Source organism: Dama dama, chromosome 23 (genome assembly GCF_033118175.1).
Source record: "Dama dama isolate Ldn47 chromosome 23, ASM3311817v1, whole genome shotgun sequence".
Classification (NCBI taxonomy): Eukaryota; Metazoa; Chordata; class Mammalia; order Artiodactyla; family Cervidae; genus Dama; species Dama dama.
In genome coordinates, this window is record NC_083703.1 from 80,901,649 (window position 1) to 80,973,578 (window position 71,930).

At 45.9% G+C, this 71,930-nt stretch overlaps 1 protein-coding gene and 1 long non-coding RNA gene across 3 annotated transcripts; one reads left to right on the top strand and one right to left on the bottom strand.

Annotated features, from left to right (window-relative positions):
• The first annotated feature begins 1,829 nt into the window (after positions 1–1,829).
• Positions 1,830–22,146, top strand: LOC133044331 (uncharacterized). The gene is made up of 4 exons (XM_061125724.1): positions 1,830–1,842; positions 3,503–3,570; positions 21,405–21,762; positions 21,868–22,146. Exons 1-4 carry the CDS (start codon positions 1,830–1,832, stop codon positions 22,143–22,145), a joined length of 717 nt encoding a protein of 238 aa, XP_060981707.1. The 3' UTR covers position 22,146.
• Positions 22,147–40,987: 18,841 nt separating this feature from the next.
• On the bottom strand, positions 40,988–55,303 carry LOC133044510 (uncharacterized). 2 transcript variants are annotated; one of them, XR_009689959.1, is made up of 3 exons: positions 55,266–55,303; positions 43,042–43,209; positions 40,988–41,318 (listed from the first exon to the last, which is right to left on the bottom strand). It is a non-coding gene; the product is annotated as an uncharacterized LOC133044510 (long non-coding RNA). The 2 variants fall into 2 exon arrangements; XR_009689958.1 differs by lacking the exon at positions 55,266–55,303 and adding an exon at positions 55,064–55,173.
• Positions 55,304–71,930: the final 16,627 nt, after the last annotated feature.

Consider the following 71,930-nt stretch of genomic DNA (forward strand, 5'->3'; position numbering starts at 1 on the left):
TCTTCCAGACACTAAATGCATGCCTTGGGCAGACTGTTCTGAGAGGAAGCAGCAGCAGAAGAGGGAAACCTTACGTGGAATAATTTACACCGGGATCCACTTTGTCCTCTGAACCTAGTGAGTGGTATAGTTATGTCTGTTTGATAAATGCAGACTAAGAGTCAGACTATCTCCAGGAGATGGTGAAGGACAGGGAAGCCTGGCGTGCTGCAGTCCGTGGGGTCACAGAGAGTCAGACACGACGGAACAACAGCAGCAGATCACAGCTAGAAAACCGTAGAGATGAAAGGGAACTGCAGCTCAACGGTTGCTAATTACAGCCTGATGGACAAATCCAGCTCAAGATCTGTTCTTGTAAATAAAGTTTTATTGGAACACAGCCATGGTCACTTGGTTATGTATTGTCTGTGACTATTTTTGAACTACAATGGCAGAGACACTATGGCTTGCAAAGTCTACAATATTGATTATTAACACTTATTTATTCACAGAAAAAATTTGCAGATCCTTGCTCTAGATCACCTAAGCCCATGCTCTTAAACCCATATATTTGCTTCTGCTCCAAAAATGCCTCCTTTTTTAAATGTGCTGCTTAACAGAAAAAATGATTATGAAATATCAGAAATAGTAATAATTGGAGAAAAAAGAAAGAAAAGAAAAACAATTATTGGAAAACTGAATCTGTTAGGATCCGAGGAAGGTGTAAAACAAGTGAAGACAAACTTTTCTCCTTTTTCCCTTTTCTTAATCTCAAAATTTGAAAGCACTTTTATCCTAAATTTAGAACAAACTAAAAGCCTTCATTGCTTTATCAACTTTACCAAAACTGCATACAAATACTTTTCTAAAAAGCCAAACTTCTAGAATAACTTCCAAAAAAAAAAAAAAGGAAAAAAACAAAATAGTGTTTTCCACGAGACTTAAAAATTGTTTTTGTATGTTATTTTCAAAACTGCAAGAAAAATAAGTTGTTGAAGTGAGAAGCTACCAGATTTGAATCTGATGTTTATCCCATGATAGTTATACACAAACTCATCATTTGGAGCTTTGTTTATAAATGTGAAAATTCTGTAACCAAAGAAGAATGAAAACCAAGGACAGTTGGAGTTTCTTACCCAACAGTTATTTTTTTCTATTATTGCCTGCTAACGGAAGCTGGAGATCTTGGAAACTGATCTGTGTTACCGTGTGACTGAGTGTTTCGATGTGGTAACAGTGGCTTTGTTTTTCTTAGGTTTCCAGGATTGATGAGTATAACTGTACACCCAGGTTTTAAAGACATGTTAATGAACAACATTAATAATAGTATCTTCTGTGCCGGCCGTGGGCTGTTAGTCCTTTCTCTAGGGCGAGTGGGATTCAGCAGTTGTGGCCCAAGGGCTTAGCTGCCCCGGGGCGCGTGGGCTCTTCCAGGACCAGAGAAGGACTGGCGTCTGCTGTATGGCAAGGCGGATTCCTAGCCAGTGGGCCGCCAGGGAAGCCCGGGCTGTCAGCTCTGAGTACACAGCGTTATCCTCCTGATAACTCTACAAAGAAGCCCGCGCTGTTTTCCTTTACTGGAGAAGAACAACGAGGAGCGTGCTGCGCCTCCGCGAGCAGGTGACTGAGGCACCCCCAGAGCCTGACCTCGCCCTCCATCATCTTTTTGAGTGTCTGCCTTCTCGCTCAGCCAGTTTTTACCTACTTGAGTACCTACCGTCCATCAGGCACACACGTGGTTCTGGGGACTCAGCAGTGAGCAAAGCAGGGAGCTCAGCCAACAAGGTAAAGAAGAGGATGTTTCCAGCCGCGGAGGAGGGCCGGGGAGGGGAGTCAGCAGGACAGACAGGATGGAGGGGCCAGGTCAGGGGCGGCCCTCGGGGTGGGCGCTGAGGGGGAGGCGATCCGCGAGAGAGGCAGAGTGGAGACCCGGACTCGGGAGGAGCGGGCAGAGGCAGGCCCCTCTGCGCTGAGGAGTCCTGTCGGTCTCCCGCTCTCCCCGTGCGGCGTCACAGGGCCGGCCCGGGCTGGACGGGCGCGGGCGCGGCTCTTCGGGCGCAGGGTTATCAGACGGCTGGTGCTCAGATCCAAGAGGATCCTCTGACGTCCCACTGCTGAACCTCCTGCCCCTTGTCGGACAACTTATTTCCACCTGGAAACAATCGTAATAGCCAAGTACTGAACACATGCCACGTATCCAGCGCATCATCCTAACTGCTGGATTGTATTATCTCATTTACGCTGCAAAGCAACCCAGTGGATTTCTGTAGTCTCAAACCAAGAGGGTGTAACAGGGAGAGTGTTCAGGGGATTACCTTCTAGAATCTACATGTTTATACTTACATGGACTTCTTCCTAAACTTGTTTGGGAACGCTCCTGCATGCCTAAATTCACAGTAACCCTTTTTCTACGTTACAAAGAATTCTGGTGCGGGGAGTTTGCCAGCAGCTTTACGGAGCATTGAGGGGTAGGTGGTGCAATAATCTTCAAGGTGAAAAACAAACGGACTAATTCAAATGTTTTTGGGAAACCCACTTTTGATGATTAATCAAGGCACTCAAATGTGGGCATTCTATATTACTCTATCTTAAATTCATTGCTTTCTTTAAAAATTTTTTTTTTCTATTTTTATTTACTTATTTATTTTTTTGAGGGGCTGTGCCATGCAGCATATGGGATCTTAGTTCTTAGACCAGGGATTGAACCCACATTCCCTGCATTGAAAGCATGGAGTCTTAACCACTGGACAGCCAGGGAAGTCCCTTATATGTATTTCTTTCTAGGTAGTATTCCAAACAATGACAGAAGTTTAATAATATTATTTATCCTTGTAAATGTAACTGAGAAGTTTGCTCGAAACTTCAAGCATTTCAGAATACACTGGATATGTCTCAGGGTAAAATATTTATATATATTTTTCAGATTTAGTGCATGCTGTTTAATACATTAGTTAAAACTTACTTTGTCAAGTCATATAATGAATTACGGATTCCAATTACAGTCATTCATTGTGTTATTTTAAAATATGTATTACTGTAGTATAGTTGACTTACAATGTTTCAGGTGCATAGCAAGGTTATTCAGTTATACAAATAGACATATATTATTTTTGGAATTATTTTCCACCATAGGTTATTCTAAGATATTGACTATAGTTCCCTATACTATACAGTAAACCTTTGTTTCTTATTGCACATCTATTTTTTAATTAGAAATCTAACATTCCATTCATACTAAGTCAAACAAGTTTAATCAAAATGTCATGATTTTTTTAGTTAGGCAAAAATTCATGTTTCCTAAAATATACATAGTACACATATTTATATGTAAGTATACAAAAGCTTTTTCACTACACTTGATAAAGGCTTGAGAAAGAACATAAAAAAAAGAGATGGGGAGATTGGAGAGCGTAAACTAAGTGATAAGGAAGCGCTGAATAGGAAGGAGACAAAGTGAAACTAAGCAGACAAAAGTGAGAGACCATCGTACACTCCAGCCTCCTTAAACATGGCTGCGCGTTAGAAACACACGCGGAGTTCTGGAGGAAGCAGGCGATACCTGAGCATTTGTATTTTTCAAAAAATTTCAAGGTAACTCTGATAGGCATCTGGATTTTAAAAAGTGATTGCAGGCTTTTCTATTAGATCCTAGTTTTGGTGATACAGGCTTCCCTGGTGACTCTGATGGGAAAGAATCCTGCAACGCAGGAGACTGGGGTTCGATCCCTGGGTGGGGAAGATCCCCTGGAGGAGGGCATGGCAACCCACTCTAGTATTCTTGCCTGGAGAATCCCCGTGGACAGAGAAGCCTGGCGGGCTGCAGTCCATGGGGTCGCAAGGGGTCAATAGACCGAGTGACTAAGCACAGCCCAGCACAGAGAGCTCTATTATTTTTCTGTTGACCAATCATGACACAATGGTATTAACTGAGAAACAGTTACATAATCACAAGAGTAAAACATGCTTATCAGTTTTCACAATCAATACCCAGACAAAAAAATAACAGATACAATTGCAAGCCATAATGGGAACATGATTAACACAAAATAATTGTATAAAATTGTATAAAAATTATAAAAATAACTGTAAAAAATTGTATAAAATATACAATGGGGGGGCGGGATCGAGCAGAGTGAGGTGGTGTGTGGGAGTGCATGCATGCACATGTTTTCATCCACCAGCCAGTCTGTATCTTTGGGTTGGTGCATCTAAACCATTCACTTTTTAGGTAATTATTGATATATATGATCCTATTACCATTCTCTTGACTGTTTTGGGTTTACTTTCTGTAGGGCTTCCCTAATAGCTCAGCTGGTAAAGAATCTGCCTGCAGTGCAGGAGACCTGGGTTCAATCCCTGGGTTGGGAAGATCCTCTGGAGACGGGAAAGGCCATCCACTCCAGTATTCTGGCCTGGAGAATTCCATGAACTACACAGTTCATGGGGTTGAAAAGAATCGGACACGACTGAGCAACTTTCACTTCACTTTACTTTCTGTCAGTCTTTTCCTTCTTTTGTGTTTCCTGCCTTTGCTGCTGCTAAGTCACTTCAGTCGTGTCCGACTCTGTGTGACCCCATAGCCCGCAGCCCACTAGGCTCCCCCGTCCCTGGGATTCTCCAGGCAAGAACACTGGAGTGGGTTGCCATTTCCTTCTCCAATGCGTGAAAGTGAAAAGTGAAAGTGAAGTTGCTCAGTTGTGTCCGACTCTTCAGGACCCCATGGACTGTAGCCTACCAGGCTCCTCCATCCATGGGATTTTCCAGGCAAGAGTATGGAGTGGGGTGACATTTAGCATTTGTTATAAAGCTGGTTTGTGGTGCTAAATTCTCTTAACTTTTGCTTGTCTGGAAAGCTTTTGATTTCTGCATCAAATCTGAAGGAGAGTCTTGCTGAGTAGAGTATTCTTGGTTGTAGGTTCTTCCCTTTCTTCACTTTAAATATATCATGCCATTCCCTTCTGGCTTGTAGAGTTTCTGTTGAGAAATCAGCTGAGAGCCTGATAGGAGTTCCCTTGTATGTTATTTTTCATTTATACCTGTTGCTTTTAATATTTTATCTCTGTCTTATTTTTTGTCATTTGGATTACTTTGTGTCTCAGTATGCTCCTCCTTCGGTTTATCCTGCCTGGGACTCTGTGCTTCCGGGACGTGGTTGACTGATTGCTCTCCCACGTTCAGGAAGTTTTCAGCTGTCAGCTCTTCTCATCTTTTCTCAGATCCTTCCTCTCTCTTCTCCTTCTGGGACCCCTGTAACGGGAGTGTTGGCCCCAGAGGCCTCCGAGGCCGTCTTCATTTCTTTGCATTGTTTTCTATATTCAGTTCTGTGGAGTGATTTCCACCCTTCTGTCCTCCAGCTCAATTGTCCCTTCTTCTGCCTCAGTTGTCCTGCTATGGATTCCTTCTAGTGTTTTATTTATCTGTTTGTTTGTTCTTTAGTTCTTCTGGTTCTTCGGCAAACATTTCCTGCATCTTCTCAATCTTTGCCTCCATTCTTTCCCCGAGATCCTGGATCATCTTCACTATCATTATTCTGAATTCTTTTTCTGAAAGGTTGCCTATCTCCACTTCATTTAGTTGTTTTTCTGGGGTTTTTATCTTGTCCCTTCATCTGGGATGTAACTTTCTGCTTTTTCATTGTGATTAACTTTCCATAATACAGTTTTTGTTTTAGCCACTGTGAGACTGTGTTTCTTCTTGCTTCTTCTGTCTGCCCTCTGATGGATGAGGCTAACAGGCTTGTGTAAGCTTCTTGATGGGAGGGACTGGTGATGGGAAAAACTGGGTCTTGCTCTGATGGGCAGGGCCTTGCTTTGTAAAACTTTAACACAATTATTTGCTGCTGGGTGGGGTTGATAGCTGTTTGGCCTGAGGTGACCCAGCCCTGGCTCTACAGGAGGGATAACAGCGAACCGCAAGAGGACTTACGCCAGGGGGACCATCCAGTGCTCCCGACCCTGCTGACCCGTGCCCCCACAGGAGACCCTCCCACACCAGCAGGTGGTTCTGGTTCAGTCTCCTGTGGGGTCACTGGTCCTCTCCTCTGGGTCTTGGTGCACGCAGTTTGGAGTGTGTGCCTCCAAGTCTGGAGTCTCTGCTTCCCCCAGTCCTCTGGAAGTCCTGTAATCAAATCCTGCTGGCCTTCAAGGTCAGATTCCCTGGGGATTCCCAGCCCCTCTGTCAGATCCCCAGGCTGGGAAGCCTGACGTGGAGTTCAGAACCTTCACAACAGTGCAAGAACTTCTTTGGTATTACTGTTCTCTAGTTTGTGGGTCACCCACCCGGTGGGCATGGGATTTGATTTTATCGTGATTGTGCCCCTCTTGCCGTCTTGCTGTGGCTTCTTCTTTGTCTTTGGACGTGGGCTGTCTTTTTTTGGTGGGTTCCAGCATCCTCCCGTGGATGGCCGTGCAGCAGCTGGTTGTGATCTTGGTGCTCTCGGAGACGGAAATGAATGCACGTCCTTCTACTCCCCCATCTTGAACCAAAACACTGTATTTTTTTTTTCATACAAAATGTTTACTATTTTCTATTTCTTGTTAGGAAAAATGGGCTTATTTGAATTATGGTAAAGAATTTAAAATATCAACTCAAAAATATTCAAGGGACAACATATTATTTTTTTCCAAATTATGCTGAGCATAGCCTGGCTGTTTAATGCATGCATGCATGCTAAGTCACTTCAGTTGTGTCCGACTCTGCAACTCTATGGATTGCAGCCCACCAAGCTCCTCTGTCCATGGGATTCTCAAGGCAAGAATACTGGTGTGGGTTGCCATGCCCTCCTATAGGGAAGCTTCCCAACCCAGGGACAGAACCCGCATATTTTACATCTCCTGCATTGCCAGGCATGCTCTTTACCACTAATACCACCTGGGAAGCCCAGCTGTAGTCTAATAGTAATCACTAATTATTTTCTTTGCTAATAAAACACAGTTTACGTGTACACACATACATACACTTTTAATTTTATTTATCTTGACTGCTACCTGCTACAGGGAAAGCTAGGACCTCAACAGTCCCAGGGGATGAAGTATTGATTGGTATCAGTGGTTCTCAACCTCAGCCACAGGTCAGATCATCTTCAGAGCTTTAACAAACTGTCAGTGCCTAGACCCCACTCCCAGCTAGTGTGGCTAAATTAGTCTAAGCAGTTAAGGTAATTTTATTTCTCTTGGGAATAACTGATTAAGGAATGGCCATGTGACAAAATTCTGACCAATGAGATGTGAAGTAAGTGGGATGGTATGTGTCTCTCAGATGATTACGCTTGCTCATGAAAAGCTAAGCACGGGAAGAAATATTCTCTCTTCCAAGTTTTAGGCATTTTGTAGGTGAATAAATGCCAGCAGGTGCTGTGGCAGCCATTTTGTGACTATGAGAGGCAATCCTGAGATTCAAAGCAAATATACCAAGGCAGGCAGAACAAGATCCAGAGAACCTGGGACCAGAATAATTGAATTAACCAACCCTGGAGCTGCCCTAATAGGAGGACATTTATCCATAGTTTTGATGGTTTCTCTGTTTCCTGGAGGTCTAAGCATCTTCAGTTTTATATAACAAGGAGAGTGGAACAGAGAGGTTACTCACTCTCTCTGCAGCCACACAGCTGGTAAGCGAGAAAACCAGGGTCTGAGTCTATCTGGATCTAGTTCCATGCTCTGAATGACTAAGGTATAGAACAGAGATCGGCAGAGTATGGCTTGTTGGCCAAACCCCCCTCACCTGTTCTTATAAATAAGGTTTCACTGGAACACAACCAGACCCAGGGATTTTATGCATTGTCTGTGGGTGCTTTTTACATTACTCCATCAGCGCAGTTGTGAGAGATACCCAGTGGCACATAAAGCCTAAAACATTCAGTGTCTGGATCTTACGGGAAAAAGTTAGAAGACTCTGGCCGGTGTAGACCAATCACGGTAATCTTGTCTTTCTCAGGGATTGTGTGTGCCTGTGTTCAGTCGTGTCCCACTGTTTGTGACCTTATGCACTGTAGCCCACCAGGCTCCTCTGTCCATGGGATTATCCCGGCAAGAACACTGCAGTGGGTTGCCATTTCTTACTCCAGGGGGTCTAGTCAACCCATGGATCAAATCCATGATAGTAATATATAAACTCTTAATGTCTGGGGCTTTGTTTATATATGTAAAAAAAATCCATAAAAATGAAAGTTGCTCAGTTGTGTCTGACTCTTTGTGACCTCATGGACTACAATCCATGGAATTCTCCAGGCCAGAATGCTAGAGTGGGTAGCCTTTCCCTTCTCCAGGGGATCTTCCAACCCAGGGATCAAACTACCTGACAGTTATTTCCTCTTCTCCCCTACTAACAGAAGCTGAATTTAGTTTGGCCATCAATATACCCAGATGAAGGATATTTGATCTAAGCCAGTCATGACATTCTTTTTCCCCCTTATGGGAAGTTTTACTCCCTAAATATTCTGATTCCAGGATGGGCCTGGGTGAGGCATGACAGCCTGCACTTCTTACGAGCTCCCAGGTGAGGCCAATGCTTTTGTTCTGTAGAATGCTTTGACCATACTCAGGGCTTCCCAGGGGGCACTAGTGATAAAGAACTTGCTTACCAATGCAGGCAGAACCAGGTTTGATCCCTGGCTTGGGAAGATCCCCTGGAGGAGGGCATGGCAACCCACTCCAGTATTCTTGCCTGGAGAATCCCATGGACAGAGGAGCCTGGCGGGCTGCAGTCCAGAGGGCCACATAGAGTCAAACACAACTGAAGTGACTTAGCACATGTGCAGATACTATACGAGACATAGAAAACTTTCTTGTAAAGGGCCATATAGTAAATATTTTAGTTTTTTTGGGCCAGATAATCTCTGTCACAACTACTCAACTCTGCTATTACAACACCAACTATAAATGAATGGGTGTGGCTATGTTTCAATAAAACCTTATTTACACAGACAGGTGGAGGGCTGGACTTCGCCTGCAGGCCACAGTTGGCTGATGCCTGGCTTATACTAATCACAGGTCATGTCTTGTCTTCTCTGACTAAATTTCTGACTAGAAGCCGGACCAGCAGCAATTCTCTTAGGAAGGATGACATGGGTGATGGCTGTTGGATTCCAGGTAAACGGTTGTGATCTAAGTCAAGCTGCATGAAACGGTTCTTGGGCTGTTTTTTTGGCAGAGATTACGGTTCACTGTTGGTCCACGGTCTAACTACATGTTGTCATAAAATTAAGTCTCTGTCCCAATTCTGCTACTCCTACAGCCAAATGCTGCTCAGCAAAGCAGACAGAGAACAGTTCTCTATTCTTCCAGGCACTCTGGTTACACCCTGAATGCAAGGTTCTCCCGGGCAGGCATAACAACATTCCAAACGCAGGATTCTGTGCTCCCTGGTTGCTGATATAATCACAACTCCTCCTAAACCAGTGGTTGGACACAGAATTAATTAGGGAGCGGGGGGAGGGTATAGGTGAAGGATTGATTGTTATATCCCATAATGCACTCTGGTTAACTCACAAGACTCCAACAGGTTTAGTTTCACCAATGCAAATCCATTTCTAATACCATCATGCTAATTGACTAGTTTTACCAGTGAAAAACCTATTTTTGAATTGCAAGAGAAAGAACTGCACTATTTAGCTGGGGCCAAACTATGGTGGAGGCAATAAAGATAATGGCAACCTGCTTCAAAAGATTCCACGCACGCACTGCTACACTCGGTGCCCCCAGCCCTGCAGCAGGCCACCGCCGACCCACGCCTCAGCTGGAGACTCCTGGACACTCACAGGCAAGTCTGGGTCAGTCTCTTGTGGGGTCACTATTCCTTTCTCCTGGAGCTGAATTGTACTGTGCATATTTAACTTATATGCAGAGTACGTCATGAGAAATGCTGGGTTGGATGAAGCACAAGCTGGAATCAAGGTTGCTGGGAGAAATATCAATAACCTCAGATATGCAGATGACACCACACTTATGGCAGAAAGTGAAGAAGAACTAAACAGCCTCTTGATGAAAGTGAAAGAGAAGAGTGAAAAAGTTGGCTTAAAGCTCAACATTCAGAAAACTAAGATCATGGCATCTGGTCCTATCACTTCATGGCAAATAGATGGGGAAACAGTGGAAACAGTGGCAGACTTTATTTTGGCAGGCTCCAAGATCATAGCAGATAGTGACTGCAGCCATGAAATTAAAAGACGCTTACTCCTTAGAAGAAAAGTTATGACCAACCTAGACAGCATGTTAAAAAACAGAGACATTACTTTGCTGACAAAGGTCCATCTAGTCAAAGCTATGGTTTTTCCAGTAGTCATGTATGGATGTGAGAGTTGGGACTATAAAGAAAGCTGAGTGCCAAAGAATTGATGCTTTTGAACTGTGGTGTTGGAGAAGACTCTTGAGAGTCCCTTGGACTGCAAGGAGATCCACCCAGTCCATCCTAAAGAAGATCAGTCCTGAACATTCACTGGAAGGACTGATGTTGAAGCTAAAACTCCAATACTTTGGCCACCTGATGCAAAGAACTGACTCATTTGACAACCCCTGATGCTGGGAAAGATTGAAGGTAGGAGAAGGGGATGACAGAAGATGAGATTATTGGATGGCATCACTGACTCAATGGACATGAATGTGAGCAAACTCAGGGAGATAGTGAAGGACAGGGAAGCTTGACGTGTTGCAGTCCATGGGGTCAGACACAACTGAGCAACTGAACAACAACTTGTAAATATAACAGGAGGGAAAGGGGCAGGGCACAACTTTTTAAAGAATGACTTAGGCCAAGGACACAACATAAACTGATTAGAATCAAATGGGTCCAAGACAGCAGACAAGTAGACTTTGATTAAACCTTGATCCTCAATCAGCGAGCTAAACGACATACAGAGAGGTGCCATGACAGTTCCAAGGCACCGTCAAAAGACCCAGGAGTGGGCACTGGCCCAATTCCTGCAAATCTCTTCCCCTTCCCAAAAGTTGGCATACTCCTCCCACTCATTAGCATATGCAATCACCCAGTCTATAAAGACTAACCACGCCACATTACTTGGCCACACTCACCCTCTGCGATGGTCCACGCTCTTTCTGTGGAGTGTGTTTCTCTGAATCTGAATAAATCCACTTCTTACCTATCAGTGAGAGCACTGAATTCTTTCTGCGATGAGACATCAAGAACCTGAGCTTCATTAGGTCCTGAAACCAGGTACTGTGGGTTTTGGCTGGGTTTGAATCCCAAGCACACGGTTCAAGTCTCAATCTGAGGTACAGTTTCAAAACCACTGCTGGAGGGTGGTCCTTTCTGCCAAGGGTGTTTGCTAGCTCTCTTTAAATAATTCCTTCTCTAGTGTCAGTTAGCTGACCATACTCCTACAGCTGAATTTGGACTAACTTCATGAAGATACCCTGGAGGAGGGCATGGCAACCCATTCCAGTATTCTTGCCTGGAGAATCCTTTGGGCAGAGTAGCCCTGCAGTCCATGGGGTCTCAAAGAGTTGGACACACATGGACGGTTTATCACACTAGTTATACTGGAGTATTTTAAAGTGCAGACTTTGTAACTGAGAAGTAACCACCTCTCAGAATCTAAGAGGATTTGTTGCAGGATTAGAGATGGTCTATTTCAAATTCTGACTGAGAGTACACACTCAAACAAAACAAAACAAAACACGTCATTGTTACTGGTCAGAGAACCGGTGAGAAAATAATATCAGCTTTTGTTTTATGAGCTACTCTTAGCCCCACGGCTTCCTGTGCCTTACGCAACCTTCTGACTCTACAAGGCAGAGGCACAGATAAGGAGAGCAAAGCACAGACGAGTGAACACACTTGTCCTTGGCTCTGCTATCGGTGAAGCTGGGTTCAAATCTAATCTCTTGCTTACTATCTTACTAGTTCAGTTCAGTTCAGTTCAGTTGCTCAGTCGTGTCCAACTCTTCGCGACCCCACGGACTGCAGCACGCCAGGCCTCCCTGTCCATCACCAACTCCTGGAGTTTACTCACACTCATGTCCACTGAGTTGGTGATGTTATCCAACCATCTCATCCTCTGTCATCCCCTTCTCCTCCCGCCTTCAATCTCCCAGCATCAGGGTCTTTTCAAATGAGTCAGTTCTTCGCATCAGGTGGCCAAAATATTGAGGCTTCAGCTTTAGCATCAGTCCTTCCAGTGAACACCCAGGACTGATTTCCTTTAGGATGGACTGGTTGGATCTCCTTGCAGTCCAAGGGACTCTCAAGAGTCTTCTCCACACACACCACAGTTCAAAAGCATCAGTTCTTTGGTGCTCAGCTTTCTTTACAGTCCAACTCTCACATCCATACAAGACTACTGGAAAAACCATAGCTTTGACTAGACGCACCTTTGTCGGCAAAGTAATGTCTCTGTTTTTTAATAGGCTGTCTAGGTTGGTCATAACTTTTCTTCTAAGGAGTAAGTGTCCTTTAATTTCATGGCTGCAGTCACTATCTGCAGTGATTTTGGAACCCCAAAAAATAAAGTCTGCCACTGTTTCCACTGTTTCCCCATCTATTTGCCATGAAGTGACAGGACCAGATGCCATGATCTTAGTTTTCTGAATGTTGAGCTTTAAGCCAATTTTTTCACTCTCCTCTCTCACTTTCATCAAGAGGCTCTGTAGTTCTTCTTTGCTTTCTGCCGTAAGTGTGGTGTCATCTGCATATCTGATGTTATTTATATTTCTCCTGGCAATCTTGATTCCAGCCTGTGCTTCATCCAACCCAGCATTTCTCATGATGTACTCTGCATATAAGTTAAATAAGCAGGGTGACAATATACAGCCTTGACGTACTCTTTTCCCAATTTGGAACTAGTCTGTTGTTCCATGTCCAGTTCTAACAGTTGCTTCTTCACCTGCATACAGATTTTTCAGGAGGAATAATAGCTATGAAAAGAAGATAAGCAAAAGGCAAAGGAGAAAAGGAAAGATATTCCCATTTGAATGCAAAATTCCAAAGGATAGCAAGAAGAGATAAAGCCTTTCTCAGTGATCAATGCAAAGAAATAGAGTAAAACAATAGAATGGGAAAGACTAGAGATCTCTTCAAGAAAATTAGAGATACCAAGGGCACATTTCATGCAAAGATGGGCTCAATAAAGGACAGAAATGGTATGGACCTAACAGAAGCAGAAGATATTAAGAAGAGGTGGCAAGAATACACAGAAGAACTATACAAAATAGATCTTCACGACCCAGATAATCACAATGGTGTGATCACTCACCTAGAGCCAGACATCCTGGAATGTGAAGTCAAGTGGGCCTTAGGAAGCATCACTACGAACAAAGCTAGTGGAGGTGATGGAATTCCAGCTGAGCTATTTCAAATCCTAAAAGACAATGCTGTGAAAGTGCTGCACTCAATATGCCAGCAAATTTGGAAAACTCAACAGTGACCACAGGGCTGGAAAAGGTCCGTTTTCATCCCAATCCCAAAGAAAGGCAATGCCAAAGAATGCTCAAACTACTGCACAATTGCACTCATCTAACACGCTGGTAAAGTAATGCTCAAAATTCTTCAAGCCAGGCCTCAGCAGTACATGAACCGTGAACTTTCAAGCTGGATTTAGAAAAGGCAGAGGGACCAGAGATCAAATTGCCAACATCTGCTGGATCATTGGAAAAAGTGAGAGAGTTCCAGAAAAACATCTACTTCTGCTTTATTGAGTACACCAAAGCCTTTGACTGTGTGGATCACTAGCTTACTAGGTAAGCGCCTAATGATCTTTACAGGCTCACGGTGGCCCCCTGGGTAGAATACAGTGCTGTTGGTTGTGCTTCCTGCAGTTGTCAAGAAGTGGTCTCATGTGCAATAATGGAGACAGTAATGCTTATGATGATTAAGGAAGCCCAGCACGTGAATCAGCCCGGCATGAACACATGATGAGTGCTCAGTAAATCCTGTCTGTCGTTATCATTCACCTGACTTTCAGATAAGACTCAGGCTCACAGAATTAAAGTAATTTCCCCCAAGATGGAGGTAGAGCTTGTGAAAACAATAACAAAACAATAGAATATAAAAGAATATATTCCAGTGAGTGCATGCTAAGTCACTTCAGTTGTGTCCGACTCTTTATGACCCCATTGAGGGTAGACTGACAGGCTCCTCTGTCCATGGACTTCTCCAAGCAAGAATACTGGAGTGGATTGCCATTTCCTCCTCCAGGGCATCCTCCTGACCCAGGGCTTAAAATTGCGTCTCTTCATTCTTTACCACTAGCATCACTTGGGAAGGTAATAGAGGTTGGGCAAGTCTTTTTGTCTTAGGCTTTCCCTGGTGGCTCAGATGATAAAGAGTCTGCTTGCAATGCAGGAGACCCAGGTTTGATCCCGGGGTCAGGAAGACCCCCTGGAGAAGGAAGTGGCATCTCACTCCAGTATTCTTGCCTCGAGAATCCCATGAACCAAGGAGCCTGGTGGGCTACAGTCCCCAGGGTCACAAAGTCAGACATGACAGAATAGCTAACACTTTTTGGAAAATTAAGGACAGCTAACAGAGGTTGAGCTTTGCATTTAAATGAGGAAGGTGGAAAAACACAGTTTTGGCCGGTGTAGACTGATTTAGATCCCAAAGCTAGAGTTCTTGTTTTCATGTGTCCTGGAGAGAAAGCTCTGAGTTTATGCATCCTCATCAACTACAGTTGGTGTTTATCCCCTTTTCTTAATCACTTACCATCTGAACCCTTTTTTTTTTTTTTAACTGATTAAATAGTGAACCCACTTACTCTGAGTGGTTTCTGGTGGGAACCAGAGCCCACTTTACTATAGAAACTGAAAATGTTGAAAACTGAGTCCCAGCTTCCCTGCAGGTCACTTAGCGCAATGTCACACCTCCTTTTCTGGAGTTTTTATAGGAGGGAGACTATTTCCTGTTATTTCCTGCAAAGCAAAAAAAGATTTGTGGTTAAGAGTGTGGGAATGGAATTCTGAAGGCTTGACTCTAAAACTTTACTGTAGAAATTACAAAGCGGGTGACATGGGGCCAGAGAGCCTCAGTTTCCTCACCTGTGAAATGGGCATAAGATGACTCACCTCTTAAAGGATTAATCACGATTTAAACAGTCTTTGGCAGCTCTTGGCAATGTAAAGTCTCATTCTGTGGGAGACAGGCAGGGACCAGGGCGACACCTCTCAGCGAGTAGGAAGGTGCACGTGCATCGTTGGGACAGCTTGCTGCAGGCATGCTCTTGACCCTGCAGGTCTGGAGACGGCCTGGGACTCTGTAGTTCTGATCAGCCCCAAGGGGATGCTGATGCTGCTGGCCCCCGACCACACTGGAGAAACCCTCCCCTCAAGACTATCCTCTGAGAGCTCTTCAGTTCTCCTTTTCCATTTTCAATGGCCATAGATTTAAATTCCAGATCCTTTCTTTCCCTTCTCTGTTTCTCACTTTGCATTTTGAGTGATGACTTTTCCTGGCCTGGGTTCCTCTCACGCTGACTGTTTTCCCCAACTTTTCTCTTTTCTTGCTGCGTCAGGCTCTCAGCTGTGGCACGCACGATCTTCGCGATGGCACGTGGGGTCTCCCTTGGGGCACAGGGACCCCAGCTGTGGTGCCTGGGCTCAGGAGCTAGTGAACGGGGTTTCGGTTGCTCCAGGCCATGTGGGATCTGAGGTCCCCACCAGGGGTGCAACGCCGACACTCTACATCACAAGGCGGATTCTTAACCGCTGAACCAGCAGGGAAGTCCCACTCCCCCACCTCACTCTTCATTTAATAAAGACGACCTGAGCTACGGCCCTTGTCCGGCTGGTTATGCTCAACTAGGCAGCCTGCTTGTATCTATCATCTCCAGATTAGACGTTGTTTTCTTAGCTGACTAGTTGATAAGTCCCCTGCACTCAAATCTTGGCACCTTGATGAGCTAGCGTCATGTCCATCTTGATTGGTGGTTTGTAAACTATAGTTCATCGGCCAAATCTGGCCCTTTGTCTTATTTTGTGAATAAAGTTTTCTTGGAACCCATGTCCATTCTATCATGTATTTTGTGCATGGTAGCGTTTGCTCTACAACAGCAAAGCTGAGCAGTTGTTGACAGAGAATGGATAACCCACAAAGTGAAGATACTCACCCTTTTCAGAAAACGTGTGCCAACTCTGGTTGGGTTATGGGTTGACTGCTCTAGGGCACCCAGAAAATACTTTTTAAATATATTAATTAATATATTAAGGATGAGATGGTTGAATGGCATCACCAACTCAAGTCTGAGCAAACTCTGGGGGCCAGTGAAGGACAGGGAAGCCTGGGGTGCTGCAGCCTATGCAGTCACAAAGAGTTGGACACTACTGAGCGGCTGAACACCATTAATTATCTCATTTAATCCTCCTTACCACTCAGTGAGCTAGATCCTATTAAGAGGCCACAGAACTGAAACTCCAAAGTCACACTTTAAAAAAAAAAGAATTTGCCGCTGAAAACTGATTAGATTTGACCTGACTCATTTGGCCGCAAAATAGGACCTGAACTAATGCAAGGCTTTTGATGGCCTATATTTATCTAATTCAACCTTTCTATGTTTCCCAGCAAACATAACAGTGAGGTGGATTAGGAGTGCCACCCCAGGCCCTGCTGAGAAGCTCTGTAACATAACGACACAGCGTCACTTTTCACTTCTGAAGTCCCCAATTCCCGAATTCCAGAAGCATATTCAGCCATAAGGGTTTGCACAAGAGATACAGATGTATGTTCTTCCTCATTTCAAAGCTGAGGAATAGAGAGACTAAACTAAATAACAATGTTTATTCAGTGGATATTGTTGTTGTTTAGTCACTAAGTCACGTCCAACCATCTCTTTGCAACACTGTGGACTGCAGCCTGCCAGGCCCCTCTGTCTATGGGCTTTTCCAGGCAAGAACAGTGCAGTGGGTTGCCATTTCCTCCTCCAAGGGATCTTCCTGACCCAGGGGTCTCCTGCATTGGCAGGTGGATTCTTCACCACTGAGCCATCAGGGAAGCCCAAGGAATAGACAGATGAGGCTAAATAACAATGCAGATTTGAATGCAGGACTCTGACCCCTGAGTTGCCTCTGGACCCACTCGGCTCTCTCGGGAGAGGGGCTGGAGCTGGTCAGCTGGCTGAACTAAGGGTCGGTGAAGCTGCCTGGGGCTTGTTCCCACCCCTGCGCTGGTTGGCCTGCTGCTGGGGCCTCCTGCCTTTACTCTGTCAGAACATCCTTCCAGGCCAAGTGTCGAAGTTACAAATGTGCACGTAAAACACGCGATGCACGCGCGCACACACACACACGTACCCCTCAGAAGGGAGCCTCACACAATTCTGCTTCCCGGAGCTTTGTGTCCTCCTCCTGTTGGCAGTAAGCTCATCTGTATGGATCAGGTGACAAAACCCACTAGTCTGCGGGCAGGGGAAAGAAAGCAGATGCCTTCCCCGCCGGGTAGGATTGAGCTGAGCAGTTTGTCATCGTGGTTAAACTCTTGCCTCTCTCGAGAGGCAAGAAAAAAGAAAAGAAAAATCATGACTGTTCTCTCTCTGGCTTTGGGAGCTGCTCTGGTCTGGGCGCTCAAAGCCGCCGCTCTCAGGAAAAGTGTAATTTGTCTGTCGCGGACGGAGACGAGAACAGGGCGAGGGGGCGTGGTAACGCTGCTTCCGGAAGCTTGAAGGCATAGCCTTCCTTCAGTCAGGAGGGGAAGCGAGCCGCCCCTCGCGTGCTTCAAAGCTTCCTTAAGAAGTTGCCTCCAGAAGGCAGTGGAAAGTTAACATGGTTTCAGCATGCAAGATTATCTTTGAAAAAGCTCAGAGGAGTGAGACGGGCTGTAGCTTAGCCAGAAGGAGACACTGTTGATTAAACACAGTTGTAGACTATGAATACTATATGGTTTCCTTTTTGGGTAAGACAAGAGCACGTGTGTGTGTGTGTGTGTGTGTGTGTGTGTGTGTGTGTGTGTGTGTGTGTGTGTGTGTGTGTGACAATACAGAAGACGGATAAGAAGAATACACCCTCAGTGTTAACACAGGAAGTAAACGAGAAACAGGCGGGGGTGGAGGAAGGCGTGTGTGTCGGAGAGAGAGGGGGCAATTTTCTATTTTCAGTCAAATACACGCCAGTATTCTTCCATTGTTTGTATAATCAATCAATCAATAAACAAATAAATCCAATAAAATTGACTGGCAAGAATAGACGAGCAAACAAAAAAGTCCCTCAAGGCATCACTTCAAAATAAACAGAAATCCCTTGATTTCTAAGAACGAGGAGGCTCCAGATACCAAAGGTCTTTCTGGTTTGGGGCATTCCTAGTTCCTTCATTTTCGGAAGCTGACCTCAAATGCGACCCCGCCCCCGGAACAAGGTGGACTCTTAAGGTAGTGATGGACGCTTGCCTGCTGAACGAAAAGGAAGTGTTTCATTCCCTGCTCTCTCACATACTCTCCTTAAAGTTTTGAAGATTAAAAAAAAAAATCATCCAAATGACTGATGTTCTTTGTAAGTTATCCTTTAAAGCCACATCCTACTAGATTAAGGCATCAAACCCTACCTTGGAATGCTAAACAGCAAAATCACATCTAAAAACCAACCTTTTTAATAACCTATAAGGGAAAAGAATCTAAAAAAAGAATATGTATACATATATACATACACACGTGTGTGTGTGTAACTGAAGCACTTTGCCCTATACCTGAAACTAATACAACATTGTATATCAAGTATGCTTCACTGAAAATAAATAAATGAATAAACAATAACCTTTTTCAGAGACTAAGAGTGCGCTGTGTGTAAAGCTGCTTCAGTCCTGTCTGACTCTCTGCGACCCCCTGGACTGCAGCCCGCCAGGCTCCTCTGTCCATGGGATTCTCCAGGCAAGAATACTGGAGTGGGCTGCCATGCCCTCCTCCAGGGGATCTTCCCCACCCAGGGATCGAACCCAGGTCTCCCGCATTGCAGGCGGATTATTTATCACCAGAGCCACTACTGAAAAACAATCTGTTAGCCTTTTTACTTTCAGATTACTTTTTGGGTGAAGTTTCACTGCACTGTTGCTTTTTTCACTTTGTTTTTTAAAACTCAGGTTAAATAGAAAATAGAAGCTGAAGGCGAGTGAGGCAGGTGGAGATGGTGAAACTGAGGAAGGGGCTCCCTCTTCCTGCACTCCCCTCCCTCTACACAGACAACAGGATACTCAGCAAAATGGTGGCTACTGGCCAGGCACAAATTGAGAAGCTTTTCCAGCTTTGAATCTGAAACTGGCTTCTGTTAGGAGAACAGTATGCTTAATTACTGGGTTTCCCAGATGGCTCAGTGATAAAGAATCTGCCTGTTAATGCAGGAGATGCAAAAGATATGGGTTCGATCCCTGGGTTGAGAAGATCCGATCCCCTGGAGAAGGAAATGGCAACCACATTTAGTATTCTTGCCTGGAGAATCCCATGGACAGAGAAGCCTGGCAGGCTACAGTCCGTGGGGTCGCAGAGAGTCAGACCTGGCTGAGCACACACACTTCATTACTGGAGCTTTAGTAATGTGCTGAAAGAATAAACTCCCAGCATAGGAGGATTTAAAGATTTGTGAAGCAGCAAACTATTCTCTGAAGACTGAGACTTTTAGCTTTACAGGATACTTCTCTGGTTGGCAAAAGTTTGTCAAAATCCCTTAGGTTTTCAGACTTAGGAAAGTGTGTTAGAAAAAGTCTATTTGCACCCACATTTTAGAATGTGTTTGGTTTTTTTTAATAAGGATCATGTAAGAAATTTTGTTTTCATTGATCAAATGAAATGAAAAAAAAAAAATCTTTGAAAGCTTGGTCCAAATGTTAGGTTTTGTTCTTGTCCTTTTCAAAGCACCTCTTGTCATATTATTTCTTCTTTGATCCTCGTAGCAAAGTGAAGGCTGTCAGAGTGAGTAACTTCTATGTTACAGAGGAGAGAGAGGCATAAAAGGTTAATTCATGCATGTAAATAACCGGCCAGAGAGTGTTTAGGATTCCCAGTCTTTTTCGCTTAACCTTTTGAGCAGAGACAGGTGTAATCTCTATCAGATTTTATTTAGGTGCAGTTCAGTCAATTCCTGGCCTCATCTTGTGCTAAAGGTTCTGGAAAAATTTCCAAGAGTACAATAAAATTCAAAGAAGAGGTTTATTTAACCATGATTCACCCCACCGAATACCTACTTCAGACTTTGGGGAAAGGACTGATTTTACCTTTGTCATCAGATACACACCGCAAGCATTTGCAAGTCCTGCCAGGAGCTTGTCTATTTTTATTTTATTACCTGAGGTGACTGTACAGCTGTTGGTCTTCTAGGGCCACACTAGGTCTCCGGGAGTGGACAGCAACGTGATTCTGTGGACGCAGATAATTCGAGACAATCCCAGGCTCGCTTTTACTCCGGGGTGTGCCCCTTCATTTACAGAAAGGAAGACTGAGTCATGGAATGGAAAACAGCTACGACACAGCAGGTCAATGGCAGAGCAGGAAACAAAAGAATGGGCTGACTTATTCCCCAGCTTAACTTTTAGACTAAATTGTCTTGAAGGCAGCCTTTGATCCCAAACTTGAGTCCTTTTTCACTGCAGCAGAAACTCAAATGTCTCGATCCACTTAGACTCGATGTCTAAGTGGGTGATCATCTAGGTTTTGCTCAAGGAAAGATAAAACTAACCTGACTGTTGTTTAGCCACTAAGTCTTGTCTGACTTTTATAGCCTACCAGGCTCCTCTGTCCATGAGATTCCCCAGGCGGGAATACTGGAGTGGGTTGCCATTTCCTCCTCCAGGGCATCTTTCTGACCTAGGAATTGAACCTAGGAATCTCTTGCACTGGCAGGCAGATTCTTTACCATTGAGTCACCTGGGAAGCCCAAAATTAACCTTGTTTAAGTACAAAACATTGAAGTCAGGAATTTAGTGGTGGTGAGGAGCAAGTAATAGTTTTCAAGCATGTACAAAAGTGATGTAAAATTAGCAACAATAATAAAGCTAATCATAAATAATAGTAACAGCTCATAAATAATAGTAACAGCTATATATCAGACACTGCTTTAGGTGCTTTGCAAATATTGATTCATTTAATGCTCACATCAACTCTATAAGGTGGATGTTATTCTTATTCCCACTGCAGACCTGAGAAAACCAGGTACAGTGAAGTTAAGACCCTTGTTCAAGGCTGGTAGTGAAGAGACATTACGGTTGTCATCCTTGCCCTGGTGATGCTTGCTGTTGTTGTTTAGTCGTGTCTGACTCTTTGCGACCCCATGGACTGTAGGCCTCCAGGCTCCTCTGTCCGTGGGATTCCCAGGCAGGAATACTGGAATGGGCTGCCATTCCCTTCTCCAGGGGAATCTTCCTGACTCAGGGATCGAACCTACGTCTCCTGCATGGGCACGAGGACTCTCAGCTGCTGAGCCTCCAGGGAAGCCCCTGGGGATGACTGCAGATGCGGTTTCAGTTGCTCTCGACCTCTTCCTCCTAATTCGCGGCTGTTCTTTCACCAGGACACGGGCTCCCTGCCTCCGGGCCACCTCATTTCTGCTGCTCCCTCTGCCTGGAATGCTTTTCTCCCAAAGAGTCTGTGGACAGCCATTCACCCAACACTTTCTTCTGTCTCTACTCCAACATCGCCTCACCAGAAAGTCTTCTCCAAACGCCCCCGAACCCCAGCTCGGAGCCCTTTCGCCCTGCCGGCCCCTCCCTCGGCTCCACCCTCCTTCGTGTCTAGCACGGAACGGAAGGTTCCCGAGAGCAAGGGCTCCTGCTTGTCAACCGCCGGGTCCAGATGCTGCCTGAGACCACGAGGCGATATTGAAGGCAGTTGCTCTGAACCCAGGGGCTGGTGTCTTCACTCTTCCCCAGGTGAGAGCTTCGAAATGAGACCTGAACTATTTCATCAGAAAGAACGTGGGGGAGTGGTGATAAATGCAAAGCTAAACAAACGTAGAGAATCTGCTGTCCGCCCAGGTCAGGAAGAAAAGGAGAACGTTCTGCGTGCACGGATGTTTTTAAAGATGCTGTTTGCCAGAGCAGGATCCCGAGCCATCTGCCGCCACAGGTCCGCCCGCGTTCCTGTGAAGAACAGCGGCGGTCCTCCTCTGTGCCCCCTAAGGCCGACCAGGATAAACACTGCTGACGGCGGGCGGGTGAAAGAAGAATCCCACTCAGCTATTTTTAGTTTCCCCTTGAAGTCTTACATTTCACGTTTTAAGTTTGTTTTCAGAGTTCTCTTCCAACCCAAATAAACCCAGGCTCAGAAATGAAAGGACTTGGGTTATTACTTTCTGAGTCTCCGGGGAGCAGGCAAGGAAGCCGACTTCCCCTGGGCTCGCCGCGAGCGAGGCTGTCTGGACGAGGACCCGGGCCGGCCGGGGCTCGCTGCGCAGCCGCAGAGCTGCTCCTCGCGAGCGGGCGAGCGGCTTGCTCTGCCCTTCGGGATAGCCCACTGAGATCCACTCTCCAGGACTTTCTGTCTGCGTTCTGTAAAGGCTTTCTGGTTGAATTTCTCCATGCCTTGCTGATTTCACTCATTCATTCATTCAACATTCATTCACTCATTCATTCAACACATTATGGGGCGCCTACTGTATGCCTGGTACTGTGCTCAAGAGTCCCCTCTCTCAGGTTACTTCTTATCTACTAGTGAAAGTGAAGTCGCTCAGTCGTGTCCGACTCTTTGGACCCCATGGACTGCAGCCTCCCAGGCTCCTCCGTCCATGGGATTTTCCTGGCAAGAGTACTGGAGTGGGGTGCCGTTTCCTTCTCTTTTTCTACTAGGGGAGCTAGTAAAACACGAAGTAACAAATGAATGAACTTATAAATCAATACGGAGTTGACTAGATTGCCTGTTATATTTATAATAGCTACAATGAGTAAAAGAACTATATTAACACATGAAGAGTCTTGACAGAGTACTTATTACATGCTGGGTGGTCATGAATCTGAGCAAACTCCAGAGATAGTGGAGGACAGAGGAGCCTGGTGGGCTACAGTTGATGGGGTTGCAAAGAGTTGAATATGACAGCAAAATTTTACAAATGGGGAATCTAAGAAACCGAAAGGTTAAGTAAGTATCTTTTTGAAAGCCAGCTGCATGGTCAGTGTGATTTGGAGGTCAATCATATGGATTTAGGGTCTTATAACCATATGACTGGCCTGATTATTTTTTAAATGAATTAGGTAATTATATTTTGGCTGCTCTGGGTCCTTGCGGCAGGCGGGGGCCACTCTCCAAGGCAGCGCGTAGGCCTCTCACTGCGGTGGCCTCTCGGGCAGAGCACGGGCTTGAGGCGCAACGACTTTGGGAGCTGACACATGGGCTGGGTGGCCTTGGGGCACAGGCTCCATGGTTGTGGCCACGGGCTTGGTTGCCCCCAGGCACGTGGCGGCGTCCCGGGTCAGGGATCTAACGCACGTCCCCTGCATTGGCAGGTGGATTCTTTAACCACTGGACCACCAGGGAAGCCCCTCAGTCTCATCTTTAAGACAGCAGATTAACAACTAGATGGGACGGTGGCAGGAAGTGACAAGCACCACGAGGGGGGGCGGTGGCCTGGGGGGTGAGGAGTGTGACTGGTGGGTCGGCAGGCAAGCGCCCTGAGGAGCCAGAGGGCCGCACGCGTGCCCAGGGCGTGCGCTGGGGCAAAGCTGGTTAGCGGGGAAACACGGGGGCACGAGCAGGCCAGGCGGAGGGGGCAGATCCTGATGGGTTTTCAACTCAGCTGCTCTTCAAAACAGGAAGTTCCTTAATGGGTCATCTTGCTCGGGGTTCTGTGGGGGCCTGTGGTGACTGGCATTTGTCGGAGCTCAGGGGTATGCAGGAAACCTATTTCACAGCATCCCTCGGGGCTGAAAACCTTGGAGCATTTTCGAATCTGTCCTTCCATAATAAGTCTCTGAGCATAACTGAGTCGCTTGAATGATTGGTGGTCTGACCTGGCTTACAGTTAGGACCTGGTGACCCATGGTCAACGCCAGTGAACCTGTAATCATTTGAGTGGTAACCATACTCACACAAAAACTCAAGCAGTGTTTCCTTGGTTGTGGTGTAAAAATAAATTTTGAAGATTAGGTTATTTTCCTATGATTTACATGATGTTTAAAAGTGGGCACCGGACTGAAAAGTCAGGAAAAAAGGAGGTGGGCTTTATGCAATCCATTTCTAGTGCATCAGGATGTTTCTGTCATTTGTGTATGCCTCCACGGTGGGGACTCTTTACAGACCTATGGCTTGGGTGGGGAAATAAAAGGTCTGAGTTAAGGGAAAATAAATAGCCTAGCCAATGACCAGATACTTTGGCCAAAAATACCTGCACTGGCCCCACCTGGAATGGATTAATAGTCTGAGCAGAACAATCGAAAGCTGCCGGCAGCCCTGTTTCTTAAAGCACCTTGCCACAGACAGATCCCGTGAAGGGCAAGGCAAGGCTGCTGCAACCGCTCTTCAGAGGGCGACGCTCGGAGGCTTCACAGAACGTTCCTCAGGAGGGAGTAAGGGGTTCGGCCAACCTCAGTGAGAATTCCCAAATTCTCGATTCCTTGATGTGTGACATCACCTCCCTGGCCTCAACCTCCTTATCTGCAAAATGGGTATAACAGTGGCATCCACTTCCCAGGGCTGTCCTGAGGATCATCGATACCCTGGTTCATAGTAGGGTGAACCCAGGTAAAGCAGCGAGTCCAGAACCTTATGTGAGTGTGGCCTCGACATGCCTTTCTCCGTGCTGCTTCTTCCATCGTCCCTTTCCAGCCCGCAGCCTGTGGCCCTGGCAACGTGCACAGAACATTTCAAATTTACTGTTTTTAGGGGACGTCCCTGCTGGTCCGGTGGCTGAGGCTCCGTGCTCCCAACACAGGGACCACAGGCTCCATCCCCGGGTGGGGAACCAAGATCCCACATGCCGAAACAAAGTGGGATCCTTGATCCCAAGTGCAGCAACTAAGACCTAGGGCAGCCAAGTGAATAAATAAGAAAAATATTTAAAAAGGGGTGGGTGGGAGGGAGGCTCAGAGGGAAGGTATATGTGTATGCATACAGCTGAGTCACTTCGCCGTATGGCAGAAACTAGTACAGCATTGTAAAGCAGCTAAAATATAAATTAAAATAAAAAATAAAACCTGTTTTTTAAAAATCTTTAACTGAATTACATACCCCTATTGGGGTTCTCAGGCAGCACTAGTGGTAAAGAGCCCGCCAGCCAGTGCAGGTTCCATCCCTGGGGCGGGAAGACCCCCTGGAGGAGGGCATGGCCACCCACTCCAGTCTTCTTGCCTGCAGAATCCCACGGACAGAGGAGCCTGGAGGGTTACAGTCTATGGGGTCACACAGAGTCAGACAGGACCGAAGCCACACGTATGCCCTTACTGCTGGGGGAAGGGAGGAAGAGAGGCTGGAGGAAGGATGAAAAGGAAGGAAGGGACAGAGAGAGAGGGGGAAGGAAGCGGGGTGAGGAACTGTGTCCACAGCAAAACCGAAACAAATCAGAACACACACTCCTACACGTCACTACAGAAGTTTGATAAAATATCCTCGAAAACCACTGTTTCTATGTGTGAATCTGTATATCAAAATGTCTCTGGGCCTGACTCACACAGGTGTTCAGAGCAAAGGCTCCTAGATGGGAAACCCAAGGCTTGGATCTCAGCTCCAGTCCTCATGAAACATGTGCTAGTGGCCAAGCTGCTTCACTTGCCCAAGCCTCAGTTTGTTCATCTGTGAATGGGAGTGATCACGATGCCTCACTCGGCACAGTGCCTGAAACACTCACTCATCGTGGCCTCTTAATATTTGCAAAATATGTATGGCATATGCCATGTGCCGAACACAGAGCTAAGCACTTCCCACAAATCGGCTCATATGCTGAATGATGAACTGATGAAACAGGTATTTATTTCATTCCCAGGTTATAGGTAAGGAGCCTGCCGTTTAAAGAGTAACCAGCCAGGAGGGGGACGAGCAGGCAAAGAGCTTAGCAGTTGGCTCTCTCAATGACTCTGCTGTCTGCTACCATTCAGAATTCTGAAGTCTTCTCTAAACACAGCAGAAAGAGGCTCTGTCTTTCTCCACCTCAGGGCCTCTTGCCTTGGGATAATCCAGGAATCTTAAGGTACTTCCTAAGATTTTTTTATTAGGATCAGTTATTTTCTGCTCTCACTTGCCATTCAGGAAATCCGCGGAAATATCCCCTATTCAAAAAGGCCGCAGGAACCTTGGAGACGCCTGAGCTCTGGGATTTGCTGCAGTTTCTCGAGAACCTAATCAGGGCAGAGACGTTCCGTCACTTCTGTGTGTTCTACGGTCACATGGACCAATCCTGATACAAGAGGGAGGGACTTTCAGAAGAATGGGGGCAGGAGACACCATCTCAGAGGTTGGCCAACACACCTACCACACGCTGGTGTATAGAAAATTTTTAAAAGAAAATAGGCTTTGGCTGGAAAACTGACTTTTATGAAAGATTTAGCCTCACATTAGAGGTGATTACTTCACTTGAAAAGTTACTCTTGGGAAATATTATAAACTCCCTTCATGTAAAAGATAAAAAAGAAATATGGTATATTAGGTTGGTCTCTATTTGAGTTTAGATCTGGAAAAGCAAATTAGATAGAAACCTCTACTTTGATGAACAGATAGTGAGGCTAATGTATGTAGTTCTAAAACTGATATCTCTCTAAGAATACAGTAAGTGTTGTCTGAAATGAAAATGACTCATGGTACAACAACTTGTATATACTAATGATGTTAGCGACACTAACATGAAGTCATAGTTCACCAACATAATAAAAATGTACAGCAATTTAAAAAAAATAGTAAATTAGTAAGTATGAGTAAACCCAAATCCTTTAGAAACATATGCTTGGTCAGCCTTTGAGATTCTATTTGTACATCTAGGGTTAAAGATTAGCTAGGTACAATTCTGGGCCCAGTGGTAAAGAAACCGCCTGCCAATGCAGGAGACACAAAATACACAGGTTCGATCCCTGGGTCAGGAAGATCCCCTGGAGAAGGAAATGGCAACCTGCTCCAGTATTCTTGCCTGGAAAATTTCAGGGACAGAGGAGCCTGGCAGTCCATGAGGTCGTGAAGAGTTGGACATGACTGAGCATGTACACACACACACATACACATACACATCCTTTGATAAACCATAATGGAAAAGAATTTATGTACACATAACTGAATCACTTTACTATACAGCAGAAATTAACACAGCATGGTAAATAAACTATATTTCAATAAAATTAGATATGTACCTCTACTGACAGGAAGAAATAATTTTTTTGAATATCACATTTAATTTTTCATAAAGTATTATTAGCTGCAAGGCCCAGCAATGGACATGAGCTTGAGCAAACTCTGAGAGACAGTGAAGGACAGGGAAGCCTGGTGTGCTGCAGCCCATGGGGCCCGAGTCGGACACGACTGAGCGCCTGAAGCCATGTGACCTGAGTCCTGCTCGGCGGTGAGACGGAGCTCACCCACCACACTCTTGCTGTGATGGACAACTTTCTTTCTTTTCCTTTTTAATTTCTGGTCACACCACACAGCACGTGGGAATCTTAGTTCCCTGACCAGGGGTCAAAACGGTGCCCCCTGTGTTGGGAGGATGGAGCCTTCAACACTGAACCTCTATAACTCCTCCACCGCGGGCGACTTCCTAGCCGTCAAACACAAGCCAGCGCCCTTCCTCGGGGCCTTCCCCCTTTCCACTGGCTTTGTTCCTCTGGGCGTTCACCACAACCTCACTAACCTTTACTTTTTAAACTGTTTGTTGCCCATCTGCCCCTAAACACATAAGCTGCATCTCAAACACGTTTGTCTCTCCCCAGTACCCTAGAACAGTATCTTGCCTACAACAGGTGCTAAATAAATCTCTGAATTTGTTTTTGACTTTCTGAATTTACACATAGGTGACCAACATCTGGCTGCAATCACTTTGGATTGGTTGTTGTTCGGCCACTAAGTCGTGTCTGACTCTTTGCAGCCTCATGGGCTGTATTTCCAGTTGCTAAAGGTTGCCTCGTTTGGGGATGACAACCCCAAAACACTTGCTGTCTTATGTACCATGATCGTGAAGCTGAAATGTCAGGTGACACCAGAGAGAATCAGTCGTGGCAGCTCTTTAAATATGTTAAACACATCAAACGTTCAGCGTATCAGTACGGGGCTCAGGGGGAATTCCAGCCTTTCCTTAGCACTCGGCAAGTTGGGGTTTACAGTCAAAGTCCACTTATAGCAAATGTTTATTCTACGAGTGCTTTCCTTTTGTTTCCTGTAAGTATAGCTTCACGCCCTGCCAGGATCTGAGGTCACAGAAACACGAGGAGGTTATTAACATATCAATGGAGAGATCTCTCTGGAATCCAGAATTTGGAATAATATTTGCATCTCAAGCTCAGAAGCCGCCCAGGCAAGCCTGCTTATTGATTGCCTTTAATTTCCCCTTAAAACAGTGTCTGCTTTTGAATAAAAGATTAATAGAGGAGGGTTCAGTTTGTCGAGTGATTTATACTCAAGTTCTGCCTCCTTTTCATTCAGGAGTGCGGTGCACACACGTCTCCACCCCTGAGACGTTCCTTCTCCAAGAAAAATAGCTCCTGGCCACTGAAGCCTGCAGCTTAATTGAATTTGTCTTTGTCCACTTAATCTTCACGCTTACAAAACGTGGGGTAGATGGGATTCGTGCAGGAAAAACATACCTGAAAAATACAGATGATCACTAGAAGGATGGGCAGAGGTAAGGGGTAAAATGACTTTAAAACATGAAAATCAGGGATGCCACTTGAAAGGTCTGGGCTACACTTCCTTTTGCTTTAGTATTAACAGATTCACCAGCATCGTCCCAGTATAAACATGGTGACCTGAAAAAGTAAACTATTGCGCCAGCTTAGAGCAGTGTTATCATTTTTGTCCTGGCCGCAAGTTTCTGTTTCCTTTTGAGGAAGAAAAAAATGAGAGGAAAGTGAAGATTTCTGTTTCGTGTGAAGAATGGAGACCTCTTTTTATAAATGAAGGCTTGTTAATAACATTAATAATAGCAATCATTTATCAAGCACTTTTCCCCCCTAACCATTGTATTAAATGATTTATACTCTATCTCATTTAATCTTGGCTCCAAAACTCTAAGGAGGTCCTATTAATAATCTCATATAGACAAGACTTGGAGAAGTATAGGAGGCCCAGTTTGTAAAGTGGCATAAGCTGGGTGTATTGACTTGAAAAGCCAAGACTCTGATCCTACCAAGACAAGTGCAGCCTTACGGGCTGGCCTCACCTACATTTATTTCTTCAATGTGGCAGATGAAGGACGAACCTTCCAGGTGGGCAGCTGGTTAGGACGCAACAAGCCTCTGAGTCCCGAATCTGTTTCCTACTACCTACTCTTCCCTCATGGCTCAGTCAGTAAAGAATCTGCCTGCAATGTGGGAGACCCAGGCTCGATCCCTGGGTCGGGAAGATTCCCTGCAGGAGGCGTGGCCACCCACTCCAGTATTCTTGCCTGGAGAACTCCTTGGACAGAGGAGCCTGGTGGGTTACAGGCCATGGGGGTCGCAAAGAGTCAAATATGACCGAGCAACTCACACACACACACTGTCTCCCATGGCCAAGCAGGGTCCCTGGAGCCAGCTTTCTTGCACTCTGTCGCCTTTACCTACTACAAAACACTTTCCACGCAAGTAACTTCTGTGCTGTCAAGATGCAGGAAGCACAGTAAAGCTGGGTCAGTAAGAACTAGAACATCCAACGGGACGCATCCCACCCCAGCCAAAGAGAACCACAGCCTAGGCACGGATAGAGGGAATGACACCCCTGAGATGTTGCTCACTAGAAAAGTAACAATTTTGCCCTAAATACTCCTAATGATGTTCCAAGTTGGATCTTCGAGCTCCAGAGCTGCCCATTTTGAAGTTTTTTAAGTTTCCCTTCTTTGATTGGACACGTGGAGGATAATTCTTGACCGAGGGATCAACGTGGAGCTAGAGTTAAGGTTCTGGGGGAACGAATGAGACTGGATTTTGGAAGGCAGGAAGCAAACGTGCCTGCTTTCTAGGTTAGGCACTAACTATGACTATAGCGCTAACTAGTTAGCGATTAACTAACTAGTCATTAGTTAGTCCCTCATTCTGTGACTCTCCGCACATCCCCTTCCCTGCTTCAGTGACTGCTTCCGTGACTCAAACCGAAAAAAATCGAGAGAAACAGATGGTAGAGCACGGACCACGTGCCTGGCTCTCACAGGCACTGTGTCTGAGACGTCAAGCAAGACAAGTTTCTTACAGCTGATTACATGGAGACATACACTGAACAAATACATCCTCACAGGATAACATAATTACCATTTAATATTTGCTATGAAAAGGTCTGTATCGTCAAAGCTATGGCTTTTCCGGTAGTCATGTTCAGATGTGAGAGTTGGACCATAAAGAAGGCTGAGTGCCTAAGAATTAATGCTTTTGAACTGTGGTGCTGGAGAAGACTCTTGAGCATCTTTTGGACAGCAAGGAGATGAAACCAGTCAGTCCTAAAGGAAATCAACCCTGAATATTCATTGGAAGGACTCATGCTAAAGCTGAAGCTCTGATATTTTGGCCACTTGATTCAAAGAGCCCACCCACTCACTGGAAAAGACCCTGATGCTGGGAAAGATTGAGGGCAGGAGGAGATGGGGACAACAGAGGATGAGATGGTTGGATGGCATCACCGACTCAATGGACATGAGTTTGAGCAAGCTCTGGGAGATAGTAAAGGACAGGGAAGCCTGGCGTGCTGCAGTCCGTGGGGTCGCAAAGAGTCGGACACGACTGAGCGACTAAAAAACAACAACGAGAAGTAACGAACTTAGGATGAGATGAGGGTCTATCTGAGCTGCGTTCGCGCTTCCATCATACCTCCTACCTCCTTGTGCTTCCTTTCCTATTTGTTTCGATGCAGGGGACTGGCTAAGCATGTAGATCCCCAAGTGCCTCCCTCCAGAGGGTTTCAAATCCTGTTACCAATCAGTGGTGGTGTGACCTCAAGAGAAGTTACTGAGCCTACATGAGCCTAGGTCACTCAGCTATAGAATGGGAATAGCAGAAGTCCACACTCCCAGATTTATCATTAGAATCAGAGGAGGTACTCTTAGGTGAAACCTTGAGCTGAAGAAATGAGCACCCTGAGAGTGCTCGATTAAGGCGGGCTGCTAGTCTCTGAAGGTGGTGTCTCTTCTCTTCCGTCCCCTACGCCCAGAGACACTGGACTGCTCGCTCAGGATGTGACATGGGCATGACTTGGAGAATGCCTCGCCAGGTCAGAAGCCTGGAAACCCTGCAACAGCTGTGTGTCTCTGGGCAAGTCAGGTAGCCTCTCTGGACCCCACTTCCTTCATCTACAAAGGGAAGACCTCAAATTCTTTGGAGAATTAGAGCTGATGCACATAGAACACGTAGTAAACAGCAGCTGCTATTAATATTACCTTCTTATTTTTAGACTTTATATAAAACAGAACAAAGCCTAATGATGCCTTTTAATCCCACAGGGTTAGTGGTGTTTATATCCCACTTTCAAAGTGGGATTCTGAAAGTCTCTCTCCCTAGAGTGGATTGTCTCTATCCCTCAACATTTTTCCTGAAAGCTTTTATTTGGTGAGCAAAATTTACAGCAGGGATGGGAGATAAGGGATTCATGCGGAGTTTGTCCTTAAAACACTTCTTTAATCTCCACATTTGCCGTGGAATTCATGTCATTCTTGCTTGGGTGATTAGATTACGTTTCATAAACAATATCCCCTATGTTTAAAAATCTTTAAACAGCCACTTGTAAGTGGCTTGACATGGACTCCAGTTAATGCCGTGTTTGACGTGGCTTTTCCACCGTCAACCGTGCTGACAATCCACTGTTTATGTGAGCATCAGACTCCGAAGTGGAGACCTGTATATTTCAGAATCCTCTTTTTTAATCTGAAATATTTCCTGAGTCTTCTGACAACCTCCTATTGAAGAATGAGAGCACACCGACTATCTCTTATAACCTTCCCCAAATTGGAATTATTGTTGCATCTTTAGATTTCTTATTTTCCCCGGTGTTCATCTTTGTTTTCCTCACTCCAAAACTTTCAAACATCAAAACTGCCAACTCACCCTCCATCAGCATGCTGGGGCAGTGGAGCAAGCTGAAAATCTTAGTGCATTCTCAAGTTGAGTCTTAACTAAATTACAACTTTCAAATTGCAAGATTTAAGCTCCTTTTGTTTATAGACTGCTCTGCAGGTGACTCATTTGATTGGGGCTATTCAATTAATTCTCTTCTCCACAGAGTCCTAGCAGGTTTTTATCTCCACAAATGGATCACAGATCCTTTCCCTGGTACTCCCCCCCACCCCTTTTTATTTGGATGGTGCATCTACCTGCTTTTAGTCCTTTGTATTTATTTATTTATGAGGCTGCTCTGGGTCTTCACTGCTGCTCATGGGCTTTCTCTAGTTGCAGCGAGCAGGGGGCTACTCTCTAGTTGCGGTGCTTGTCATTGCGGTGGTTTTCCTTGTTGCAAAGCAGGGGCTCTAGACATGCAGACTTCAGTAGCTGTGGTGCAGGGGCTCAGCTGCTCCAAGGCTTCTGGCATCTTCCCTGACTAGGGATCGAACCGGTGTCCACTGCGTTGACAGGTGGATTCTTACCCACTGGACCAGCAGGAAGTGCCATCTACCTGCTTTTCTTGTTTCATTCTTGCCCTGCTTCAACAGATTGTTCACAGAGCAGCCAGAATGGCTTTTTAAAATGCACAGTTGACCAGGCCAGCTCCCTATGTAAAACCTTCCCACTGGGTTCCCATACTTGGAATAAGACAAAAAATTTTCAGCAGGTGTCTGGCCCCTGCTCCTCCCTGAATCACCTCCAGGTACCTCCACTCACTGGATTGCAGCCACACTCTGGCAACCTCCTCCTTCTTGAACAAGCCAGGCGTGGCTGGGCCTGAAAGCTTTGCTCGCTTTCTCTTGGGCCTCCAGGGCTTGTCTCCTAGACACTAGGTTGCCCAGCTCCTTCCTGTCAGTATTCAGCGGAAACGTCCTGTCCTCAAGGAGCCTTGTGGCTTGTGGTGGTGACTCAGTGGTGAAGAAGCCGCCTGCAATGCAGGAGACGTGAGTTCGATCCTGGGTTGCGAAGACCCCCTGGAGGAGGAAACGGCAACCCACTCCAGTATCCTCGCCTGGAGAATCCCATGGACAGAGGAGCCTGGCGGCCTGCAGTCCACGGGGTCGCAGAGAGTCGGACAGGACTGGGTGAGCACGCATGCACACAGGGGCCCGCCCTGACGCCCCCTCTGTCCCAGACAAGAGCCATCCCGGCCACTCTGTCCGTTCCTGGATTCACTGACTTCATGGCACGGAGTGGTATCAGGACTTGCCTTTTACTTGTTTATTCTAACTTTGTTTTCTCTTTTCCAGGACAGGGTGGGGCAGGAGCGGTCAGCCTCGGCACTTCTGACAGTGAGGCCAGACAACGTTGTGTCTGGGTCTGCGGGCTGTCTGTGCATCGCAGGGTCTTCAGCTGCATCTCTGGTCTCTACCCACCACGTGCATCTTCCTCTGCGCCCCGAGTGGTGACAACAAAAAAGATCTCCAGTGCTGACACAGAGAATGGACCTGTGGACGCAGCCGGGGGAGAGGGCGGGCTGAACCGAGAGCAGCAGTGAAATATATACATGACTGCGTGTGGAATAGTGAGCTAGAGGGAAGTGGTTGTGTAACACAGGGAGTTCAGCTCAGTGGTCTATGAGGGCCTGGGCGGCATGGGGATGGAAGTGAGCGAGAGGGAGACCCAGGAGAGAGGAAATACACTGTACTTACGGCTGACTCACACCGATGTACGTCAGAAACCAACACAATATTGTAAAGCAGTTATCCTCCAATTAAAAAAAAATTTTAAAAAAGAAGAAAAATGTCTTCAGATGTTGCCAGTGTTCTTTAAAAGGCAAAAATGCTCTTCATGGGGACGTTCTGGTTTAGATTTTAAGGTCTTGTCTCAGCCTAAAACAGCGCCTGGCACGTTATCGGTAAGTAGTTAAGAGTTCACGTGTTGAAGAAACGAACACTACTCACTCCTGGTGTGTGGTGAGCCCCACCGCACGCAGCCGCCGAGGGTCTGTGGCCGACCTGAGCTGCTCAGGGTGACGCAGCGGGCGTGGAGCTGGCTTCCACCCAGGCTGGTCTGAAGTCCAAATTCAATCTCTTTACTTTACACCACATTAATATACAGGTAATACAAGGATACCACTACCTAGGTGTTTTCCATGGTGATCGTTTCTACATGCTACCTTGAATAACCTCAATTTTCACTACATTCTATGCAGGCAGTTCCATTCCAAGGACATGATTTACCTAATTTCATCTATTTTTTTACATAATGCAGAGAAACAAAAACATTTTAACATCAAGCAGCAACATCCTCTTAGAAAATTATTGGTGTCCTACACCTTGATAGCTTTTTTTAAAAAATTCAAGCTTTTGAGTATTAATGCACTCACATGGTTTGAAAAGATAACATATAAAAGGAATGGCACGAGGAGTCCTATGCCTGCTCACACCTGACCCATTCCTACTTCCTCTGGCCCCTTTCTGTTAGTTTCCTGGGTGTCCTTTCAGAGTCTTCTTTTGTACGTGAAGCACGTACCAACATTTTCTTGTTCAATGTTTTACTTTCTCATGGCAAACTCTGGTGTAACATACATCTTCTTAGATATCTTGCTTGTTTCACTTATCTTGGTGTCTTTCCACATTAGTGCAAAGAGAGCTTCTTGCCTCTTTTTTACAACTGCAAAAGATCCTCCTTTATGACCACATGCAGGTTTGTTTGACTGGTTCTTGGTTGCTGAATATTTGGATGGCTGCTTTCTTGTCTGCTATAAACAGTGCTGACACGAATAGTCTCAATGGGCAGTATTTTCCTGAGCTTACCAGAGAGATAAACCTTCATATTATATAGAACTGCTGGGTCAAAAGGACAGGGCTTTTCATAGATACTGCGATGGTCTCTTTGAGTAGAAGAGTCCAGCTATCTAAGTATGGTTATCAGAAGGGTTAAGGAATAGATATGAAAAATTGATGAGGATCAGTTAGAACAATGGAATGGGGAAAAGGTGGAATTTCAAGGTAGGCAGAAATCTCAAGAACCTAGAGATATAGGCAGAAGAGGTCAAAGATGGGGGGGTGGGGTGGTGGGAGGCAGGATAATGAAGACCACACATTTCTAGTGAAAAATTTCCAGTGGCCAAGATGGGGTAGGGGCTTCAGAAAACACCTCCATTTCCTCCTGCTGTTCAGTAAATTTCTGCTACATTGGGAGGAAAAAATCTAGAGTGGCCACAAGACTGGAGAAATGGAGGACACCTGGCGGTATGTGAGGTCAGTTCCACTCATATTCCCATTTTACAGATGAGGAAGGTGAGCTTTGAAGAAGCTGGCCTGACTCCGTAATTGAGATTTGCACTGTGGGTCTGATGATAGCTCCCGTTTTGTTAAGCACTCTGTTAAAGGCCATTAGGTAACAACAACAAAAAAAGTCTTTTTTTTTTTCCTTATGTGGATTACTTTTTTAAAAAGTCTTTATTGAGTTTGTTACAATCTTGTCTCTGTTTCACGTTTCAGTTTTTTGGCCACAAGGCATGTGGGATCCTAACTCCCCGACCAGGAACCCAAGCTGCAGCCCCTATACTGGAAGGTGAAGTCCTAACCACTGGCCTGCCAGGGAAGTCCCAACAAATGAACAAGTCTTATTTAAGCATTAAAAACGCAAATAAACCTGATGAAAAGTCCAGGACTTTTGTTATTGTTACTTGTGTCTTCTTGTGTCATTAAAACCAACCAATTATCACTGTTTATGTCTTCTGTGTTTCTAAAGGCTAACAGGACCCATCAGACAGTTTGCCTGAAAACTATTAACACTGAGAAACATAAAGTTAAGCTAGCCAGAGGCTCACAGGACTGGTTTGCCTGCAGAATGCCCAGTGAGTGTCGCTAGGATGTGAATTTCCTGTTCCTGGGAGGGTGCGTCTCTGGAAATGGGAGCCTCCTCTGAATCAGCATTAAATGCCTGCTTTGCTCTGTCCAACTTGGCCACGTTCACATCAGGACTCTGGTCCCATTTCTCTCACCGGTTCTTCAAAGTCGCCCGTGACATCTCCTCTGGCCGCCACGATGGCCGCGGCCCCTTCATCGTGCCCCATCCCTCTTCTGCTTCCTGGGCCTTTTACCCTTGCCTGCATTCAAACTTCCAGAGTACATTTCCTTTTTTTTTTTTTTCATGCATGCAGAGACTTCTCGATGGTCCAGTGGTTAAGAATCCTCCTTGCAACGCAGGGAACCTCGGTTTGACACTTGGTTGGGGGAACCGAGATTCCGCATGCCTCAGGGCAACCGAGCCCGTGCCACCCTACAGTGATCTGTGCGCTGCAACTGAGGCCTCAGGCAGCCAAGTAAGGGGCTTCCCAGGAGGCGCCAGTGGTAAAGAACCGGCCAGTGCCCGAGAGGCAAGAGACCTGGGTTTGACCCCTGGGTCGGGAAGATCCCCTGGAGGAGGGCATGGCAACCCACTCCAGTCTTCTTGCCTGGAGAATCCCATGGACAGAGGAGCCTGGAGGGCTACAGTCCATAGGGTCGCAAAGAGTCGGACACGACTGAAGCAGCTTAGCAGGCATGCAGCCAAATACGTCACTAAATATTTGTTTTTAAAAACGCATGCAGGAGATCACGCAGGACTCAGAATCAGCACTGCACTCAAGTCTGAATCATGGAATGCTACACTGCCCTGGTCAGAGGAAAAAGGCATGGCCACCAGGAAACTGAGATCATATGATAGGACTCAGAGCAAGGGGAGGCGTATGTGTGTGTGTGTGTTTGTGTGTGTGTGTGTGCATGCGCGTGTGTGTGCATGCATGCACTTGTGTGAGTATATGTATTAGATTGTTACGAATTTATTTCGGGGATTTGCACAAAAAGGTATCAGAACAAATAGCCTCACAAGGAATTCCTGACACTCAGGGCAGTATTAAATAGGAGATGAATCAAAGTGCAAAAGTTCAAAGGGTTACTCGCTCAGTCACGTCTGACTCTTTGCGACCCCAAGAACTGTAGCCCACCAGGCTCCTCTGCCCATGGGATTTCCCCAGCAAGAATACTGGAGTGGGAGCCATTCCCTTCACCAGGGGATCTTCCCAACGCAGGCATCAAACCCAGGTCTCCGGCACTGCAGGTGTATTCTTTACCAGCTGAGCCACCAGGAAGCCCTGGAGGAGACGAAAGGCATCAAACTTGCTGGCTCTGGCTCTGGTCTCCATTCAGCCAGTAACACCAAGTTCTTCAGTGAGATATATTAACCCACAAAACTAGAAGGCATGATGGTTGAGGATGGGTTGGCAAGTGATGATCCAGGACCAAATTCTAGTTTTGTAACTTAAAGGTCATATTTGAGCTGCATTCTTAAGTAGGGTTCTGCCATGCAGATTTGGAAGGAACAACATTCTAGGATGGGTTGGCAAACCTCAGTCTGTGAGCCAAATGGGGTGCACCTGCTTGCTTTTATGAAGTTTCATTTGAGGACAGCCAAGTCTATTTATTTACATATAGTCTACTGCTGCCTTCCCTCTGCAAAGACAGAAACTAGATGGTCCCTGAAACCTAAAATATTTACTGTCTGATCTTTTACAGAAAATAATTTGCTCACCTCTTGTGTTCGGGTTAAGCACTTAGGTTGTCAACAGCCTTTATTCAGATCTCAGGAAAAAAAACTTTCTTCTGTGTAATTTGGTTACAAACCTATAAAACTGGAATACAAATACCTCAGGGTTGATGTGAGAAGTAAGTTCAATAATCCTAGTGCTGTTGACTCTGTGAGAGTTATTCAGATTCATCTAAATTAAAGGTTTCCAGAGCTTTCTCCATATTCTTGGGTCTTTTCTATCCTTATAAAAATGAAACATCAAAAACATTTGAGGAATTTGTGCAGCCACCCTTCCTGTTCCAGGAATATAAAACCATAAATTACTTGCAAGTGTATTTTTAGTATATTTAATGTTGATTAATAGAGGCATGGCAACTTAGGAAGTATCCATTGGTGTGCCTTTGAGCACTGATTTTTGGTCTATTCTGGGTATCACTGCACTTCAGGACTGAAAAATTAAGGTATACAGGTGAAATTTCTAGGAGACCAAAACTTGACATAACAGGATCAGGATTCACAACGACCCTCCATAGCACCAGATGAAGCCCTGGAAGAAATAAGAACATTTACCAGGTATTGCCGTGGATTCTGGCATCAATTATTCAAGTCTGGGAATGGGGAGACGTGGCCAGACAGCAGCTCCTGGGAAGCAGATCTGGGGCTTCTAGTTGGCCACAAGCTCAGTTTGAGCCAGATGTATGCAGCTGCCAAGGAAATGATCATAGGCTGCGTGAGCAGGGGCAGGAGAGGGTGGGTCCAGGGAAGGTACGAGGCTCCAAGGCAGGCAGAGGAAGAACACAGTTTAAAGGAGCGAGGCAGACCGCATCTGGACCAGGGAGGTGAGCCATGGAGACACAGGTAAATCTGAGCAGGGGTGCTGCAAGTCGTGCAGACTGAAGGGGTGGTGGGGCAACAGTCAGGCTGATGAGTCAGTCAGCGGCATCTGTCAGAGTGAGGGGTGACCCAAGGACCGAGGGATGTTTCCCAGGGAAGGAGATGACCACAAGGCAAGATGGAGCTCCTTTCTTTTTTTTTCCAATAATTTTTATTTGTGTGCATGCTCAGTTGGCCCCATGGACTGTAGCCCGAGAGGCTCTTCTGTCCCTGGAATTTTCCAGGCAAGACTACTGGAGTAGGTGGCATTTTCTACTCCAAGGGATCTTCCCGACCCAGGGATGGAACCCGGGTCTCCCGCATCGGCGGGTGGATTCTTTATCACTGCACCGCCTGGGCAGCCCCAGTGCCTGTTTACAGCTCACTTACGGCTGTGCCTGGTCTTCGCTGTGGTTCAGGCTTTTCTCTAGCTGTGGCTATCGGGGGCTGCTCTTCACTGTGGGGGTGGGCTTCTCCCTGCAGCGGCTTCTCTTGTTGTGGAGCACAGGTTCCAGGGCACACGGGCTCAGTAGTTGCAGAGTAGGGGCTTAGTTGCGCCGAGGCATGTGGGATCTTCCCAGACCAGGGATCGAACCTGCGTCTCCTGCACTGGCAGGCGGATCCTTTACCACTGAGCCACCCGGGGAGCCCAAGAGGGAGCTTTTTGAAAGCCCCAAAGTTCTTCCACATGGAGGAAGCTGGCTTACTATCTGTATAGTTTTTTGGCAAACTTTGGGGGGGATAAGTGTGATACCTCTTGGGGTATCAGTTCAGCTCACAACAGCTTCTCCATCACTCCTGTGTGTACCCCGAGTCCATGACCTCAAGTGAGGTGAGTCCCTGGAGGATGCATTTGTCCTTCACAACCCTGCCCTCCTGTGACAGCTGATGAGACAAGGTGTGGATGCTTGCCAGAAGCCAGATTGATCCATCCTTGCTCTGGGGAATGTGGAATTGCCTTGGGGATGGACTGCCAGGCTGCTTCTCCATGATAGCATCTGATATGTGTAAACACGGAACAGCCATTTGCTGCCATAATAAGAGAGTAATAGAGAAAGCAACCTATAGAAGAAAAGAATGAGGCAGGAATGTAGAGAGGCAGAGGTGAAAGATGAGGGTCTTGTCTGGCTGGATTCTCTCATCCTCACTTTTTTCTTTAGTATTGACTTTGGCTGTGCTGGGTCTTGTTTTGGGGCACAGGGTCTTCACTGCGGCACACAGGCTCCAGATCACCCGGGCTCAGCAGCTGCGTTAAGGGGGATCTAGTTCTCAGTGTGTGCGTGCACGCTCAGTTGCTCAGTCCTGTCTGACTCTTTGCGATCCCACGGGCTGTAGCCCAGAGCAGGGCCCGGACCCAGATCCCCTGCACTGGGAACACAGCGTCTTACCCAGTGACCACCTGGCGAGTCCACGAGCTTCCCGCTTCTCGGCGCTCTTTCTTCCGAAAGCCTGACTGCCTTCCTGGACACAGGACTCCTTTGTGCCCTTGTTATAAATCCCCTCCCTTTTTTATTTCCACTAGTCCAACTGGGCTGCTTCACTAGTAACCGAGTGTCTTAAGTACTGCAGAGTGCAGCAGCAGGTGGCTCAGTCTACGGAAGACCTAACAGCAAGTCCAATTCAGCCACTGGAAGAGTGGCCTCGGGAAGTCAGTATATTTATGTTTCTGGGATCATTTAAGTAGGAGCTGAATGACCCTAGGTAACTGGGGATCATAAGAGATGGTTGGATGGCATCACTGACTCAACGGACATGAGTCTGAGCAAACTCTGGGAGATGGTAACGGACAGGGAAGCCTGGCGTGCTGCAGTCCATGGGGTCACAAAGAGTCATACACAACTTAGCAACTAAACAACAAGGAGAATCTTGCACTTGGATTTCAGAGTTTTGAAACTGACTGTGGGTTTTGCCACTCCCTTGCTTTGGGCTCTTGAACAATGTTCTTAAGCTTCGGTGATCCTGTTTTTTTTTCTGCAGAAAGGGGGAGAGTAGGCAACCTCATAGAACTATTGTGAGGATAAGATAACCTAATATGCTAGTTTCTTACTACTCCTGTTCCAGTTCCAGTTCAATCGCTCACTCGTGTCCGACTCTTTGCAACCCCATGAACTGCAGCACACCAGGCCTCCCTGTCCATCACCAACTCCCGGAGTCCACCCAAACCTATGTCCATTGTGTCAGTGATGCCATCCAACCATCTCATCCTCTGGTGTCCCCTTCTCCTCCTGCCCCCAATCCCTCCCAGCATCAGGGTCTTTTCAAAATCAGTCAGCTCTCCGCATCAGGTGGCCAAAGTACTGGAATTTCAGCTTCAGCATCAGTCCCTCCAATGAACACCCAGGACTGATCTCCTTTGGGATGGACTGGTTGGATCTCCTTGCAGTCCAAGGGACTCTCAAGAGTCTTCTCCAACACCACAGTTCAAAAGCATCAATTCTTTGGTGCTCAGCTTTCTTTATCACCCAACTCTCACATCCGTACATGACCACGGGAAAAATCATAGCCAGAAACAGCAACAAACTTAGTGGCTTGAAAAAGAACAAATTTATTATTTTCCAGTTCTAGAGGTCAGACATCCCCTCTGGAGGTTCTAGGGGAGAACCCACTTCCTTGGCTTTTCCAGCTTCTGGAGGCTATGTGCCTTTCTTGATTCACGGTCCCTTCCTGCATCTTCAAAGAGCATCTCTTCAGCCTCCGCCTCCATCGTCACAGCTCCTCTGATGCTAAGCCTCCCGCCTCCATCATTCACTTACAGAGACCCTGTGATTATACTGGACCCTCTGGGTGATCAAAGATACTCTCTTAAACCCATTTGCAGGGCAGCAGTGGAGACGCAGACATAGAGAAGAGACCTGTGGACACAGGGGGGGAGGGAGAGTGGGACGAATGGAGAGAGCGGCAGGAAAGACACACATCATCTATGTCAGACAGTTTGGGAGAACTTGCCGTGTCCCTCAGGGAGCTCACCCTGGTGCTCTGTGACAACCCAGAGGGGTAGGACGGGGTGGGAGGCGGAGGGACGTTCAAGGGGGAGGGGACACATGGTACCTAAGGCTGAGTCATGTTGATGTATGGCAGAAAGCAACACAATATTGTAATAAAGCAATTGTCCTCCAACTGAAAAAAATTTCATCACACCAGCAGCATCTCTTTTGCCACAGGAGGCACTATACTCACAGATTCCAGGATCGGGATGCAGGCATCTTCAGGGGGGCCGCTATTCTGCCTCCATACCTAACGACAGGAAGAGCTAACTTTTATCGAAAGCTGTCTAAGAGGCACTGTGCTAAATTCTTTTATGCAGATTGCTTTATTGAAGCATCACCACAGTTCCTGGCAGAGAGACTCAGGAAGGTGAAATGACTGGCCTCAGAACACCCAGTTGGGAAGTGGCAAAGCTGAGACCCGAGACTCGTCATTTTACCTCGGGGTCCTCTCTGAACCACCCGCGAGGGCTGTAAGGCCGCAGGCCTAACTTCAGGCTGTAGAGTCTGTGGGAACCAGAAAGGACTCAGGCCATCTTCCGAGCTCAGTGGCTGTGGAGCTCCAGCCCATAGGCGCCAGTGTTCCTGCAGAATCCCTATGTCAGCATCATTCATGTGACATGGCCCAATTATGACATGCTGGAAATCAACTCAAATGTTTAAAAAAACTTTCTGCAGCCAAATAATATAGACTGATGGGTGTACCTCACCCCTACACTATCAATTTAAGATATCTTCAGTAATAAACTATATATATATTGGTATTTGAAGATCTCTGGCTCATCATAATGACTAGCAGGTGGTTAGCAGTTACTATATGCCTGGCATGATGCAACATGCTTTACTGTCTTATTTCATTCACTAGTCTGGGTTATTAATTAAGAATTTAATTCCTTAGTTGGAAAGTTATTTTTATTTTTAATGGGATTCTTACTGGCAAGTGTCAGATGTTGATGAAGGCTCTTCTAGAGCAAAGGTTTAAACTTGGGCTTTCCTGGAGGCTCAGATGGTAAAGAATCTGCCTGTAATGTGGGAGACAGGGTTTGATCCCTGGGTCAGGAAGATCCCCTGGAGAAGGGAATGGCCACCAACTCCAGTATTCTTGCCTGGAGAATCCCATGGACAGAGAAGCCTGGTGGGTCCATGGGGTCGCAAAGAGTTGGACACAACTGAGCGACTAACACTTTTCAGTTGATCTTGGTTCCAAACTTGGCTACCCCATTTCACTACCTGTGATGGTGAGCAAGTTAATGTACCTCTCTGAAGGTATTTTCTCATCTATAAAGTTTGTTCATAGCTTTCTGAAAGGATCTCTATGACAACATGATCGTAGGTGGAAGCACTTTCTGAAGCACCATACAGATATTACTTATAATTCACACATAATTTACCAGAAGAACTGACTCAGGAGGTAAACAGCACAGAGACTGTGGTTCCTGTTTCAAACAGATGGTGGAGATTAAATGTTTCCAGCTAGAACTCGTCACGTATCAAGTCTCAGGGCTGGAGGGAGCCTCCACTGTACAACTTCAACTGCCCTGGAGCAAAGACGGACATTTGCTGGCTGGGAAACAGGAGTTACAAGTATTACCTTCTTGAGTTTCTAACTCACTGGAGAGATCTGTTTTCTACAGTAGAGACTCACAGACCCAAACTGGCAGCAAAGACTGGGTCTCAGGGAATTCGGGTGCCGCTTGCAAACTGGTCACAAATAAGACGGCTTTAGGACTTTTCCGTTTTCTTGACTCAGTTTTCCCACCTGGTAAATGGGGCAAATTGGAAAAAAATTATGTAATCTCTAATATGATCTAGCCTGTTACTTAAAAAAAAAACTAAAAAGAGATATATGAATTCCTTGCCAAGCAGCTTTAGAACTTTTTGTATTTTCCAAAGCCGTTCTGTCTTGGAGAGTAGAATGGTGGTTACTAGAAGCTAGGGTGGGGACAGGTGATGGAATAGGAGAGACGTTTAAGGTACCAACTTGTAACTGGTAGAAAAAGAAGTCCTGGATCTAGCACACGGCATCGTGACTGCCGCAAACAATACCGTACTAGAAACAACACATTTGCTAACAGACTAGATCCTAATTACTTCCGCCACAAACAAAAAAGTAATTATGAGACTCGATGGACACATTAGCTCACACAACAGTGGCAATCACATTGCAATTATAAATTAATCAGCCCAATGTGCAGATCGCAAACTTACACAATGTTACATGTCAAACACATTTTAATTTAAAAAATGCTTTCTGTTTCAAAGGCATCTGGATTAAAGAAAATTTAAGAGAGAGAAATAATGAAAGACCCATTCAGTAATATCCCAACAACCTAAAGACAACCAATAATTGATTTTTATTCTTTTTTTCTATCCCTAAACTCTTGGTTGCTGGGGGATGGGGTGGGCTGGGGGTGGTGGGGGCGGAGGAAGGGATTGTTAAGAACTTTGGGAAGGTCACGTACACACGCTTTATTTAAAATGGAGAACCAACAAGAACCTACTGAATGGCACAGGGAACTCTGCCTGATGTCTGTGGCAACCTGGACGGGAGGGGCTGCGGGAGGACGGATTCATGTGTACGTGTGGCTGAGTCCCTTCGCTGCCCCCCTCACACTGTCACAGCACTGTTAATCGGCTATACCCCAGTACATAATGTTTCTGCTGTTAAATAAATAAAAAATAATTGTACTCACGAATAAAAAAATAAAGGCATCTGGACATCAGAAAAAATGTAAATAAAACGTTTATAACATTCATGTTGTTGAAGCTAAATGTTCAGACAAGACCTTCCTCTTTTGGTCATGACCTTCCAGCTGTCACCTTCAGAGGCAGCCACAGTCACAGGGCTCTGCCATGTTCTGCAGAGACAGTCTGTGCTAGTGGCTCTCCGCTGGGGATGATCTGACCCTCGGGGACGGTGGGCAGTGCCTGGAGACAGCTTCGGCTGTGACTGCTGAACGAGCTGCACAATGGGCACCTAGCGGGCAGAAGCCAGGGGTCTCAGCGACGCCCCGGCCCACCCCACAGCAAAGAACCATCTGGCTCCGAATGTCAACAGTGCCAAGGCTGAGAACCCTTGTTGTGTGCACATATTAGCACATACAAGTGTGCATGCACACGCAAACACACGTACACACCTGCTCTCTTATATATGAGCAGTAGACACACCACCCACTTCACTTCGCCTTTTCCTTTCCACTGAGCCGTGGAGCTTGCTCTGTATCTGCACAGACAGACTCCTTCAAGCTGCAGAGTATGCTGCTGCATAAATGATCGTTTATTTGCTCAGCCTCCTGTTGAGAGACATTTAGATAGTTCCCAGCTTCCACAAACAATACTGTGGTGATTATTTTACTGTACTTATTTATTTCTGGCTGCCCTGCACTTGGGGGCTTTGCCTGAGCGTTCTCTGCTTGAGGCGAGTGGGACGACCCCTCGCTGCTGTGTGCGCCTCGCATGGAGGCGGCTCGTCTCGCTGCGCAGCCCGGCTCCAGGGCGTGCGGGCTCCGTGGTCTCAGCAGTGGCGGCTGTGGGCTCTTCAACACGGGCTTGGGGGGTGTGCGGCATGGGCTTAGCTGCCCCCCTACTTGTAGGATCTTCCGGGACCCGGGATCCAACCCACGTCCCCTGCGTTGGCAGGTGGATTCTCATCTGCTGCGCCACCAGGGAAGTCCAACAGTGCTATGATTCGTGTTCACAAATGCCCACGTGCTAGCGTTGTCTGCCTGACAGCTCCTGTAAGCGGGGTAACCAGATCAAACAGCATGCGGCTTTAAACTGTCGATATATGTTGTTCTGTTTGTGTGTGCTCAGTAGCGTGGTCATGTCCAACTCATTGTGGCCTCATGGACTGTAGCCTGTCAGGCTCCTCTGTCCATGGAATTTTTTAGGCAGGAATACTGGAGTGGGTTGCCATTTCCTTCTTCAGAGGATCTTCCCGACTCAGGGATCAAACAGACCCAAGTCTCTTGCATCTCCTGGCAGGTAGATTGTTTACCACTGTCCCAGGTTACCACTTGGGAAACCTACAATGTCGATAGGTGTTACCAAAGGTCCTGAAAAGACAACTGATTTTACATTCTTCCTGAGGATGGAGAGAGCGACTCTTGTTGGCACCTCACCAACAGAATACTGCCTTTCTGTCTTTCAGTGGATTCAGTTTCAATTAATTGCACACCTCAAACCAACTGCAATTTCCAACCGTTCATTTTTCAACAAATATTTAATTCTGTGTGTTAGGTCCTGGGGTGGGGTGGGAGGGGAAGAATAGATTTTTAAAAAAAATTTTTTACTTTATATTGGGGTATAACCAATTAGCAATGTTGCGATGGTTTCCGGTGGACAGCGAAGGTACTCAGCCACACGGATACATGTGTCCACTCTCCCCCACACTCCCCTCCCACTTAGGCTGCCGAAAAAACCCTGAGTAGAGTTCCCTGTGCGAACGCAGCAGGTTCTTGTTGGTTACCCACTTTAAATAGAGCAGTGTGTACATGTCCATCCCAAACTCCCTATCTCTTTCCCCCACTGGAAGAATAAATCTTGGTGTCTACCCTCAGAGGTACTCCCAGTAGACAGAAGGACACACAGTTTGTACTAGCGAGTGATAAATTCTATAAATTTGGCCCAGCATAGCAGGGTGCCTAGGGGCTTCCCCGGTGGCTCAGCAGTAAAGAACTGACCTGCAATGCACAAGATGCGGGTTTGATCCCTGCGTCAAAAAGATCCCCTGCAGGAGGGCATGGCAATCCACCTCAGTATTTTTGCCAGGAAAGTGCCGTGGACAGAGGGGCCTGGTGGACTACGACTAACGCAGGTGCAAAGAAGCAGACGTGATGGAAGCAACTGAACTTGCAGCTGAGCACGCACGCACGGAGGGCGCCTCGTTCCGCTTCTTGCCTCCATGTGGGCCCACTGTGTGTCTAATCTCTTAATTTTTCAAGACATTTTCAGAAAGTTGAGCTTTATACAACAGCTCCTTATTTTGAAATGCGGGCAAAAAATTCAAATGATTAAAAAACACTGTGAGAGTCACAGAAACCAGGTTTGAAGGGAGGCACTAGCTTGGGGACCGTAAACTGTAAAGCTCTGATGCTCAGCTTTTATTGCTTCTCGAGGAGACTAACGGATGCAAAACCTCCCTCCACAGGGTCCAGGGCTGTGCGGCATATCTTTGCATGCATCCTTATTTCTTCAGGATAAATTCTCACAAGTGGAACTAAAATAAGGATCCAAGGCATGTGATATATATTGCCAAGGCTTTCCCAGGTTCCCTTGCCAATGCTGGGAATTAATAATAAAAGCACCCTTCTGCTAGTTTTATAGTTAAAATATTGTCATTGTTATTTTATTATTTATGATATTCTTGGCTAAAAATTTTGGTGATTATATAGATCTGGAACACTCACATAGCACTGGTAGGAATGCAGAATGGTACAGCTGCTTGGCAAAATAGTTGCCAGTTTCTCAAAATGTTAAACATATACCTAATCTATGACTCAGCCATTCCATAATTAGGTGTTTTCCCAAGAGAAGAGGAAATAGATATGAAGACTTGTGCACAAATGTTTATAAAGGCTCTAATAGCAATAGCCCCAAATTGAAAATAACCCACATACATGTCCATCAACAGATGCATGGGTAAACAAATTACTGTTTGGCCATTCAATGGCATATTATTTGGAATCAAAAGGAATGAACTGTTGACACATGTGATAATATGAATGAATCTTAAGATCATTAGGCTCAAAGATGCCAGACAAAAAAGATTTACACGCTGTATGAGTCCGCTTACTCTAAAATCTCTAGAAAATACACATTAATCTGTAACGACAAAAAGCAGTTTTGGTGCCTGGTGATGGTGTTGGGGACAGAAAAGAAAGATCACAGAGGAAATTGGAGAATAAAGGACACACCCACTGGTAGTGGTGGTTTTACAGGGATACATGGAGGACCGAGCATATTAATACCAAACTGAATTCAGTAAAAATGTGCAGTTTATCAAGTGTTAACTACATGTCAATAAAACCGCTTTTTAAAACCTCCCCAAATACTACATTCTGCTTGTTGTCTTGTTACTGTTATTGCTGTCGTCTGCTAAGCAAGGACACTGACTTGATGAGGCTGCCTGTGAACTGCACAGCTTCGGGAATTCACTCCAAATAGGCCAGGATGTGAGTGCGCCCCCTGGAGGTGTGTAGTGAAGGCAACAGCCTCGCTAATAGGTTGGATAAACACCCCAGGGTTCACTGATAGCTTTTTCTATTTCTTCTTGTGGGAGCTGTCTTTTGGAAACCATTCACAAGCCCTCTCTGCATATTAAGTCAGGTTCTCAAACGAGTGCCTGTCGTCCGGGTGGCAAAGCTGTTGTCCAGCTTTGCATTTTGGAGCTGATTTTGCGGCTGAAGAACCGGTGACATTTACTTCTGATCTGATAACTTATTTCTTGGCAAAGCACTGCCTTGTGAACGCCTTTCCTGGCACCTAGGACCAGGGCTTCAGCACTTGTTACTTTAGAAAACAGGTTTGTCCAGCAACTTGTATTCGTAATCTTCTGTGTGATTTGTCTGATCGAGTCCATTATCCCTGAGGTTGGTGGCACTGGCTTACAGGTCAAATGCATTTCTTTGATGGGCACTCTGAGGTGCTTGCCAAAAACGCCACTCAACAAAGTAACCGTCAAGAGTGCTTCTCTTCTTCTCTTCTTGGTATTTTTAGTGATCACCATCACTTATCTAGGTACTGCTAGCTCTATTTTTTCATATAAGGATGCTAACTTTAAGAGAAGTGAAAAATCTCATCCAGGGTCACTTGGGGAGCAGGTGAAGAAGCTACTGAGCTCATACTGGTCAGACTCCAAACCTCAAACTGTCTCCCAGTTACAATTCTGGGCTTCAGTCTGTTCTTAGGGGGCCTGTCTGTCTTTATTTTAAAAGAGAAAGACAGAAACATGCTTCATCTTTTAACCCTGATAATAAACCTACGATCCTGTGCACAATAGACCTTGAGGTCTGGTGGGTTTTCAGAGAAAAAGTAACAGTTCTGTGTGGGGTTAGATGGAGGAAGGGGTTTCTAAAATGTTTTCATTTCAGTTCTACAAACAAACATATAATGGATCCAAAGGCAGTAAGGCAACAGGCTCGCGTGGTCACACACTCCTCCAGCGGTCAGATTGTGTGTGATAACACCGGGAGTGACGTTTCTCAGCTTTGGCAGCACTGCAGCTTGGGGCAGGTAGTGAGCTCACAGCGGTGGGTGCAGTCCACGCACTGGCGGATGTTCACAGCATCCCTGGCCTCTCCTCACTAGATGCTCTGTGCGTGTAGGTGTGCTAAGTTGCCACAGTCGTGTCTGACTCTCTGCGACCCCATGTCCGTGGGATTCTCCAGGCAAGAATACTGGAGTGGGTTGCCATTTCCTCCTCCAGGGGGTCTTCCCGACCCAGGGATCAAACCCGCATCTCTTATGTCTCCTGCATTAGTAGGCGGGTTCTTTACCACTAGCACCAGCTGGGAAGCTGAGATGCTCTGTGGTGATGGGCAAAATTGTTTCCAGACATTGCCAAATGTCCTCAGGGGCAGGAGGTGTGGATAGAATTGCCCCTGTGAATAAATCACTAGTCTGTGATTAAAAAAGGCTTAACAAGGACTTTCAGAGCCCCAAAGAAATATCCTTAGACTATAGGGTACACGGGGCATTTCTCTCTCTCTCTCTCACCCTGACTCGCAGAAATTCCTAGTGGAAGCTAAATGTTTGATTAGCACACTTAGAAGCCTGAAAAACATTTAAACATATGGTTGATTCAAAGAAAACATTTATCATCCTTTTCTCATCACAGATGACACTCATTGCATTCATACTATTTGTCAGTCTCAGGGCTAAGTTCCTTTACGCATTTTATCTCATTTAATACTCAGAGCTTTAAAAAATAGGAATAAACATTATCCCCGGGTTACTGATGAAGAAACAGATATTGAGGGAGATGAAATAACTTCTTCAAACACACTCAGAAGAACTGATGCATCTGGGACCTTCACCCAAATTTGTTTCATGCTAGGTTCACTCACCATACTGATTTCCAAAATTATATTCACTCACAGTGGAGAATTTAAAAGCCCCAAAACAAAAAAAAAAAAAAAAAAAAAGAGAGAGGAAAAAAAATCACTGCTAATCTCACCATCTAGCAATCACCAGTGTTGACATTTTTTTACAAATCCATCTAGTCTTTTTTCTCTGTGTTTAAAAACATATGTACTGCAGGAAAGTTAGGACATGTTTAATATTCTATTTTTTTCTCTTGACATCCGGGACTGCTTTTCCGTCACAATGTTAAATATTCTTCACTAGCGTCATTTAAAAGGGCTGTGGTGTGCCAGTAGGGAACATTTAAGCAAATCTCTCATTCCAGTTTGCATTTTTTCTCCCTCCTTTTTCCCTTCCTTCCTCTTCCACGTTATCTACTCAGGATGAATTCCTGGCTGTTGAATCCTCAAGTAGTGGCTGTCATAGTTTTAAAGCTCCTGATGCATGCTGTATAATTATATTCTCCCAAAGGCTGTACTGACTTACAGTTTACCTGCACAGTGTGGATGGATATATTTGTTTCTTCCAAGAAACTCAAGACTTTAAACTTAAAACACACACACACTTGCAGATGTTACAAAGCAAACCATATTTGGTTTTTATTTGCATTTTCTGACTCCCAGTTAAGTTTGAAATTTCTTTATGAAATGTATGAGAAATGTATGTTCTTAAAAAAAAGTTCTGGGGCAGCAGTGGTGAAATATAGATTCTCTGAAATGTGAGTAATATTCAGATCCCTTTCAAAGAAAAGATAGCCTCGTAAATGCTCTGTTAACATTTACACTGAATCACACAACACAAACGCAGAGCAATGTAAGAGGAGGCCTCCGTTTCTTACCCTCACAGCTCTTCAGGAACCCTAAGGTCAAAGCAAACTCACAGATTAACACAAAACAAAGCTGTGAAAACTGCCAAACCCAAATTAGCCACAATAATTTAATATGGTGGTTGAAACAACTGCACAGAAGTGAAATCTGGAAATCTGTGCAGGCAGCGTGGACCCCAGTCACACGCGCTTTCTGATGATGCGATGACTCAGCCCGCCCACCACTTTTCATCTCTGGGACCAAAGGGAGAGAAACAAAGCCCTCCCGGGGCGCAGATGCACCCTCTACATGTTCAGCCTGCCTCTCGTTCCTTCCCAGTCATTCCACAAATAAAGTGACGTAACTCGGGCCAGTGACTGTCAACCCAAGCACAGGAGCCAGAGGATGCTCAGTTAGAATACAGAGAGATTTATTTCCAGATGACTTGTAAAAAAGGAACAGAACGTGTAAATTATTTCCTTTTAAACTTTTAAAAATTAGAATAAGATCATTTACAATGCTGTGTTAGTTTCTGCTATACAATGACATCCTCCTCTTAAGACAACTCAAAAAGCTGACTTTGCTGGATTCTGAAAGCACAGAGCAAGGATAAGACAAACTCAAAGCAAGTCAGAGCCACAACTTTCTCATCTGTAAAATGGAACAATAATAACTACCTCATGGGATTGGAGTGGGTTGAGTAAGAATAATGCAGATAGGCTGCTCAAAACACGCCAACATGTTCTCAGTTCCTCAATTGGTTTCTGTGGGATTTTAAAATGACTCTAACTATGTTGTCTTTACAGGAGAAATGCTGCATTCCAAATTGGGACCACGAGTGATTTTCTAAAAAGTCCCCAAAATACATGCTCCAGGGTTCCCACACTTGCTCCCCTTAGCCTAGGGGTAGCTGGAGGGCTCTACAAGAGGATTTGCGTTCATTTCTATTGGTATGATACAATTTGATTAGTCTCCCTGATCAAACAGTGGGCTGTATTTGAAGGGATTCTTCTAAGAGAGAATTACTGGCTTCTATGCTGCATAAACAGCTTCCCTGGTGGCTCAGATGGTAAAGAATCTGTCTGCAAAGCAAGAGATGTGGGTTCGATCCCTGGGCCAAGAAGATCCCCTGGAGAAGGGAACGGCTCACCCACCCCAGTATTCTTGCCTGGAGAATCCCATGGACAGAGGAGCCTGGTGGGCTACAGTCCATGGGCTCGCAAAGAGTCAGACACTACTGAGCGACTAAAGAACAACGCCAACATGCTGACTCAAGAGCAGAAAGCTGACTCCCAGCTTTCTGCTTGGGGCCTGACTCCTGCGGAAGGCTCCCCAGAGATCTCTGCTCTCCTTCCTGCCACGCCCTCCAGGAAGACAGCGTTTCAGCCCTTCCTGCCAGCAAACTCCTGGGAAAATAAAGCCGGCCTCACTGGAGACAAACCCCTGTCATGCCAGCTGGCAGGAATGGAATTACATGCATGTTCTGTTGATGTTTCCTGCATGTCTCCTGAAGATGTAAATGTACTACCCTCCTTTCTGTAGTAGCAGGAGCGAGTGAGGACACATTTAATGCTTACATTAAGGCCCTGTGGGTCCTCAGCCCCCTAGCCCATACCTCTCTAAAGATGAGACTCATGGAGCCGCACGCTCACAGTGAAAGCCTGCCAGCTCCTCCAAACCTTTCTGAGAAAGCCTTTGGAAGCCTGCCTTGATGACGACGAACTGGGGTCCAAATTTACATATGATAAATTGCAAAAACTTCCAGGAGTTTCACCATTTTGACAAATGTCTACATTTGTAGCTACGGCCCTAACTGACACAGAACCCACCCTTACTCCCCCTCCCCATAAATTCCCTCGGGTCTCCTCCCAGTAATAACTGCCCACCCCCACAGCAGTTCTCACAGCTCAGAACAGGCTTGCCAGTTCTAGAGCTTCATGTAAATAGAACCAGGCAAAACGCACACAGATGTTTCTGTCTGGCTTCTTTCATAATTCTAATGTGTTCTGTTTATTATGGTTTATTTGCTTGTCTCTGGCTGCACTGGGTCTTCTCTGCCACACACGGGGCTCCTCTGCTTGGGGTGCAGGGGCCCCTCTTTGTTCCGAGCACGTGCTCCAGGTGTGCAGGTTTCACTAGCTGTGGCGGGGGGCTTCGCGGCTCTGAGGCAGGTGGGATCTCCCCCTGACCAGTAACTGCACAAGGCCCCCCACAGAGGCAGGAGACTCCCGACCACGGAACCACTAGGGAAGCCCCTGCAATGCTCCTGAGCCTCATTCATGTTGTCGTGGGCATTGTAGTTCGTTCCTGTCGATTTATTTCTGCTTGCTTTGTTGCCCATGCCACTGGACCTGCAGACTCTCAGTTCCCTGCCAGGGGTCCTGACTTCCCCCTTGTTGCTGTTGTTTAGTTGCTGAGTTGTGTCTGGCTCTTTGTGATCCCATGGACTGTAGCCTGCCAGGCTCCTCTATTCATGGGATTTCCAGGCAAGAATACTGGAGTGGGCTGCCATTTCCTTCTCTAAGGGACCTTCCCAACCCAGGGATCAAACCAGTAATCTCTAGGTCTCCTGCATTGGCAGGCAGATTCTTTACAGCTGAGCCACTGGGGAAGCTTGATCACTGAGTAATACACCATGTCAAAATTTTGTAACTTCAAAGAGTCACTCCCCCCACCTCCCCACAATTCTGAGGTTGACGGGGCTCAGAAAGACAGTTTTCCTGCTCCACCATGTCAGCTGGAGCTTCAGCCACTGGACACAGAGTTGGCAAAAGATGTGCAATAATGCCATGTACCATTTCCACCATACAAGTTAAGTAATCTCAAGAGCAAAAGTGAAATGTAGGAAAACCATTAGAAAGTTATGAGTTTTGAGTATTTGTCTAAAGTTATATATGTGTTATAAAATATACATCAAATTGACCACTTGAGCCATTAAGTGTCCAATTCAGGGGCATTAACTATATTTACAATGTTGCATAACCATCACCACTATTTCCAGGATGTTTTCATCATCCCAGTCAGCAGCTCTGTCTGCATCAATCAATAACTCCTATTCCCTTCTCCCTCCCCAAGTCCCTGGGAATCTCTATCCTTTCTGTCTCTATGAATGTCCCTATTCCAGGGACCTCATAAAAGTAGAAACTCACAGTATTTGTCCTTTTATGTCTAGCTTCTTTCACTTAGCTTATCCTTTGTATTTAACATCCTTTATTTAATTGTACATTTGTAGAATTTTAAATTTTTCATAAACTATATTTAATAGGGGAAAATAATATGAAATATATGTGTGTATATATTAGTATATACATGTATGTATAACTGAGTCACTCTGTTGTACAGCAAAAATTAACACAACATTGTAAATCAACCCTGCTTCAATAGAATTAGTTTTTTTTAAAAGCTGTGTTTAACATCCGGCTTGTGAGCTTCCTGCAGATTTAACCGTCAGCTCCCACACGCCCATGGAGTGGCCTCTAGCACTGTCCTGAGCCCACCTGTGGTCCAGCCATTCATGGGTCCAGAATCCCAGCTTGGAACTCTCATCCCCACAGCCCTGCTCTTTGTCTGGGTCCCAGTGGACTTGCCAACCTCATTCTATCTCATCATCAGCAACCCATCACAAACCATGGCAGAAGCCAGGCATCCTAACCACCCATCTAGAAACATGGCTGACGAACACCTGGGAACACAGATGGTGTTTCTGTAGCAAGGCCAACCCTTACTGACTCACGTTACACCAAATCCATGCTACACTGGACCCTCCCCTTAAAAAGCAGAGGTATCACTTTGCCGACCAAGTTTCGTATAGTCAAAGCTATGGTTTTCCCAGTAGTCACGTACAGATGTGAGACTTGGACCATAAAGAAGTTTGAGCATCGAAGGATTGATGCTTTTGAACTGTGGTGTTTGAGAAGACTCTTGAGAGTCCCTTGGACAGCAAGAAGATCAAACGAGTCAATCTTAAAGGAAATCAACCCTGAATATTCATTGGAAGGACTGACACTAAAATTGAAGCTCCAATACTTTGGGCACCTGATGCAAAGAGCCAGTACACTGGAAAAAACCCTGATGCTGGGAAAGATTGAAGGCAAAAGGAGGAGGGGGTAGCAGAAGATGAGATGGTTAGATAGCATTGATGACTCAATGGACATGAATTTGGGCAAACTCTGGGAGATAGCAGAGCACAGGGCAGCCTGGCATGCTGCAGTCCATGGGGTTGCAAAGAGCTGGACATGACTTAGAGACTGAATGACGACAAAGTCATTCTGCATTTTGTTAAGAGAAGAAAATTGAGAAAACAACTTGCTCTTGAAATAGCAGTGTCATGCAAATTTTCTTCATAGCTTAGAAATGAAAGTCTCTCACCAGGATTACATGTTCACATCCCTCAATCACTCGAACCTAACTAGTCTGGGCAGAAGCCTTTTAATATACACGGAATGTGCATGCCCCCTAATTTTATAAATTTTTGGACAGAAGGTGAGGATATGACTTACACATTACAGTTTAACCCTTCCCCCCATTTTCTTTGCAAGGGTTTAGCCACTTCCCTCCTAGGAACATAAGCTCACAGTGAAATGACTCAGTTAGTGCATCTGACAATGAGATTAGAAGGGCTGAATATCCAGTAAGGCAGCAAAGGCCGGAGGTCAGCTCCCATGGGGACTGGAGCTGGGGCTGGGCGCCCGCACACAGATCTTCAGGTCTGCCGGGGGTTCTCACCTCTGGGCCTCCAGGCAGGCTGCTCAGTCCCTCTGCGCCTCCCTCAGTCATCAACCCGAGGCCGGCTGGGGTGGACGGCTACCATGCCAGCCTCTCACCCATTTTCTGTGTTCCCTCCGCCCCCACACACTCCTCAACACAGCCACGCCCTCCTGCCACGGGCCCCTCCCTCCAGGTGCCCTGCCAGACGTCCCCCACTCACTGTGCTCACGCTCACTCGAGTCCATCCTGGCCGGGGTGCCGCCTCTCCAGATGGGGATTTCCTGACCGCTTCATCTGAAAGCACACCCCACTCTGCCAAAATCACTGCATCCCCTCATCCGGCTGTTTTCTCAACAGTAATTTTCTCCGTGATGGCCCAGGATGTACTTGTTTTGTTCTTAACAGCATTATTGAGATATCATTCACAAACCATATAATTCATCCATTTAAAGTGTGCAATTTCATGGTTTTTAGCATATTCATAGCCTTGTGTAACCATCACCACAGTCAATTTTAGAACATTTTCATCATCTCAAAAAGGAACTCGGTACCCTCTGGATATCACTCTTTATTATCCCCTTTCTCAGCCCTTAGCAAACCACTCATCTACTTTTTGTCTTAGATTTGCCTATTTTGGACATTTCCTATAGATAGAATCATGTAATATGTAGTCTTTTGTGAGTGGCTTCTCTCACTCAGCATAGGGTTTGCAAGGCCCACTTAGGGTGCAGCATACTTTGGGGCGTCATTCCTTTGTACAGCCTAATAATTCTCCACTGTATAGACACGTTACATTCAGTAGTTGGTGAACGGTAGGGTTGTGTCTTCCTTTTGGCTATCATAAATAACTCTGCCAATAAACTTTCAAGTTTTTGCGTAGACATGTTTTTTCATTTTCTCTTGGGTGCAGATCTATAAGTGAATTTCTGGGTCATATGGTAACTCTATATGTAAACGTTTGAGGAGCTGCCAGCTGGTTTTCCAGAGTGGCTGGCGTTTTATATTTCCACCGGCTGCGTATCAGTGTCCAGCTTCCCCACAACCTCGCCAGCCAAGGTGTATTTGTTCACCAGTCCACTGTCTCCACTTCTGGAATGTAAGTGGCCTGAGGGAGGGGACTTTGTTGAAGCCGTTCACCTCTGTACACTCTTCGCCACTGCAGAATACAGTGGATGAAAATATTGGATAAATGAATGATTCTAGCTTTCCTCTTTTTGTAGAAAGTAGCATTGCCTTTGGCATCTTTAAAACTTGAAAATATTGTTGATTGTGGAGTCAGTTTGAAACGCTGCATGTGTACACTTAATTTTTAGGCTGAATTTAATTCACCTGTCCCCCTTCCCTCCTCCCAAAGCCACACATTTTCACAATGACCACTCTCCCCACTAATTCTCACAACTGCAAACAAATCTATGGACTCCCATCAAGGCCACAGAGACTGAACATGTGTGTGTGTGGAGCTGAGCCCCGCGATAAGCAAGGCCGCTTCCCAGCTCTGCACCACCCACCCTCCCTGCTGGGAAGTCGTCCTAGGAAGGGGAGATGTGACTGCCCGCAAGCACGTGGGCACGGACAGGCCCCCCGTGTGCATCCCTTTAGTCTGGCTCAGAGGATCTCCAACCTTGAACGTGTACAAAACGGGCCCAGAGCTGTATATGCCAGGCCATACCCACACCACGGGAGACTTAGACTCAAGGGATTCTCAGGCATAACTTGGCTAATGTCATTTTAGGTTAATCCTGGCTTTCAAAGTTATCTTCCACCTCACATCCCGCCTCAGAAAGGATGCCTCTTCATCGTGGCCCCAGAAACGGACTCCAGCAAGGGAAGAGAGCCCGCGGGCTTCGCTGGGGGGACGGCTGACGACACGTGATGTGGCGCTTGCCAGCCTCATGCTGAGTGTGCTCAGCCGCTGCGGTCGGGTCCGACTCTCTGCGATGTCATGGATGCAGCCGATTGATAAGCAAACTGGCAGGCATCTCCTGAAGCACATACAGGTACCAGCAGACCTTCCCAGCGTTTCCCAAAGGACCACAGAGGAGCAGCCACAAGGATGGGTATCATCTCCTGGACTCAGAAGACCCTGTTGCTATGTCAGATGAGTTCATTTCTTTCTAAAAGTACAGCCTGCCCTTGCTAACCACTGCCCAAGGTATACGGGAGATGTAGTCAGTGATTAAAACTGAGTATCTGCTTCAGGGAATGTATATCAATGGAGAATCAAGTAACAGATAACTGAATATGATGGTTTATAAATCAATATTAGGGACTTCCCTGGTGGTTCAGTGGTTAAGAATCTGCCTTTCAGGGGAGAGGACCGGAGAGGTGAGATATATGGAGAGAGTAACACGGAAACTTACATCACCGTATGTAAAATAGCCACCGGAATTCGCTGTAGTCTCAGGGAACTCAAACAACAGGGGCTCTGAATCAGCCTAGAGGGGTGGGATGGGGAGGGAGGCGGGACGGGGGGTCAAGAGGGAGGGGACGCATGTACACCTATGGCTGAGTCATGTTGATATTTGACAGAAAACCACAAAATTCTGTAAAGCAATTATCCTTCAATTTAAAAATAAATTTATTAAAAAAAAAGAAAAAGACCCCGCCTTTCTATGCAGGGAATGTAGGTCTGACCAAGACCCTGGCTAACGAACTGAGATCTCGCATGTCGTGGGGCAACTCAGCCTGCACACCGCAACTACAGAGGAGCCTGCGTGCTGCAGTGAAGGGCCACACACTCTGGAGACAGACAGAGCCCAGGGCAGCCAAGACAGTACTAATAAACGCAGGGTCAGGGTGACAAACGCAGTGAGGGACAAATGTGGAGCACAGACAGGAATAGAGAGTGACAGGGAAGCCGCTTTAGACGGTGACCAGGGAAGCTCTCTCTGTAGAGATGTCGCTGATAACAGAGGCTATGGTGAGGAGATCTCAGGACTAGCATCCCGGGCAGAGGGGGCGGCAAGTGCAAAGGCCCAGAGGAGGTGTCAGCGTGGTGTGCAAGGACCAGTGTGAAGGCCAGTGCTTGCACGGAGGGATCAGAGGGAGACAGGAAGGGCTATGTTGGAAGTTACCCAAGGACTAGACTGTGTAGGACATCGTAAGCCACGATAAGGACTTTGGGTTTTATTACTAAGTTTTATTTGGATGGAAGTCATTGGAGGGGTGGTTATATATTACTTCCCCTAATCCTTATGAAAAATATTATCTTACCTAATCCCTATAATAATACTGTGGGGGTAAACATTGTTATTCCCACTGGGACATCAAAACAGTGAGGCTCAGAGAAGGAAAAAAATAACATAACCAAGGTCACGCAAATGGTAAACAGCAGCGTCAGGGTTTGAGTCCAGTTATTAATAGCATGACCAACCAGCCTGACTGCCCCAGGACTGGCCCAGTTTCCACACTGGAGACCCCGCATCTGGAACACCTCTCCACTCCAGGCAAAGCAGGCCGGCTGGTGACTTCACTGCCAGGCTTCTCTGCCTCCAGCCCCTGCGTGCATGCTTGCTCAGTTGCTTCACTTGTGTCCAGCTCTTTGCAAACCTTCAGACTGAGCCCTCCAGGACCCTCTGTCCATGGGATTCTTCAAGCAAGAACTCTGGAGAGGGTTACCATTTCCTCCTCCAGGAGATCTTCCCCACCCAGGGATCGAACCCATGTCTCCTGTGTGTCTGCATTGCAGGTGGATTCTTTACCCACTGAGCCACCTTGGGAAACGCCCAAAGTCCATATACTAGAATGATGCCGGAACCCCGGAAGAAAAGGACCAGAAATCCAGAGTCTGCAAACATCCTGAGTTCTGCCAAGGAAGGGAAGATGTGTCATATTAACTGTTCCTTCAAAAAAATTTCATCAGGGGCTTGGGTGCTCAGAGGGAAGGGTGGTCCTTACCCACAGTAACTATCTAATACAGCATACAAACTGGGATGCTATGAAGAACAGAAAGGATGCTATTAAGAATCACATGGAGGACCTTATTTGTGGTCCAGTGGTTAAGAATCCGCCTGCCAATGCAGGGGACGTGGGTTTGATCCCCAGTCCAGGAAGATCCCACATGCCGCAGGGTAACTAAGCCCATAGGCCACAGCTACTGGGCCCGTGTGCAGCAACTACTGAGGCCTGCTCTGCAGTAAAGAGAAGCCACTGCAGTAAGAAGCCTGTGCACCACAATGAAGAGCGGTACCCTCTTGCTGCAACCTGAGAAAACCCTCTTGCAGCAACGAAGACCCAGCGCAGTCATATATAAAAAATTAACTAAAACATAAAAAATAAAACAGAACCCCATGGAAACTACAAGCACTAACCAGGGCAGTCCTGGGTAAGCTGGCTGGAGGACCACCCAACCTGGGTCTGGCTGCAGCATCTGGAGGGCGGATGTCACTGGCAAGGCTTCAGTACCTTTGTGTATTCCTCTTTGGCCTCTTAGCTCCTCTGATCAAGGTGATTTCTAATAAAAAGCCAGAAGTCCTCTTAGAAGAATCAGATGATACACATGGGCCCTCTGCTGTCTGCCCCATGAGAGGTTCCTTCCCTTAAGTTATGGGGCTTCCCTCGTGGCTCAGGTGGTAAAGAATCCGCCTGCAATCAGGAGACCAGGGTTTGATCCCTGGGTTGGGAAGACCCCCTGCAATAGGAGACAGCAACCCACTCCAGTATTCTTACCTGGAGAACCCCATGGACAGAGGAGCCTGGTGGGCTATACAGTCCACGAGGTTGCAAAGAGCTGGATATGACAGAGAGATGAACACTTTCACTTGAGTCACCAGTGAATGACTCAGTTTGATTCTGTTAAAAGCACTGGAGCTTCCCAGTCAAAAAGAACTGGTGTAATTAAAATAGAAATAGTAGCTGCCATTTTCTGGGCATTGATTATATGTCAGGCATGGTTCTATATCACTTTAGCATCGAAACAGACCTTGGAGGTGACTGTCATTAGCCCCATTTTGCAAACGATGAACCGAAGCTCAGAGTAGTTAAGGAATGTGTCCAAGGTCACAAAGCCCCCAAGAGGCAGGCATAGGAAGCTGAATTCAGGAACATCTGACAGAACATCTTGGCTTTTCATTTGCAGAGTCTCTCTCTCTCTTTTTTTTTTTTGCTTGTTCAATAAGTTTATTATTGTCTTATTTGAAAAATCTTGATAGAAAACTGTGGTTTGGTTTAACTCTCGGCAGCTCGTTCCTGAGCTCTGAGGAAACTTGCGTTCTTCTGAGCTACCGGATCTTTCTTCTGGGCAAGTGACATTTTGGGACGGATCCACTTCTTCTTTTTAACTTCCTTCTTAGGCTTCTTCTCATACACTGGATTCTTTCATATTGCAGCATAAGCTTTCTTATACATCTCCTCCATCATGTCTGGAGTTACAGTGTTCTTTATGTACTGAGAGAATTGCTTCTTATAAGCATCTTCATCTGTTTCAATCAGGTAACGCATGTAATCTGCAACGTTCTGCCCCATGGTGTGCTTCCGGTGAACCTCAGTACTGAATTCTTTGCTTTCTGAATCATAACCAGGGAACCGTTTGGTACTGAAATAAAGTTTTCCATATTTTAGTACATACTGGTTGAAATCTGTTTACTAGCAGGAATTCATTTCAGTAGCTGCCATCAGAGTCTCTTTCTTATGTGGAGACTTCTGATTTGAATTCCTTTGAATCCCTGGGCTAATGGATCTATCCACAGGAATCTTTAACCTGGTGCCCATGGACCGCCCCAAGTGATCCTTAGGTAAAATTCAAGATGAATAGATAAATACACAACACTAACCTGAATGTTATTATTTTTCTCATTTTAAAAATGAGAAAAAATTAGGAGTAATTGAAACTTTGTCACCAGTGGAAATCAGATATTTTCATATCACATCAGTCACAGATTATTTGAAATATCATTTACTGTTATTGCTACTTCAAAATTACAGTTATTAGACTTCCCACTGGTCTTGTCCTTTAGTGTGTTAATAAAAAACACATATTATCAGATTATTTGTTAGATTTTTAAAAAAGTAACTGCATTTTAATATAATTGGTTTTCTTTGCCTGCTAATGTGTTTTTATAGATTTAAAAACAATTCTGAGGAAGGAAGAATCAAGAGGGAGGAGACTACGTATACCTGTCACTGATTTCATGTTGACATATGGCAGAAACCAACACCTTATTGTAAAGCAATTATCTTCCAATTAAAAATAAATGAATTTAAATTTAAAAAAATTCTGAGAGGACATCATGGGCTTACTCAGACTCCCAACAGGTTCCAGGGGATAAAAAAGACAGAGCTCCTGCAAAGAGCTGGAAAGTGAGCTAGCCGTTTATTTAATAAATGACTTACTCTTTGGTCACAAAGTTTTACATAACTTTACAATATCACCAAAACTTGTACATGTAAGACGTGGAGAAAGCCTTAATGGAAATATTCATTCATGGAGGCCTTAAACAAATGTCCTCTGGGCACCTACTATGTATAAAGCTCTGGAAGTGTCCTTGTCCTGGAGGCAGGACAGACCAGAATGCTGGTTTCACGGAACTGACCTCTCCAAGGGTCAGACAACAGAACGGTGATCTCACATGTAATCAGGCAACACAAGGCAGACAGGGCCTGCGGTGGGTGCTCTGAGAGTTCCCTGACCAAAGACTACTGAGGTATGAAGCCTGTGTGTTCAGTAGTGTCTGACTCTTTGCGACCCCATGGACTATAGCCCACCAGGTTGGTTCCTCTGTCCATGGGTTTCCCAAGCAAGAATACTGGAGTGCGTTGCCACTTCCTTCGCCAGAGGATCTTCCTGATGCAGGGATTGAACTTGAGCCTCCTGTATCTCCGGCACTGCAGGTGGTGTCTTTACCCGCTAAGCCCTGAAGGATGGGTAGGTATTAAATGAGCAAACAGGGGGTGGGAAGTGAATGGAATTGATTTACACAGGCTCACAAGAGTTGACTGGGAGATTTGAAGAAATTCTGTGATCAGTCGTTAAACACAGCCATTATTAAAAAAAAAAAGCTATGAAACTGACAATTAAATGAATTACATTTAAAACAAAGAAAAGAAATGCCTCGAGCACTGCCCTGGATGTCACAACCCACGGGGCCTAGTGTATTCTTAATTCACTGGATGGCAAGGGTGATCACACCCCTCATTTCAAATGTCCCCTTCCCACTGAGAGTCCCCCAGAACCCCCAACAACTCCCTCTTCTCTGGTTGCTTTACTTCCCTCCATAATTAACACCCCTTATTTCAAATGTCCCCTTCCCACTGAGAGTCCCCCAGAACCCCCAACAACTCCCTCTTCTCTGGTTGCTTTACTTCCCTCCATAATTTTTATCACTCCCTGCCACATTATATAACTGGTTTATTCATCTCCTATCTTTACACTCCAAGGCTGAATTCCATGAGAGTGAAGAATTTTCTTCCTATTTCCCTTTCATTCCAGGTCTCTAGTTCTGGAACTGTCCTGGCGTATAGGAAGCCTAAATAAATATTAATATTTGTTGGACGAATGAATGCTGGGCTTTGAACACTTGTTACGAGCTGATAATTTTAGAGTCTATTTCCTTAGCCCTCACCCCTTCCCAGCTGCAGCCAGGGCAACAAGGTACACCCACTCCACCCTCTGTTCTGACTCGCAAGCTACAGCACCATCTGTATCCACTTGATGGTTGGGAGCCTACTCCATGGAAGGAGGAAAATTTACTTAATATTTAGAGAAAAGATATAAAGGCATGTTTTATTGGTATGAAATTGAAGGGAGAAATAAAAATCTTTCTCATTTGTTATCAACCATTTCCTCAAAAGTATTTACAATTAGAGTCAGTATGATTAAAACTTTGAGGATATCTTGGTACCCAAGGTTACCACTGAGAATATGAAATTATTCTGATCCAGTAGCAGGGCTAAGAGGTTGAACTGACTGATTATTGACACAAAACTATACCTGGAAATGTGTATCATTTGACTTTATCATTATTTTTCCCTTTCTTATAAAAATAGAATGCTTAGGCAGGAAGGTGGCTTATAATTATAGGTGCTAATTAATAGTCAAATACTTGAGAAACTTGATACACATGTGTATAAGGAGTTCATTTTTTAATACCAGAGAAAATCTGTAATCTATGACTTGAACTTGAACCCCAGCTCTTCTTATGCAAGAAACTACAGATAAGATCCAAAAGGCTTTACAGAATTTTAAGGAAAAAAAGAGACAAATCAGAAGTGTAACAGAGTGGCTCCTAATGAACCCATCAATTGCTCTTTGACATCAGGAGTATAGCTCCTCAGCTAGAAGCACAGTAATCACGTGTGCGGTCCTGGAGCAGCCTGCCAGGGTTCAAATCCTGACTGTGCCACTGGCTTTGCAGCCTCGGGGCTAGTGAATTAATCTCCTTCAGCCTCAGTTTGCTCATCTGTCAAATGGGCATAATAATATCACAGTTTGACCACTCCAAGAAGCCACCGAAATGCAGCATCATGAACCAGGAAGAAAAAAAAGATTGTAACTAATTATAAAACGGCCTACTGACTTGAAGACTTATAGGTACTTTAGAAATGTTTTGAGTTGCCACATAAAGTACAGTATGTCCAGTTAAATTTAAAATTCAGATAAAAAATGAATAGTGCTTAGGATCAGTTTATCTTATTTGGAGCATACTACTTGGGATATGTCTATACAAAAAAAAAAGAAAAAATATTGTTTATTCAGATTTTAAATGTAACTGGGATCCTGCAATTTATTTGCTAACTCGGGTAATTCTAGTTATAAAGGCCAAAAATGTATGTCCTAGACTGGGTGAAACGTGGTAGCATATGTTGCACTGGGAGACACGGGCTGCATGGATAAACAGGAGAAGCCTCAACCCGGCGCCTGGCACACAGTGGTCCTCGGAAAGTGACAGGCGGTGCAAAGAGCCCGAACCACCAGCCTGCAGCCCCGGCAGGACCCTCTGTTCCTCCCCAGGCCTTGGCTCAGACCTTCTCGCCCTGAAAGAATCCAATATATTTGTTCAGTGAAGAGAGGCTCCTTTTTCTTTCTGAATGAATGGAAAAATACCCCTTTAAAAAATTCAGTGAATGGGGAGCTTCCACTTTGTTTTTCACCCCCTTTCTGTACTGATTCCCCTGTTCTCAATGCTTTGAAATGCCCCCGGGTTGGGGGGAGTCTGTTCCGAGTGGCCTCTGAAGTCTGGAAGGAGAATCCTTTCAGATAAGCCCTGACCGAGCTCCTCGCTGCCACGGAGCCTGCACCCCTCCAGGAGCGCGTGGAGTCTCCACCTTCAAAATCTCAGGTGTCTGCCGCCAATTACACTTCCGCCCAGCTCCTGAAGCTGCTTAATTAGCCTAATTGCAGGGTTGTGGCAGCGGGCTGCCTGGGGAGGGGTGTTAACCCTGTATTTCCCGTGCACATTGCAGGTTCCCAGGACTCCTGGTGGTCCCTTTAGCCAAGTTTTCTTGCAGTGGCCAGAACCCACTACAGTTTGTTCGGAGTCCCACCTGTCTCAAAACAATACTAATGTAAAAATAATAGTAACATGTACGCACGGCCAAAAATTTTAAATAAGAAGTGCTATCAGTTGAATGCTATGTACAGTTCATTACATGTTTTACATAGATATATTCACCCATATGTCTAGTCCATTTATTTTGCACAAATGAAATTATACAATATATATGCATAGGTGACCTGCCTTGGTGGCTGAAAGGTACATCTTGTCTTTAATGTCTACACTTTAGAGTCAACTGTTCTTTCTTATAAAGCTACATCATAGTCCATAGGAGGGCCATGTCATAATTCACTTAATGAGCTTGCTATTATTATTATTATTTTTTTTTTTAATGAGCTTCCTATTATGAAACACTTAGGTTGCTTCCAGATTTGTGCCAGGCATCCCCCCCCTGTCCCCGCCCCAATAGCATGCAAAGAAACAAATGAAACATGGAAACACCCCTGATCGGTGGTGGTACAGCTCCAGACTGTGGTCTGGGCCAATCAGAAGGCAGCAGGCAGTGAGGGGGAGCAGGGTCCTGGGGTTCCCCAGGGGAACCAGTGTTAACCCTTTAGTTGCTGGATGCTGGGACTCCCCAGATGGCCCCAGGGAGAGGCCAAGGCAACCTGGGGGGGGTGGACGGATGGGCTAGGGGAAGCAGCTTTTGACCATCAGTATAGAAACCCTCCTGTATCTTAACGTCAATGTCTCTCCTGGTCACCCTTGTTGACTGTCATCCCCGTTTGAGTGTATCCACAGATTTCTAACTCTAGAATTCCTGGGCCAAACAGTACCAACACTTCCTCTCGATTATCAAACTTTATCCCAATTATCAAACTTTTCTTAGGAGTATTTTCTTGTGCGGAGTTTAAAAAATAATATTAATAGATGATATTTATGAGAGCCAAGCACCTGACTGGCTACATCTGATAGCCTGCAATCTTCCCAAGAACACTACGCGGCTGGTATTTTTACCACACTACAGGTGGGGAAACTGAGACTGATTTGAATCACATAGCAAGTCAGAGGTGATGCTGGGTTTCAAACCTGTTTCCATAGGACCCTGCAGGGGCCACCCCGTTGACTTTCTCCACCCTAAGGAGACATGAAGAGGAGAGGGACACCCACAGTTCTGGTCTCGAGGGGTCATGAGCTCACGCAGACACAACACACACCCAGGTGCAGATGGAGATAAGATGCTGTGATGAGACCTAAGGGGACAAAGAGATGAAAGAATGCAACAGATGTCAGGGTGCTGTCAACAGGAATCCATGGTGTCATAGGGGAGCTCCCCATGATCGGCTGCATGGACTTGCCCTCTTGGGGCCTTGGGTTCTTTATCAGGAAATGTGAACAATAACCCACACTAGCGGGGCTGCAAAGGGAACCGAGTTAACCCACATGAAGGACTGTGGCCTGGCAGTTATTCTTTGGTCTATGCGTAAGTACAAAGGCCCCTTCAAACTTTCAAGAACGTAATTTTGTGATATCAGAAGGGGGAAGCCTGTCCTTTAAAGACTGACCATTCTGCCCAACAATGCCCTAGTCCTCCCAATCACCACTAAAAATAAAAAAAACTCCCCAATGCTCTAAAGAATTTTTATTCACCATAAAAAAATCAAGATATTTAATTTTTTATTTTTATTTTTTATTTTTTTTGCCACAGTGCAAGGCTTGCAGTATCTTAGTTTCCCGACCAGGGACTGAACCCAGATCACCTGCATTGGAAGCTCATAGTCCTAACTACTGGACTGCCAGGTAATTCCCTACACTGACAGACTTTTTATATACTTTATCTATTTATTTTACTTCTTATATACTTGGTGCTGACGCCAAATATTCCATCACAGGTATCAGTTTGATCTGGTTCTGCCTCCCTCCAGTCTGATCTTCCTACTATGGTCTATGAGGCTTGGACACAATGGGGACCATTTCATGCCTCGGATGGAAGCCAGGAGTGGTTCTCTCTCCCCTCACTGTCTGAAGAGTGTCTGAAGTTGGTGTCTAAGATAGCCTAGGGAAGGAACACATTCCCAGTCCATCCTTTACCTGTTCCCCATTCCCTCTTGCACGGAAGTACAGAGTCTGCACATTCTGGATGGTCTCTGTTTTCACTCTCTTCTGTCTCTATTCCCTTTCTGCCAGACTCAGGGTCTCTGCTTTTCGCTGAAGAGTTGAGCCCACTTTCCTTGTTGAGCACAGTGATACCAAGGAAATCCAGTGTCACCTTCTCTGGGAAGCCTCCCCTGTCTCCCTCCTGGTGGTCTGTCCCTGCTCCCCCAACCCTTGTAGTAACCATGATCTCTGAACACACTGCCTTGTTTTGCCTGGTTATCTGTCCCCACCATGGTCTATGAACCTCTGAAGGCAGCCAGCCATGTTCTGTGAACCAACTACATATCTAACATCTACCATTCGTGTGGCACTGACATCCTTTGCACTTAGCGAAGCGATGAACAAGTCTGGGAGGCCTTCACTTAAAGGAGCACCCAGGGCAGCATGTGTGTGTCTTAATCCTCCACGACCAGAGGTGGGCTGGGGGGTAAAGGAGGGACTGGGAATGTGCTCCCTCCCTAGCTGATCTAAGACGCCGACTTCAGACACTCTCTGGGAGTCATGCAGTGTCCAGCATTACTGCAACTCACTCCTAGTGTCATGAGCGCTGGCTCCACCCCTGGAGTCCATGCTAAAGAAGACCTCAGGAAACAGGAATAATGTTAGTGATGAATACCGCACTGGCCTCCCCATAAGGTTCCCAGACCCTCCAAGTGTTTCACCCAGTTGCTAGTGAACAGAAACCAGTTTCAGCCACATTGCTCTGCACACATCTTTCTTCTGAAGTTCTCACCCTCTACTTTAACAGGTGTGCTCACAGGTGTCTTATTTTTCAAGTATCTGATGCACTGTGAGACACTGACCTTGGCACTGATGGGCTTGGTAGGCAGAGACCATGGAGAAAGTTTTGTGGAAGTAGAGTTGGTTCCTGTGTGTGTGAGAGAGAGAGAGAGCGGGTGAGAGCGAGCAAACGCACCTGAGGAGGTAGAGCGGATGCAGGTTCATCTACAGAAGAGAGGACAAACCTCCGAGATGATTCTGGTTTGGGAGGCTCCTCAGCATCTCTCATGAGTGACCGTGGGTGTCAGGGTGGCGTCATCTTTCAAGCTGGGAGTGAGCAAATGTGTTTGGAGGGACTGGAAAGAGTGGAAAGAAGAGGCTGTATCAGAGCTGAGCTCTGGAAAAGAACCATAATCCCGATCTCACCACTGAGAGCGAGCCTGTGACAGCACGGTGGTGTATGTTCTTTGGAATTGTGTGTGTGTGATGCCATGTCGTACACACCCCTGCCCCACAGTTAAGTCAAGAACATTCTAAGCATCCTTTCAAGTCATTAAGCATGCTTTTATACCTTAGTTCTTAGGGCTATCCAGTATTATATTTTCTATTTTACGTATGCTGTGTGTGCTCAGTTGCTCAGTCATGTCCGTCTCTGTGTGACCCCATGGGCTGTGGCCTGTGACCAGGCTCCTCTGTCCATGGGATTCTCCAGGCAAGAATACTGGAGTGGGTTTCCATGCCCTCCTCCAAGGGATCTTCCCGACCCAGGGACAGAACCTGCATCTCTTTACCTCTCCTGCATGGGCAGGGAGGTTCTTTATCACTGAGCCACCTGTTATGACAGGACTATAATGTATTTTTCCTTCATTGTGAGATATTTAGGTTTGAACCAGTAAACCGCATTAACAATTCCTGATAAATAAAAATACAATCCAGGTAAGAAAATAAAATCTAACCTTTTTTCTTTCTATCCTTCGTGCTCAGTCTAGTTTCACTGGCTCGCAGGGGCCGCCTGGAGAGGCCTCGCACCTGGAACGTCAGGCCCTTCAGCAGGGTGGCTGTGTGGGGAGCACTTCGCTGGACTCCCCGCCTCAATCAAGATGGCGGCGGGGGCTGTGTGCAGAGGCTGCACGCGAGACCTCGCGAGAACTCCGCCCCCTCCCGGCTGCCAGTCAAAGGGCCGCGCACAGCCTGTTGGGAGAGCGCGCGCTCTGGAGCAGGAGCTCGCCGGGTCGTTTCTTTGGCGAAGATACGACGCTTTCTTTTGCTTCTTAAGGCAATTGGGTCTCCTTCCATTGGCTCCAAGGACGCCGGGCGGGAGGGCACTTGCTGGCGCCCCACTTGGAAGGTAGGTAACAGGCCATTTTCTGTTGGTCACTATTTACTACAGTGCAGTTTGGCATTTAAAAATATCTAATTACCAAATTAGATGGTAATATGGTAATTACCATGTGGTGTGTGGGAAAAGGCTTAGTTAGTGGACACTCATGCTTTTTATTTCTTGCTCTTTTCATTGTCATCGTTGGTTCATTTGGGAGTGTTGCTGTCTCGGCCCCGATCCCATGGGAAGTGGTTGGAGAGCAGAGACTGTTCCTCATTCTGATCTTGAGGTGCCCCGACATCAAGACGACACGGACCACATGGTGGGCACCCAGTCGGGGAGGTGAGGTGTGACGTGGCGCTGATGGGTACAGCACCTTGAGCATTCATCACAGTTTGTTGCTGTTGTTTCTAATTAAGACGTAGGTTATTGAGATGCTTTTTTTGTTTGTTTCTAATTAAGAGGTAGGTTATTGTTAGTTTGTTTGTTTGGGGTTTCTTTGGGAGCCACATTTCGAGGCATGTGGAATCTTAGTTCTCCTACCAGAGATCTAACCCAGATCCTTGGCAGTGAAAGTGGGGAGTCTTAACCACTGGATCACCAGAGAATTGCTGATAACTTTTTATTATGAATAGGTCTGCTTTAAAATGTGTTTATATCATAAATGGCTCTATGGATTTTCACTCACTTGAACAAGCCTGAGTGAACAACAACCAGATCGAGACCTAGACTATTCTAGAACCCCAGAAACTCCTCTGGTACCCCCTTGCATTCCACGCATTGTCTTCTGCTTGGTTCTGTATTGTTTTGCTTTGTGGTCATTGTAGGTGCTTTTGTTTTTCTTTCTTTTTTCAGGTTCAATCTTAGGAAATGGAATCTTGCCTATAGCATTGGAAGGGCAAGCCCTCCTCATGGCGGAGGGAGGAGAGCTGTTGATGCAAATACAAAAAGGCACAATTTTAATAATGACCAAAAAAATTAAGGCATTTAGAAGAGCTGATGAGATGCAGTTGGAGGGTAAGATCATTTACAAGAATGTCATCCTTTGAACCTCTTAGTTCAGACCTCTGCAGGAGAAAATTTATTCTTGGCATCGTCTGGCCCCTGTGTTTAGTAGTCAGTCATAGATTCATTTATTTTTCATTCTTCATTCATTCCACCAAGCAAATATGTTGATTGATTGCCGCCTTCAGGTCTTAGGCCAATTGTGTTGCTGGAGAGAGAGCAGGATTCAGAATCAATAAAGGCCCTGCCCTCAGGGACTGACAAATAAATAAGAAAAGCATTGTTCTTGTGTTAGTCACTCAGTCCCATCCAACTCTTTGCAACTCCATGGACTGTAGCTCACCAGGCTCCTCCTCTGTCCATCGGATTTTCCAGGCAAGAATACTAGAGTGAGTTGCCATGCCCTCCTCCAGGGGATCTTCCCAATCCAGGGATTGAACCCAGGTCTCCTGCATTGCAGGCGGATTTTTTACTGTCTGAGCCATGGAGGAAGCCCAAGAAAAGCATATTACATGTCAAATGGGTGCGGTGCTACCTGGAGAGGACAGGGAACACCAGCAAGTAGCCCTGTTTTCTGCAGGCAGGCAGAGGAGGACCTCCTCCAAGGGAAGCCTTTGGAAGAGGCAGATCCAGGAATAGTGTTCCAGAAAGAAGCCCCAGCAAGGGCAGAGGCTCCAAGGCTTGAGCTACCAGGTGTATCTGAGGAGTGGGAAAGTGAAAGTCGCTCAGTCGTGTCTGATTCTTTGCGACCCCATGGATTGTAGCCTGCCAGGCTTCTCTGTCCATGGACTTCTCCAGGTAAGAATACTGTAGTGGGTAGCCGTTCCCTTCTCCAGGAGATCTTCCTGACCGAGGGATTGAACCCTGGGTCTCGATCGAACCCAGATCTCCCACACTGCAGGTGGATTCTTTACCACTAAGGACTGGGAAGGAGACCCAAATGATTGAAGCCAGAGGATCAAGAGGAGGAGCCTGGATGTGAGGTTAGGTTGTGTTTTAGTTTTATTTTTTGTATTGAGTCTACTGTATGGCTAAGATTTCTCCTATGGGGCAGGAAATATGATATCAGGATGTTCTAGGTGTGCCTTAAGTATGAGAGCACAAAGAGGAGTAACTGTGATTCCTTCTGGAGGCCTAAGTGTGTTTCACAGGTGGTGGAGGGGCGCGGTGTGGAGGGCCTTGTGGGTGGTTGTGGTGACTCCATGTTTACTCTGCGGGCCATGGGAGCCTTGGGGGTTGGGAACATAAGATATACATGACCTGGACGAGATGACAAAGACCACGCTGACTGCCATTGAGATGTTATGAGGGTGAGAAGGCAATCAGGAAAACCAGTTTGGAGGCTAGTTGGGCTTCCCTTGTAGCTCAGCTGGTAAAGAATCCGCCTGCAATGCGGGTGACCTGGGTTCGATCCCTGGGTTGGGAAGATCCCCTGGAGAAGGGAAAGGCTACCCACTCCAGTATTCTGGCCTGGAGAATTCCATGGACTGTATAGTCCATGGGGTTGAAAAGAGTCAGACATGACAGAGTGACTTTCACTTCACTTCACTTCAACACTCCAGACGGGACCTTCCTGGTCCAGTGGCTAAGAGTCCAATGCAGAGGGCCCAGGTTCGATCCCTGGTCAGGGAACTAGATTCCACATGCCGCAATTAAGAGATCCTGTGTGCCACAGCTAAAACCCACTGCCACATCAATAAATATTAAAATAGACAAACAAACAAACAACACTCCAGAGGAGAGAAGATCCCCCTCCCTGTTATTTATTATTGTTTAACAGACCACCCCCAAACTTGTGTCTTAAAACAGCAATAGTTCATTATTTCTCATGGTTCTGGGGGCTGCTCAGGCAGTTCTTTCACATCACAAGTATCAGCTGGGTCCTATTTTCCTCCATCTTTGTAGGCCTAGTAATTTTTTTTTTAAACCGTTCACCCATATGCATTTGACCTTGTTGGGTGTGAGGTGTTTTTATGTTTCCATGAATATTCTCAAGCTTTGTTCTGGGATGCAGTTAAATGACCTGGAAATAGTTTGATCCTTTCAGGTCTTGCTTTTAAGATTTGTTCAGCAAGATCAGAGCAGTGTTTAGCGTCCAAGGCTCATTATTCGTTGCTACTGAGGCCAGACCCTTCCGAACATCCTGCCCATTGTCTGGAAATTGTGAGGGTGTCCAGTCTGGCTGAATGAGCTCTGGTGTCTGTGTGTGCTGTGCAGAGTTGCTTCAGGCGTGTCCAACTCTCTGCACCCC

Excerpts from the sequence above, each read along its gene's own strand:
- LOC133044331 (XM_061125724.1), top strand. Across the intron at positions 3,571-21,404 it reads ATTTTTCAAAAAATTTCAAG|GACACGGGCTCCCTGCCTCC; the intron begins GTAACTCTGATA and ends TTCTTTCACCAG. Across the intron at positions 21,763-21,867 it reads GTGTCTTCACTCTTCCCCAG|GTCAGGAAGAAAAGGAGAAC; the intron begins GTGAGAGCTTCG and ends CTGTCCGCCCAG.